General features: G+C 47.9%; 1 protein-coding gene across 1 annotated transcript; it reads left to right on the top strand.

Moving 5' to 3' along the window:
- Positions 1-18,419: 18,419 nt before the first annotated feature.
- Positions 18,420-67,431, top strand: LOC144169052 (uncharacterized). Its single transcript, XM_077698052.1, has 6 exons — positions 18,420-18,462; positions 18,806-18,862; positions 25,758-25,909; positions 59,928-59,995; positions 64,637-64,720; positions 67,233-67,431. Exons 3-6 carry the CDS (start codon positions 25,851-25,853, stop codon positions 67,373-67,375), a joined length of 354 nt encoding a protein of 117 aa, XP_077554178.1. The 5' UTR covers positions 18,420-18,462; positions 18,806-18,862; positions 25,758-25,850; the 3' UTR covers positions 67,376-67,431.
- The last annotated feature ends 4,658 nt before the right edge of the window (positions 67,432-72,089 follow it).

Here is a 72,089-nt window from a genome sequence, read left to right as displayed (position 1 = left end):
CAGATACAAAAGGTCCATTCAGCTAACTTACAGGACGCTGTAGGAATGAAGTGTCAGCGTGCCTAAAAGACAGTGCTGAAATGTTCACTACAATTTTCATTTCATTGGAGTCCGTGCAGGTGCATTCTTGCAGCAACATGTCCACTGTGTGCCAGCCAGATGGTTGTAAGCACACTTGGTACTGTCTAGCTGTACCTACGGCATCCACATGACCTTCCTCGTACTGCAGTGCAGTGTTCATTCTCTGCATCGTCTGTTGGCCTGTCATACAAGTAGACTAGGGTATTGCCACTATATTCCCTCTAAGGGGATGGTCATCGCATCATTCACCTGCTGTAACCTCATGGCCTGTCTGGTAGAAATTCCTTTACACAAGCGGAGATAAAAGTAGTCAACGATTTCTGTTTCCCCCGGTTGGTGTTCAGATATTTATTCTTCAAAACTTTGTTTGGACCCTCAGTGCCATTATTTGTGGTAATGACTACATTGAAGTCAAGCCTGTATACAGGGTGTCCCAGCAATCATGCACCAAGATTTTATAAAATAGCAATGGCGTTGCTCGAAGAATACCTAGTGCATAATGTTTGCAGCACTGTGGAGAAGCGGGCAGCATGTTTTCGTTAATGAGACTGAACTAATTAATTGTAATTAATTATCTAACTGGAGAAGTACGGATAACTAAAGTGTCAATGAGGCACTTGTAGGTACCCACGAGGGTCATCTAACTGCAGTATTTTCAGCGACGAACTAATTGCGTACTCGTTTAATCTGACGGATAAAAAAACCGCGAAATATGAACAATACCACGTCATGGCGCCTCTGCGCACCTTAGCCCGTATCGTAAAGCAAGGCCCTAAAACAGGCTGCTTCTGAGTTAGCCAGAACGAAATAAACAAAAGAAAGAAAGAAGAAATCACGACCGAGTTTCTGCCTTATCTGCACACGCACCCCGCGTATCTTGCTGTTGCTGCTCCTTCCATGCATGCCATTATCAAGGTGATGCGTTGTCTCTTCGGGCGGGTGACAGCCGAAGCGGCGAGAACAAGACACCTCCGAGGCACAGGCCTCCACCCTGGCAGACCACCTGACCTTCATCGGTGGATTTGGGGACCCCATCATCGCTCCTGCTTGAGTTATACCCCGTGGTTATACCTGTGACGCAGTATTTTATGCCAACGGACATACTATCGCAATACAAAAAAATTTCTTTCAATCAGCTTATTTGGGGACGCTACTTTACAAGGCGCGCGGAAGCGCCGTCACATGGTATTTTTCATATTTGACGAGTTTTCTTTGTGAGTCAGAATATATGCCTACGCAATTATTTCATCGCTGAAACTGCCGCAGTTAGACGCCCCTCGTGGGTGCCTACAAGTGCCTCATTGGCACTGCATTGATTAGGACAGTACTTCACAAGTTAGATAATTAATTACATATAATTAGCTAAGTATCATTAACGAAAAAATATGTCCGCTTGTCTACAGTACTCCAAACATTACGCACAAGGTTTTCTTCGAGTAACGCCATTGCTCTTTTTTTTTAAATCTTGGTGCATGATAGCTGGGACACCCCGTATATGATCTTACCTACATGTCTTTGACGGCCAGCCATTGGCATTCTATGTACAATGTTGCAGTCATTGAAGGTCTCCGAAATATAAATTTGGGATTTCAGTTCTGAGACAAATAAATACAGCATCCTTTAACTGCACATTGCAGTCCGTCTTTTTAAGCCATTGGTGCGAAGCTTGCTCCCGCTGTAAGTAGGACAACTTTGCGTTCCGGAAAGCACTCGTTCAAAGCATTTGTTTCAGCTTGACTGTAGCCACCATCGAATATTCAGCACACAAGTCAGTATTCCATTTCCCGAACACTTTAAGGGCTTCAGGTTCGCAGGTTTTTGTCTCGAACTGTGACAAAAGAACCAAAGGTCAAGTATCCAAGTGACGTGTTCACAATGAACAAAAGAAGCGGCAATGCATAACATATTAACTAGCCTTTGAGGCATGAAGCTGGTTTTAGTATTTGGTATTCCTCATGGAAAATGTTCTTGATTTAATTTGGTTTGTCCATTTATTTCGTTTATTAGCAGAAAAAAATACAGCGAAGCGTGCCTCAAAGGTAATGACGGAGTTTAGTTGGCGAGAACTTCGGAAATTAGAGGCGCACAACGTAATGGTGTGTGCACATTCTCAAGCCGTCCACCTCAGAATTCTTGAATGCTTATGCACTCCACCTGATCTGTGGTCAGAATTTAATTTCGCGTGATTTCATCTCTGTTGTATAAATAATTAGTGCTGTGGCGTTTGGTGAAATTGTCCAGATTTATGATTTTTTTCACATCTCGGTATCAAACTGTGTGCACTTTCCAGTCTTGAAAGACTCCTGGAGATCCTTATCAAAAGCTATTAGGTTATCGCCATCTTCCTTAAAATCTTGAAAATTTGGTCAAGATGCGCTCAGTGCACTCGAGTAGTGTACTTGAGGAGTGTACTTAGTGTAGTGTACTTGAATGAGTGAGAAAAAAAAACATGTATTTGAGCCAAATAAAATAAAAAAAAACGTGTGTGGCATTTTCCTTTTTCAGAAAGCCGTGAGTTGTCGCTGCTCAGCGCGTGCGACAAAATGTTTTTGAATTTCAGGCCGTGAGATGATCAACCCGCACTCACACTGCTTCGCGAATGGGGAAGGGCGGGTGGAATGGCATTTCCAGTAACGCTTGGCGTTCCTACACGAGGTCGTATAAGAGTGGCTGTGATAGGGGTATACTATTACCTGAGATAAATGTGGGGGAATCGTGAAAGCGGCAGCGGGAAGTTTAGAGAAGGTATAGTGGAAGCGGCTGCAAATGTCCGTGTAGCAAGAGGGAATGGGTTGGACGAAGCGTGTCGTCCACTCACGCAGGGCACGCCTGGAAAATAATGCCGCGGGCAGCGGCGGGAGCCACATCTTTCCCTGGGAAGAAGGCGAGCGAGCCCATACTGTTTTATAATGTACATATATTTCAAGGACATTTAGGCTGCACTATACGTTTTCCGTTGCAAACCGCTGAAGCAAAGCGCCATGCGGTTTTGTTTTGATTTCTTTAAGCCGAAGCAATCCGCGCTGCGCTCGCAGATACGACGAAGAGCAGAAAACACGCCGGAGAAGTTTTTTTTGTTGTTTTTTGCTTTTGACGTTACGGGCCTGCAGGCTCCGCCCATCAACGGCGCACCGGTATCAAGCGCTTCTCTTTGCTTTTGACGTCACGGGCCTGCAGGCTCCGCCCATTAACGGCGCCCCGGTATCAAGCGCTTCCCTGGAAAATTAGCCCCAGCTGCCCCGGCAGTGCAGTTGCTTTCTCGCGCCGGCAACACCTGGCGCAGACAGCCGGGCTCGTCTAAGGTCCCTCTTAGGCTCTCCGGCTCCGTTGGTTCTTCCTCCATGGTTTGCTGTGCTGTGGCTCGCCCTGTTCAACACGGATCACTGAGTGGGCGAAAAGGGGCTCCTTCTCTCCAGAAGAACCTCCGCTCCCTTTTACTGAGCCACGGCTCACCCGCTCTTCAAAAAGAGTGGCTCAAAAGATCCCGATCACTCCTGAGTGACGCGTTTGTAGACCTAACTGCCCTGAACATTTTTTCTGTCCCGTTTGTATGACCGAAATTATTGTCTAATGGCCTCCCGAGGTCATATGCGGTTACTATGTAACTTAGACATGAAACTGCACCGCGGAGGTTTGATGGCGCAAAACGATTTTCCGTAGCCCGCAAGTGGCTTCCGTGGCGTGTGAAACAGCCTTGACTACAACCGTGTCTTCCTGCTATCGGAGCCTTCGAGGGCAGAAGCGGCTGCAGAAAGACACAGCGTGCTAACAAGACACATTCTTCGTTTTGTCAAAATTTTCTAGACGGAGCCGGAAACCCCTACGCCGAGAAAAGTCAATGTACAAGCTTACGCCTCCATGAGACTGAAACGCTTTATGCCGTAAAGCTAGAGAAAACAGCCTCCTTTCTTACTGTCACAAAATATTTTATCACAATCAAATGTAACGCTTATTCTTTGAATTATTTGTGGTGGAGAAGGCTTAGGATTGGCCTAGAAAATTTTGACAAAGGGTGTACACGCAGGACCCACATGCACTTCCCGTGCTTCCGTCGACTGAATTCTGTGCAACTCATCACTCCGACACTCTTCGATGCAACAGCCGATCTTCTGTAAACGATCACGGCGACAGCGTGACAAAACATGAGCCCTGCACTGCCGTTCGACCCTCATCGGCTGCTGAGGGTATAAAATCAACGCCACGACGGGCCACCGATAACGTTGCGGCAGCAAGATACAACCAGAGTCCTTCAATGCTTTGGTACAACGTATTCACAAGGCACTTTCTTCGTACATGCTGGGCCCACGTGCGCATCGCGTGCGTTCACGTCGTCCACAGTCAGCGCACCTCATCACTGCGGCACTCTTCGATGCCACAGGCGATCTTCTGAAAAGGACCACGGCGACAGCGTGACGTAACGGGTCCTTTGCACTGCTGTTGGACACTTATTGATTGATTGATTGTAGGATTTTACGCGCCGACGCAAAGCAGGCGATGAGGCGCGCCGTAGTGGGGGGCTCCAGATTAATTTTGACCACCTGAGGATCTTTACGTGTGCCTAAATCTCGTACACACGGCCGTTTTTGCTTTTCACTGCCATCAGAACAGCGGCCACCGCCGCCCGGAAGCGAACCCGCGCCCTCGAGCACGAGGATGCCATAGCCACTGAGCCACCGCGGCGGGTTTAAACCTCATCGGCTGCTCAGGTTATAAAATCAACGTCACGACGGGCCGCCGATCACTTTGCGGCAGCGGTGACAGCAAGATACAGCGTGCTCGCAAGACGCATTCTTTGTACTTGCCGTGTAATAATTTGTGTTTTCCGTCCTCAAAATACAAATAGATGGGCCTTCTTTTCGCAGTCGCTTTTTTTGCTATTTTCCAACTTGTAAGTATTTCACAACTACTTAGGAATAATTAAACCCGTTTCTTTCCATGTACAGTTCTAGTTGTCGCTTTTTTTTCTTTTTTGCTGTTCGGTTTTTGAATACCTCGGGCTGCGTACGATGCTTTTAATATTTGTTTTTCGCTATTACTGTTTGCTGCTATATTAGATTTTTCATTTCCACTAATATAGGAGTTCCCGATTCAGTCTTTGACTGTGGGACCTCCTTTGTATGCAGAAATTTTAGAATGTATCTAATGCCTGATAAAATCATTTCTGACTCTGACTGGCCGACTCCCGTTTCACTCTCCCTAGTACGAATACAAGGGAGATTTACTCGATTCAATTAAATTTTTCCCGTATTTTCACAGCACGCACGTGGACTGTCCGGGCCTTTCGTTTTTATGGTTTGCTTGCCACAGGTCGAGCCATCCTTTTAAGATTCGGGTTTAACTCCCCCCCCCCCCCTTTCTTCACGCTCTTCTAACGATGTGTTCTGTTTTGCATTCGCTTTGGCTTAAACCAATCAAACACAGATTATAAATAAAAGAACGCCGTTACTCTGGGTTGTGTACTTATATTTTGTCGCAAGCATCTCTTAGGTTCTCTTCGCGCTGAATAGCGGGGTAATGTATATGCCATGGTGCCGTTTTAGAAGTTTTAAACCGTTTTTCTTATATATATGCATGGTTTTCCAATAACCTTTCAACTGTTGTTGCCGGAAATTTGAATCAAGCGACAGACTGCATAACAAATTCCCACCGCTAGGCAACCCAAATAAGCTACACTTTTAACATTTGCCTTTGATCGTGACGCATTAGCTCCCGCCAGCCCCACAATTTTGACAGAAATTGCTGTACAGCATTTAAGAAGGAGAAATCTTTACTAAAGCAATAGAGAAAAGCGGTAGGGGAGATAAGGGTATGAGCAGCCGGTGGCCTACTGGTCTGGTAGGCCACGTTCTGCCGCTGCTATCGCTGCCCGAGCTCAGAGTTTCCTGGTCTTCAAGCTGCAACTCCACAACACGCAATTTCTCTGCTTCAGCGTACAGGACGTATCTGCTGGGGGCGGGTTGCTGGGCCTGTTCAGATGAGATGAGGGGTAGTGTTTGACGTGTCGTAGTGGAGGATTTGAGTGGTAGTAGAAGTCGGGTAAAGTAGAATCGAATCAAATCGAATCAAATCGAGTAATATTTACTTCCATGACTATTACACAGAAGGAACAGGCCTTCTAAAACTCTGGAAAACGTTTCGAGCCATTTACGGTGAGCACAAACATGGAAATCCCGTGCAAACAATACTTCTTGGGGAAAACATCAGCAGTGCAGAATTTGATAATTTGGCTGCATCTAATATTTTCCCGTAGCCTCGTACCCCCTAGATACTTCACCTTTACGATAAAAATTCACCCCACCTCCCCGAAGGGAATCGTGAGGAAATGCGAATGCACCGGGATCGGCCCGGCGCCGCTGCCGCTTGGTCTCAGCCTCGCGCCTCTTCACCTGAGGATCGACCGAGCGAACGGGAGAGTGGGGCGAGCGTCGAGAGGAGAAGCCCCGAAGCACCGCGCCTACCCTCGCCTACACTCTCCCACACACGCGGTAACTCCGGCGAGCTCCCGCGATGCGAGCGCCCTCACACGCCCGAGCGCGCTCCTCCTCTCCACTCACTCGCCGCTAATCCTCCCGCACCACCTGCTCCGGTTGCTAGGGGAGAGGAGGAGCGCACGTGCTCGCAGCTGTTGCTATGGGAGAGGGGGTGAGAGCGGAGAGATAACACCTGCGGGCGCGTGGACGCCGCACGGCGCCTGACATGGCTCGACTAAGAAATGCATTCGCATTTAAAATGTACCCAAGCTGCGTTGACGGGGCAGAGTCCACATTTACGCTACAAGAACTACTGCACCTTTTGGACTCTGTGAATGAGCGTAGTGCCCCTGCAAAAGAACGCATTGCCTGGTAGATCCACCGAAATTTACACCACACTAGCAAGCAGCATTCACTAAAAAAACCTGAATCAGGCTTGGATGTTACTTACTCTTCCGCCGGAATGGAAGCACCGGAATGGAAGGAGAGAGTTTGATCAGTCGCAGTTGCGATACTGGCAGTCGTTGCGTGGGTCAAGCCTCGGGGTGTGATGATAGCTGCCGAGATTAGGGGTACAGGAGCTCCGGAAGATAAAGAGGCGGCTGGACAATAACGGATGACGATACTTATTCTTCTTCTAGTGCTCTGGGGCTTTTTTGTGTTTTTAGAATTTTTTCGTTGTGTTCCTTGTAAAAATAGTGCACACGCAAAATGTGCTGCGGCGGAGGACGAATAGCAGCAGCTTCTGAAGTCCCGGGTGCACCCGTACAAGTGCACTCTCTTTAGAATGACGATGTTGGCGGAAAGGTCTAGCAAAGCCATACTGGCGAGTGTAGGCACTCAGTCTGCTAGCAGGTATTCTTTCCCCTCTATTTGATGGTCCTTGGAGTGGCATCTGCCTCTCCCGGTGCCCTTCTCAACGACACCTTGGATGGATTTTCCTTTCACAGAGACCAAGTTGCTGCGCAAGGACGATGATTAGATGCTCCTACAGGCGCAGCTGATCATTGTCCAGTGAAAAGTGCTCAACCACTGAAAAGTAAAAACACAAGAGCAGTAACTACACCAATGGGCACAAAACCAACAAAATTCTGGTTTAAAATACACAAATCTGCTATACATACATACCTCGCGCGATAAAAAGAAATGTGTTTTAACTGGAACAACCAACTAAAAAGAAAAACCCGGGTTCTGCGGTATTTCAACCTATTTCCTGCGATTAGAAGCAGAAACGCAACCTCTACACCACGGGACCTTTTTTGTTGCCTGCATTTCACAGCCTACTAAACCTTAAAATTCACCAGCGTAAAATTCCGCACATATTAACGGTGAGGCTGCCAGCTTGCAAAAGATAGACGTTGATAATTAAAATGCCCTAATAGTATTCAGCCGCTCCCTTTGTGGCAGCCAATCGGGCAATACCTCCTGCGATTTATTAACTCCAACGAATCGCTCAATGCACTCTTAAAGAACTGTCTTGCACACTGCGCATCAACATCATGCTACATACTCACGATGCGGGAGCGCCATATACTTGTCGTCACGGTGCCATGACTAAGTCGTGAGGAACTTCATCCTGATGGCTCACTGTAAGGAAACGTATACCTTAAAGGTGAAATAGAAAACTATGGTGAAGTTACTTTTGTAGCACGTCCCAAAAGTATAGTCCCTCCCTGCAATGCAAAAAATATGATCTATCGTTTCTCGCCATTTACAGCTAAACCAATCTGTCCCCATTCTACAAATAGCCCTCGTTTCCATGTAGGTTCGCATTAATCTTTTTCTTATAAGTATTTTCAAGAAACAAGATACGGTTTTTTTGCATAACCGCCCATAAGTACCCTTTCGAAAACCTTCTGGTCAGAAACTTTACGCTAACAAGGACTTCCTTGAAGAAACCAAAAATGCCCCACGGAATACAGTCGGTTGTAATAATAAACTCAGGGAGACCATTCCCCGCCTTAGTTGGCACATTGTCCGAAGAAAAGGGTTGCCTACACCCCTGAAAACAGAAAGCGCCTTAACCAGCTAAATTCGTCAGTCTCAGACCGCCATCCTTTACACGGCTGAACAGGTTGGTGCGGATGCACCTATCTTCGTTTGAAGCCCCCAGAAAAACAGCAAACACTAGAGGCATCCTTTGCACGTTTGCGCGTGAACAGTGAAACACCTACACGACGTACTATAGTTTGGAAACAGAAAACAACTTAGACACCATCGCTGTAGCAAATTGTGATAGATAAAACCCCTTCCATTTCTCCAACTTAGCACGAGTCTTGTGAGTTTGATGTCGCGAATAGCTTTCACTGTCCCTATTTACAACGGTTATTACCCAGCTTATGTATGAGAAAATGCGGATGGTTGACTGCCATTTCCAATGTCAAAACCCCAGGCAGTTTTCCAATTCAATAATTCCAGAAACAGCATTGAACTTTTAGTGATATTCATTAGACAATAGTGTCCTTGTTCCCGTGGAACACGGGAATCTCGACTGTATACGCCAACGGTTTGCCTAAGACTTAGGTAAACAGAAGCCGCGATAGTCACTGGCTTCCAAGATACGTGAACACAAAGTTTCAATGTAGATTCCGAACAAATGTGGGCTGAGCGGGCCTGCCTGGCGAACAGAGCGTTGCACGTCAATGCCGCTCTCAAAGTCTTGTTCTCCACTAACCGCGTAGTGCAGTTTCGGTACACCAGAGCTATCCCCACACCTCTATAACTGAACCGACATTAATACACTCCAGCATACACAAAGACAACTGAAAGAAACAGTGAAATGCCTTTTCGAGGTCTTTCTGAAGCATGGCGACGCCTAACCGAGTGAAGCCGCCGCACTCCTGCACGCACGTAGCCTACTGGATGTTGGTACATATCTGCCTCATACGCTACGATGGATGGCGCCTACTATTTGGTGTATAAATATCTGTAGCCTTCGTGACCAGTTTTCATAAATATTTTATATAATACATTAGTCACTGAGATCGGCCTAGGTGAGGTAACTTGTTTTAATTTTTTACATCTTCTGTTTGGGGTATTACAGTGGACTGCCGTTAATCCAAAGTACACAAGGACCATAACAAAATTCGTATTAACCAAACTCCCAATTAAATAGGGAGCACAATAACACCATTGCCATCAGTCCGCTAGACGTCTCCCTTCTTGATTTTGATCAGAAACCCGACTTTCCTCCGCAGTTCGAACATGCGACACGGCGTTACCTGATAGTGATAACGGATTGGTAAATTCTAAGCCTGAAGCGTACACAATGCGACCTGCTCACGTGGAGATGTGCGCAACAAACAAGACGGCGGACCTGATAAAAGAGGCGTACTGTGGCGCGAGTCCCAGCTGACCTGACGCTTTACGACTGTGCGCTGCCTCAGTTGGTATAGCGCCAACATAGTGCAGAGCATGGCGGTGTTTTGGCGCATAAAGTTTTGCAATGCCTCGAGATATGATGGTCACGTTGATGCTTTTTATTCGAAAGTACTTACAAATAAACTATATAGTGGATTTTAGCATCAAATTATCCAGCGATTTCTTCTATTAATTGCATGTAAAATGTCCTAGACCGGAACGTCACTTCCAATTAGCTGAAAATTTCGATTAAGCGATTTCGAATCTCCGACAGTCGACTGTAATACCGTATGAGTGAACCGCAAAGACAGTTGGACCCCGGCAGCCCGATATATGCTCATACGAGCCCAAAGCTAGCACCCAGAATCACGGGCTCTAACGGCATAGGGTTTGTGAACACGACGCCTGGGATACATGAAAGCTTTGCCCCTCCCCCCCCCCCCCCCCCCCCCCCGTCAAAAGGTGAACGGGGACCAGTGTTGCGGAGTTGCCATTCCGGAATTGGAAATTGGAATCACTCCGGGTTCATTCCACCTTTTCGAGGTGCCGGAATTTAATGGGAATGGAATGAGGACAACGCTTGTAGGAATAGAATGGGAATCAAATTAAGTGCCTCTTTCCCGGAATGGAATGGAATGGGAATGGAATGGTGATTATTAGACGATGGCGTGACCAAAGCTGGCGCTTTTTCGCTACTTAATTAGTCTGTGGCGATGACTGCGCCGGTATATCTCAAAGGGAGCACCGACGACGAAAACGAGAACGCATACCCTGCATTTCGAGCAACCAAATCCGCGCAGCCTGCGGCAGCACGTGTTAAACTGAACTTCGAGCTCCTCAAGCACGTCTGGCCTGTGGCGACGTTAGGTCGGCTCTTCGCGCTTTGGCAGGCTTTTTGAGGCATAGCTTTCTCGGTACAACTGTTCTTGGCGCCGACGGCATACCGGCGTCTCAGTGGCAGGCGCCGTGTGCCCAGGCCAGAAGGCGGGGAATAGCATCGAGAAGCAGGGAGTGGGGAATACGAACAGCGCCCATCCGGCGGTGTTTCTCCCCGCAAGCTGGTGCTGCTAAATCTTGGAGCTACCAATATAAAGCGTTCGTGCATGAAACATAAAACAACGAGTCTGCTTGGCGTTCTCCTCCCACCCTGCGTGCCCGGCGCGCAATGAATAGCTTTGTAGCTTGTAAGCCTACCTGGTAGGCATCTCCCGGGAATACGCTGTCAACCTGTGGGCCTCTGTCCGTCTGTTGAGTGGGGCCCCGGGGCCACAGCAAATCAAAATCAAGGCAGCAAAAATAAAATTGCGGGTAAGGGTCCTGTGTGCCCGGCACCCACCACAGGCATAACAAGCGACCTGAGCTTTCTACCTCCACACTCAGCTACGGTATTGGGCAGCTGTTATGCAAGATTACATTAGATATTAAATACGACGATTCAGTAGACACAGCTTCCACAGTGCTCTCGTTTCTAAATGTTAGCGCCCTTTTTTGCGAGTGTTTTGACAGCTCGTAGCAGTGTGACACCGTGTTTTGCTTCGACCCGAAAGTAGGGCCCTCTAATCCAGGTATGTCAAATTAAAGTGCGACTCTCTAATCCAGTTATGCCAAACTGGTTACTGGTCTGGTTGCTGTGCTTCTGTGCACGTTTTAGCGCCTGCATACAAACGAACCTTATTACTGAAGCCGTAGTCGTCGGCTTGACAGCTGGGGCATCGCCACTATTCATGTACGAAGGCCTCATTTCAAAATTTTGATTAGGTCCTCGTGCGTATTGGTTCTGCGTTCATGGAAATAAACGGCCTGACCCTACTTTATTTTGTCAGAGAGAGAGAGAGAGAGAGAGAGAGAGAGGAATTTTATTGAATTAAAAAAACACTGAAAGGGCGGCCTGGTGGTAGTATGTGTGGCCAGCTATTCTGTGTGTGTGAAGGGAAAGGGGAGGAAAGAGTGTGGATAGAGGACGAGAGAGATGAAGATGCCGGAGAAATAAATAAATGGCTATGTATAGAAGATGCCTATACCGATACTGGCTCCCGTAACGACAAGGTTCTGTCACCCTAAATGAGGGGGTCATAAATAATGGCCTACATTGAACGGATTGGGCTGAGCAATAAACAAGTGAAATGTAGGTTAACGTGGACGTGGTGGCGACTGCCATACGGTGAATGCGAAACTGTTAACGGTGTTCCGTGACGCTGCCCTCCAGTCTCTCGCGTTGGTACAAGAGCATTAGTACTCAATGCTCTAAATGATTTTGAAATCATTCAAGTAAGCATTTAGAATGCGCGTAATGTGAGAAAGCTCCGCACGACATGCCTGTGAGTTATCCCCAGCATACTAATTACGCTGGTATGATGGTACGCAAAGCAGATTGCAAGATAGAACGTAGCAAACCGTGCAACTAAAAAGAAAAAGCATCAGCTGCTTCATCTCGTGTCGCGCAAAAGGAAACAATTAAATCATGCTAACATGCAACGTGAATCTGACGGAGTGGTTACTGCTGTCCCGCCCCCTTCGTTGACACACACCCCGGCGGAGTCTGCAAGAGGGAAGCCCGGAGCTGTCAACAGGGAATGGTCGGGGTGAGGTCCCAACACTATCTACGACGAAACCTCCGGTCATCGCGGACGACCCCCTCCCGGGGACGCGCCTGCTTTAGCCCACGCTCAGGCGACCGACAAGTATGAGAAAACCTGTACAGTCGTTCCAGTTTTAAAGGAGAAGAAATTTATTTTTTGTTTTCCGGTGGCCAGCAAAACCATTGCGCGCGCACCCATTTCGTTTGGTCCGTGCGCCTCACCGTTTCCCCATCTCCCACACCTGTACCTGGGTAACACTCACGGGATGCCGGGAGTTAAATACGCGCTTGTCGCAATAAACGTGGTTCTCTGCGCGACACTCATCTGTGCTGCTGCGCCGTGCGCGCTCGGGTTGCTACACAGAACCATGAGCGATAAATCTTGCAGCGCCATCCGTGGTGCCCATTAAATTTTCAGGAGCATAGGCGCACACCCAGCAGGTGGTGCGCGAACGACGGGTATATAGGAAAGATGTTTCTGTGATAAAGAACGCGTGTTTATTTTTGAGTTCTTTTTGTCTTCGGTGTTCCAACTCTGCAAGAGAGCTTTTCTGTTGTTTATGAACAAATTTTCTACACAAACGTACAGATTGTCTCCGTAATAAAAAAGCAGCTACCATGGAATCCCGCACACCCTCTATGAGTTACATTAGGTACAGCCTTGAGCTGAAGTAAACGGACCACGGGAGCGGTGGCCAAAACTAATCGCTGCGCCGTCTGGTTGCGCGCCGCCTGCTCTAGAGACCGCGCACAGCGCAAGCGCGGCCTAGCACCACAGCACACATGCCGCTATCGCTAGCTTCTTCGCGATTGCCTCGCGCCCCGATAAATTGACGCCAGGGGAACCGCGCGGCCCTTTGGCTGCCTGCTGTGGAAATGCCGCGCTGGGGAAACGGCGGCAAGGCGGCCAAGCTGCCAGAGTTGGCGCGCTGGTGATTATCTCGGGCTTGTAGCTTTTCTTTTTTCGCATCCCCTACCCCACCGCGTCATATATTGAAGCAGATAATGAAGCAGGAAAAAATCACTATGCAGTCAAAGAAAATATGAAAAAACATCATCTTTGTCGGTTTTGAGGATAGGTGCGAAATTATAGGCGTCCTGAGAATGTCAGCGAAGTTGAAAAATTATTGATGGTAAGCTTACATGAGGTTTTGACAAATACTGCTGTGTTTAGGTATGTACTACATTGCTTTATGAAACTTTGTTTGCCATACGTGGAATACGTGTTATTTCGCAAGTGCTCGGGGAAATACAGCTTCGCAGTTTTTTTCAAGTTCGGGGCACTGACACATACTTTTAATGTTCAAAAACTCCGTTGCGATGTGGGGTACCATTGAACCCCGCTTTGATAGCCTAGCGACTATCGAAACGCATACAAACTACAGTTTTCAATTAGATTTATTTGCACTTGAAAATAGTATTTACAGTCCTTGAGCACTTCTGTGACATGAGTTCAAATTGCAGGATTTGATCCAAAGAGGGATCGGTCAGTCGAATATTTAAGATAAAAAGATTGCCAGCTTATGGTCGATGGCATACGGCAAACATGTATTATTTTACAAAGCATTGCACAGAGCCGTCGTTCTCAGATCGGGGTTCGCAGAGAAAAAATTGTCCGTGAAGACACTTCGGACTCCGTGGGTCCCTCCGCGATACTCCCAAGTTCCTTTTTTTTCCAAACCTTGCCGCGAACTAAAAAAAAAGTGGATTTGCCGCATGATATCCCAGAAAAACTTCTCCACACACCACAATATTTGCAGCTGGCTTTTTGCACAACACTTCTATTATGCAGAAAAGCCACACTCAAAAGGCGGGCATAGAGATATGTGTATGAGCGACTTTCGCTGCAAGGGTTAATGGTGTGACAATACGACACGTATCACCATAATTCATCGTCGGGTACCCCACCGCTTTTGCAAGTCCAGAAGGAGTCCTCGGCACACTACCGGCCGAGTACCACTGACATAAAAGATCGGAGGTCGGACAAATCCCAAGTTCTGCGGCCAGCCCTGTTTCCTTCACAACGCCATGCACTTAAGTTGAATTACAAAAGTCCCGCCTCCAAAAGAGACGTCACAACGGAGAGTGAGGAGGACCTATCAATTACCCGTATTCAAGCCGCTTATCGGCTACAAACACAGTCAATCGTTGTGCACATAGATAGCCATATGACCCAACTCTAGCTCGCACTCTCATGCGGAAACTCCAAGGTGTTTATCAAAAACACGCTACCGAAGAAACAACAAGACTACAGATCTCAACCGAGAGACTTCCACCACTCAACAACCAAACCTCGGGTGCTCCATATGAATTCCCAGCCATGCAATGCACGCCTAGCTCTGCGCAGAAGATTCCCTTCTTTGATAGCCGGCGCCGGTATTCGAAGAAGACGGGCTGCGCATGCATTACAAAAGAGCCATCACTCACTCCTTCGTCAACATATCTCTGCGGTAGTGGCTACAGCCGTAGATCCGCGAGGAATCTAAACGCGACTACGTAGTTTTAACAGCATAATCCCCGTGGACACATTTTCGCGTTCAACCCGTTTAAACCTCTTGACCCATGGACTGACCCCAGAGTTCTCGTGCCTTTAATGGGAGTTTCTATCTACCATGACCCTTATAACACCATCAAAAACAATTATCGTCGCCTCCCTAACCCGGGGCAAAAATGGTGCCGCTTAGGTGACAAAAACACTGGTAAAAATATTTTACACTTTGCCAGCTCACCTTCGCCCGTTTAGGGCATAATACGCGACATCCAGACTTTCCTAAAATCGACGGAAGGCGAAAAACGTTCCCACACGTGTGCTCCGCACCCCCAACGCACACCAGCCCAGCTGACATAAAAGCAAATAAACAAACAATCAAAACAACCAAACTAGCCCGTACACCATCTTGAGCTAAGAGAAAGCAGCCACGTTGATCATTCTCTTTTTTTTTTTCATGTATGTGCTGCAATGCTTTCCCGCTGCGACCTCGATACCGAAGAACAGAAAGGGTACGGGCCATATACGCAGCCACAGCAGGCTGTGTATGACAACGTAGAACCATTGCCGCATATCAGCTGAGTCGCACCGGTTTCAACGATAGGGTAGTGTACGGCAGTGTTCTGCTAACAACGCGGCGTGATTCCCCTGGCGCTGATTTATCGAAGCAAGAATCAGTCGCGAAGGAGCAAGTGATAGTGGGGCATGCATGCAAAACTGGTTGGTCGTGCCTGCGCTGTGCGCGGTCTCGACAGCAGGCTCCGCGCAACCAGACGGCGCAGCGATTAGTTTTGGCCACCGCTCCCGTGGTCCGTTTACTTCAGCTCACGGCTGTACCGGCTTGTGTACTGAGGCCACAATACACGTACTGGGATCACATTGTGTGCTACCGGCGATGTGATTCGTACTATTTATTAAGCTACTGATTTCCTTTATGCTCGTGCACAGTCTACGTGGAAACATTTGGTCGTGCATAGACAAAATTACGGCGATGGCCTCCGCTCTAGGGTTCTTATTCAAACCCCGAGCGCCTAGCATACCACCGTAGCGATGCAAAAGCCCACCCCACCATTGGCTGTGGAACTGTCTCACCGCGCGAGTGACGAGAAGGCCACATCTTGCGGCGACTGTCCCCGGTTATTATAGGGGTCCCATCATGGAACACTTCTACATTTCATACGTGAAGCGAGCCTCTTCATATTCATCTGATTTTTTTTCCTTATTATCTTCTAATAACACACCTTCATGTATGCCCAAGAGCCAGATCTCTTAAGAATAAAAATCATGGAAATAAATGCATACTGCGTATGTAACACCTACAAGGTATTTTTGATCATGAATCACAGTGGGAAATAAACGAAATGAAGGTCAAGGTGTTAGTTCACTGAGTGGTGTTTCACGTTCTGTCTTTATGCACGTTCTGGCTATAAAGCTTCATTCTGTGATGTAAACTGAAAGTACAATGTCAGGTGGCGAAACCAGGAGCCATGCGTATTTTTTACAGCCCAGCAAGCGGGTAGTTTAACATATGCCCTTTTAAAAACTGCATGTTTGTTATGGTAGCAGCGCTGCCCGGTACAACAAAATTGTATTACTCTCTCTTACTTTCTCTCACTATGACACTTCTACTTGAGACTTCCACAGTTCGCTTCTAAAGAGATTTGCCGTTCTGGAGTAGGCGTTGCTCTACCTTACTAATTTAATTCCAATACTACGGTTGTGTTGTTTTCTAGCCCATTCTTCCGGCGCGACCAGCGGCCTTCTTCCCCATGTGGCGACTGAAAATGGAGTGTTCATATCGTATGTATTGCTGCAATGAATAAATGCGTGACGGAATAGAAAACTGAGCTTAAAATACAAAATGAAACAAATTGTTTTTTTTTTTTTTTGCTTTTACAAACAGGTTTGGTCGTATGCTTCAGTTCTGAACCCATGGCCAGTACTTCGTGTTTCGGTTACGTTCCGGTACTCGGTTACCCGCCGCGGTGGCTCAGTGGCTAAGGCGTTGCGCTGCTGAGCACGAGGTTGCGGGTTCGATTCCCGGCCGCAGCGGCCACTTTTCTGATGGAGGCGAAAAGCAAAAATGCCCGTGTGTGCGAGAGTTCGGTGCACGTTAAAGATCCCCAGGTGGCCAAAATTAATTCGGAGGCCTCCACTACGGCGCGCCTCATCGCCTGCGTTGCGTCGGTGCGTTAAACCCTACAATCAATCCGGTACACGGTCAGCGCCCTCGAACTACACTGACAGGTGTTCATGTTACCCTACAGAAGAATTTGGTACAGTTTAGTTGATAATCTGCATTCTAGCAGTTGATCGCAAAGTTATGTGGCGTCACGAAAAGTTGTTCAACACAAGTGAGCTTCGCACAGGTGCATTCATAAGTAATTGGAGCAAGGATTTGTGAATATTACAAAGTATTCATTTTACTCGCTTTATGACAGCCATTACCGGTGTGCAGGACGCTATTTCGATTAGGGATGACTCCTTTAAATACACAGTAATGCAGCCAGGCAGTTTCTAGAGGAAAAAAAATTCTCGTACATTTACGAGACCGTGTTCCAATTACTTTTGACAGTACGGGTACGTTGAGCGAGCGGACCGTTCATTTTGCGAAAAATAAACATAGCTGAGCGAAAGCATCGGTCCGACAGCTGTTGAGATAAAGTCGAGAGCCTGCAACATATCCATTAACGCCCACACATCAAAAAGAGAAGAATTGCAAGGCCTCGCACGACAATCACTTGCCTTGAACCTTGTCATCCGTGTTAGTACATCTGAAACAACACCACCAAATAAGTTGTAAATGAGTACAAATTCTATCTAAAATGCCATTCCACGGGGATAAGGGAGGGGCAACATTGTAACTCCTTATCCACTGCAGTATTGCACTAATTATACTTACGTACACAAACTCGATAATGTGTAGTCGACGTCACCGTTATGTTGTACGCATTGCGTACGCAGACACAGTGGCGTATGCAAGCAGGGTGGCAAGGTGGCGCTTAAATGCAAATTTTGGTTAGTTCTGAGGGGCAGAGGGGTAAAACAAGCGCAGAAAATCGGCATATTAACAATACCGACTACTGATCACTGTTTTCCTGAAGAGCGTGGTGCGCCTACTAAACTTGGCAAATAGGACGTTTAGTATCGGCACAGAGATTACTCATTTTCAAAGCAACTAAATAATACCAAAAGTTTACAACCCACTCAGATGTTTACGTATAGTGCAAAAAAATGCATTTCAGTTTTAATCCTTATGTAATCTTTTCTTTACCTTATGAGACCTTTTTATGTTGTTTCTTTCCTTGTTGGTGCCCCACCCTTACAAAATGAAACCCGGTGTTTCAGAAATTATTTCTCACACAATATTAAATATGCCCCAGCCTTCTTTCTGATTGCATAAGTTGACCTGGTAGATATCGGGCCAACAGCTGCGGATGTCAGTCTGGAGCGGCGAAGCGGCTGAGCTGACGAACTTTGCTGAGGTGCGTACTGTAGAGAAACAGGCTTGCCCCGTTAGAATGACGTCCCCATGTCACTACTCTAAAAGTTTATTGCGTTGCACATATGGTCTAGCCTGGTCAAGTTCGGTCATCCGAATGCTTTCCACATAGGCCCAAGTGTTATCGCGGTACCCCTGACGTTTTGCATTTACCGTTAGGTGCCGTACCACCGTTCAGGCTATATAAGGCATTTTATGACCATACGTATTCATTAGGGATAACCGTATTGCCACATGAACCTACTTTCCGACTTTTAGCCGCAATCATGAGATCGCTGAATTTAGTAGTAATAGTGTGTCTTTCTATTTTTTCGCATAATCCCAAGCCCGCTTTTGCTGAGCCAAGGAATTTGCTGCCACGTAACATAACCGATGCTTTTAAGGTAAGAAAATTATGAGCTCGTTTCTTCTGAACTTTCTCAATTCTGGTTAAAAATGCTTCTAAGCGTCACTATAGGAACGTTGCCCCAAACGGGCATTGTGCCCTTCCTTACGTAACCACATATACGAAACTCCACCTTACCGGCATATTTCAAAACACTCTCGGAGAGTGTTTCATTACTGGGTTACGAATTTGGACGAGTGGGAGCATGAGACCACACTCATGTAACCTGTCAGGAAAATAACTTTTTCCATTTTTTTTTCTGCAATAGATAGGAAGAGCCAGTCACATTAACAACAAAAGGCATTTGTAAATAAATTTTTGAGCAATAGGTGAAGCATTCCGGCATAATTCTTGATGGTTGAGCAAATCCAGCAATAGAAAAGCTGAGAATGAGAGTTCCGAAAGGGCGCATGGGGATGGCTGGCTTCGCAACGCGACTGCCCTTGCAAGGCAGGCGGGTCGAGCGGGGCTCAGCAGCTGACTCGGCCTCGACGAATCCGCAACTCCCGTCGTCTGCTGTTCGCACTGTAGAATCAAGTCTGCTGCCACTACGGGTTGCAAGTGGGGAAGTAATAAGAATAACGTCAACGAAATGCCAATAGTAGTGAGCAAAAAGAAGAGACAGGAAGTTAGTGCCGCTGCTAAAGCGTGCGAATGCTACCACTGTGATTTTAGAGCATTAAGCACGGCTGGCACAGTGCAGGACGGACGCGCGACAGACACCACCATCCGGATTTGTAAAGCTCAAGCAAGGAATACGCATCGGGCAGAGCGTGAATTTTCCGCGGAATAAAGAAGAGACCCTCACGCATTCATAAAGTGCGCTATTGGATTCCAATTTGATTTTCGTTCTTTGTCATAGTGCGTCACAATTGAAAGAGATTAACAATCTTAGCAGGATTAGTGCTGATGATACGGTGAAGCCGATGGCGAGGGTGCATGATATCGGCATGGGTCGCACCTGTTCTTTAGGTGCCATTTTTTGAGGGGGGCGGGTGCGGGGGCGGATGACTAAGTGTCATTCTTTCAGTGATTGGCAGTGTGTAGTGCTGCTAGTTTCGCTTTCTCAGCTGACCTTCTGCGTTTTAAAAGCACGGATGGGGAAGGCACCAACTCCGTTCCAAAATACTTCCACGACGACTAAATGAAGACCTTGACCAATAAGCAACGTTGCCAAACCTTTAACTCACTATTCTGAATACACGGCTTTCCTTTAAAATTTTCAAAATTCATTGCGCACATATCTAATTTCCGTATAGTCTACGAACATTGCGCAGTCTTTCTTCCGTCGCTGAAAAAGCAAGCATTGACGTCTAGGTGGACCGAGGAACTAATAAAATAATAATCAATCAATCAATCAATCAATCAATCAACCTTTATTTTTGGTGCCCAGGAACAACCCTAGGGTCTTAGTACTGGTACACCATATACAAGCATTCATAAAAACAAACTAAAATCAAGACAACACAACACAGAAAACCGTATATATGAAAGAAACAATAAGATAAAAATAGTTACAGAGATCCCAGAAAGCAAAACAGCAAAACAGCAAAAAAAAAAAAAAGGAAGCCTAGTGTTAGAAGCCATGACACCCGGCCAGCAAAACGTTGAAGGCACGTTAAAAATTGAAAATACACAAGCAAATACTCAATGCACATGACGGAGATAGATTATACACATAAAACAAAGGTTTTGTAACAAAATGTCAGGAAGTTTCAAAATGGAAAAACGAAGTTCAGCGTTGCAAGCACTGACACTTAAACCGACAGAAATTCAAGCAACACAAAATCAGGAAAAGTGAAAAACAAACAAGCAAGATGATGATTTGCATAAAATAAATACGGAACAGAAATACGGCACATAAATGACATAAAGGCACTTAAGTTACAACAGTTTTCAATTCATTAGAGAACAAAGACAAAGAGCTCTGGAATATATCAAGACGATCGGAATATTCATTATATGCACATTGTATTCTGCAGATGGACGAGCATCGTTTACTTAAAACATCTGTTCTGAAAGTTCGAAATCTTCGGAAAAGTTTGTTCGGCAAGTTGACATTGATAAGTGCAACCAAGTCATCACACAAAATATCACCATGAAGAAGTTTATAAAGAAAGATAATGTCAGCTCTCATTCGTCGACACCAAAGGGAAGGAATACTTTTGAGACAAGACGTGCTGCCGTTTGCGTCTTCTTGTACATGACGGAAACGGTGCCTAAAGATAGAAAGGAACTTATTTTGAACCCTTTCGATGCGGTCACTATTGGACTTGCAAGTTCCATTCCAAACAACAGAACCGTATTCGAGAAGAGGTAAGCACAGAGCCGAATACAACTTTAAGAAAGGAAGAGGACTTTTAAACTCTCTAGAATACCTGCAGACAGCACCCAGACATCGAAGAGAGCGTCCGGTAATTTGTGTAACGTGGGAAGAGAAAGTCAGTGAAGAATCAAATAGTACACCCAAGTCCCGAATTTCGGTCACCCTCGGCAGTGCAGTGCTTGCTATTTTATAGGAGTATTGCAGCTGTTGAGTTTTCCTACTATAGGAAACAACTTTCGTTTTTGAGGGGTTCAAAATTAAGTCGTTTTTGGTGCACCAACGATGGAATGACACGATATCAGCCTGAAGAGAATTACAGTCCTGAACATTACGCACTTCTCTGAAGATTTTCACATCATCAGCATACAACAAAAAAGAAGAATTTTTAATGGCAGAAGCAACATCGTTAATGAAAATGGAAAAAAGAAGGGGGCCCAGAACGGAGCCCTGGGGTACACCACTGGTTGCTTTGTACCTAAATGATGTTTGATCATTAACACTTACATAGCAATATCGCTCCTGGAGATAGCAACGTATAAGACCCACTAAGGAAGCGTGAACATCTAACAGAATGAGCTTGGCAAGCAATAACGAGTGGTTGACTACATCAAAGGCCTTGCTCATGTCACAGTAGACCGCATCAAGCTGGCTTCTACCAATGACTGCTGGGACAGCCTGCTCCATGAAGCATGCGAGGTTTGTGGAAGTTGAGCGACCACACATGAAGCCATGTTGATTAGGAATGAGGACGTGTTTAAGTGAGAAAGACAAGACCTTATGAAGAGATAACTCGAATATTTTAGAGGCAGAACAAAGAAGCGACACTGGCCTATAGTTCATGGGGTCGGTTTTTGGGCCTGACTTGAAAACAGGGAATACACGACAGATTTTCCATGATCGAGGGTACGTGCCAGACCGGAGACAGTTATTAAATATTGAGGTGAACACAGGAACAAATATATTTGCATACGTTTTTAGAATTGCAGCAGGAATACCATCTGGCCCAGAAGAAAACGAGGGCTTTAGCCGCTTGATGCTGGCCCGCACGATGTTCTCATCCAATTGGAAACAAGCGGAGTAACCGTCCTGGTGACAAGAGACGCTGCCGTCATCACTACCACCGCTAAGCCCAAACAAAGAAGAAAACTGACGAGCAAAGCAGTCGGCCGCATCTGCAACCTCATCGCCGTTGGAATCCAGTAGACGAATAGATTCTTTCGTTGTACTAGATCTAGAATGAATGTACTTCCAGAAGGCTCCCGGCTGATGAGTTGCTTTAGCTTCAACTGACGCCAGGTACAAAGCATGATCACGTTTGTGCAATATTTTGCATAGGGCACGTAGGCGCCGGAACTCCTGAACGAACTGATTCGCACCAGAGCGCTTCATCTTTCTGTGCGCGCGTTCTTTGAGTTTCAGGGCATCCCGCAATTCAGAAGAAAACCAGTGTGGGAACTTGAACTTCTTTGGTAAATATTGCGGGATGTATTTCTTCATACCCAAAAGCACAATCTCAGTAAAACGGTCAACTTGTTCATTGACATCAGAGTGGTCAATGACTGTTGACCAAGGGGCAGCAGAAAAGTAGCCATACAGCCCAACGTAATCTCCCCGGGCGAAAGCGTAGCGAGGTTGCGCATTGCTTGAAATTACAGAACGGTGGAGCATTGTAGGAAGGCAACAGGAAATAGAAAGAGGAGGATGATATTTGTCGGGTATTACTAAAGCACAATCAGAGCGCGACACATTAACGCCATCGAAGTTTGAAAAGCACAGGTCCAGAATGTTTCCACTGCAGTTTTTTATGTGATTACGCTGTGCCATGGAAGTGAAAGACGAAAAATCTAGTAACCTATTACCCTTCTGTTGAAAGTGGTGGTTGTAGTGGGAACAGGTGAGGTGGCTCCACTGAACGCCAGGAGCGTTAAAATCTCCAAGGAGGAGGACCTTGAGGTCGCAATGAGTAGTGAGCACCTGTTCAATGGAGGAGACTAACTTATTGAACGCGTCAGGAACTACATCAGGAGGAACGTAAAAAACACCAACTAGAAGTTTTTCAGTTTTAGAGATATGAATTTCGACCCATAAAGACTCACCTGCGTTTTCAATATCGCTACGTAGCACACACGGGAGAGATTTGTTAACTGCGAGAAGTACACCGCCCCCCTTTTGTTTGCATCCAGTTAAGGCACGATCATTACGATATACATGGTAATTTTGAGGAAAATAGTCATTGGATAGAATATCAGGGCGCAACCAAGTTTCAGATATAGCTATTAACGGAAAGCAAGAAGCCAGAACATTACCAAAAAATTCAGTCGCCTTAGTTCGAAGACCTCGCACGTTCTGATAAAAAACATCTAAACTAGTCATTATTCTTTTTCTGATGTGTTGCGCTCAGAGCTGTGAAGCATGCCTTCGCGAAACATGCCTCGAAACTCCTTAAAGAGGCAGTCTTTCGGCCAAACAGCGGGGTCAATCAAGCGCTCGAAAAACTCTTCACTGACGGAAATATAAAAGGATGCGTACGTTTCAAATTTAGTTTTCAGTCGTCGGCAGTTCAAGGGCGAGACACCTAAGGTTAACAGATGGGTTTTAAGGATAGCAGAGGTGGTGGATGGGGAAAGCTTTGAAACGAACATTGCTTTGGGGCGCTTCGGCTGCGGAACAACTACCAGTCCACATGTGTCCGATGCACCTACACATGCCCGGCTTCGACGCTTCTTCTCAACAGTAGGAGGGAGACAGTCAAGCACAGGCGCAGAATGCACCGGGGAAAGTTGGGACGGAGTAGGAGGCAGTGCAGGAGAAGCCGAAGACATCGACTGCAGCGGAGCAGACGTAGCCGAAGGCAACACTTCCTTGTTTACAGCTTGGGCAAAAGAAGGCTGCCCTGATCTGTGACGCACTCCTTCCGGCAACACGGCGGGGTGGTGAAGTAGTTGGGCACGCAAGGAGGACACCTCCGCTCGCAAGGAGGCAACCACCTGCGCATAATGGGCGCGGTCACCCTCCCTCCCCTGACGGAGACAGTCGAAAGCCTGCGCGTTTTCCTGGCGTAGGAGGTCGTTGTCCTCCCGCAGCCGGGCCACTTGGTCGCTGAGGAAAGAAATGCCGTCCAGCGCGTCGATGAGGAGTGCGCGAAGACCGGCCGCTTCCCCTCCAAGGTCAACCGGTTGGGACGGCGGGGCTTTCGGCGGGGCTTTCGTGACGACTGCCGGTGAGTCTCGTCGAAGGGAGGGGGAAGGAGCCCTGCTTGCGGACGGGCCGATGTCGTCGTTGGCTACGCTAGGCCTAGCCGCGGCCTCGGCCGTCTCACACAGATTGCATTTGAACGGCCGGGCACCAGACTTCAGAAGTTGCAGCTCCGCGTCCGGCCACGCAACACACTTCGCGTGCACACGTTTTTTACAGGCGGAACACCGGAAAAACTTTTGCTTACCGAAGAAAGCCTGGGAGCACAAAATACAGAAATCCGCACTAGGCGCCATCTTGCGGGTCTAATAATAATAATAATAATCAATCAATCAATCAATCAATCAATAATTTATTTGCGTGCCTAGGAACAGCCGGGGGGGCCTTTGTGCTGGCGCACGGAAACAGAAACACACGAAACATAATGTACACATCTTTCAAATACAAAATAAAATACAAAATACAAAAAAAACGAAAGGATAGCTTATGTTGAAGTTACGGAATGAAAGTCATTTAAGTGCATGAACTCAAGAATAAAAGACAAATGCAGAATAAGAAAAGTTGGCAGTTACGCCAATACAAACTCACAGACATGTTTGCGAAACAGAGTAGGGCAATCATTAAATATATTAAGGTAATCCGAGTACCGATTGTACGTGCATTGCAGTCGGAACACAGGGCACAAGACACGCAGACAATTGGGGTTGCAAAAGGTATCATGTTTCCTGGTCCACTTTTGCGGCACATAAAGATGAACATGTTGTAGCAGCTCACCACAAGACACTATGCCGTGCATAATTTTAATGAGGAAGAGAATATCAGCCTTGTTCCGCCTGGAAGTTAAGCATGATAGCGTCAATGAAGAGGGCGATCCAGGGTTATAATTACTACTATTGCCAAAGCGATGGTTGAAGATAGATATGAACTTATTTTGGACCCTTTCTACAGCATACGGTTTGTTTTGCTCGTGCTGTTCCAGACAACAGATGCATATTCAAGCTGAGGACGACATATAGTTGTGTAGAGCTTGAGAAGAGAAATCGGCTCCTTGAACTCCTTGGACACGCGACAGACAACGCCAAGCGATCGAAGAGCTCTACGAGTAATTACCTGAATATGTGGAGAGAAACTCAGTTTACTGTCGAAAGTGACGCCTAGGTCATTATTATTATTAATATAATAATAATAATAATAATAATAATGATAATAATAATAATAATAATAATATATTTAATGGTAATAATAATATAATACATATTAATACTAATAAAATAATAGTAAACTGTGCCCGAAATCGGTTGATGTGCGCTGAGATGCATGCACGAGCGAATATTGTAGGTGTGGTTATCAGTGGCCGTGTATTGCATCCCAGATATTCGAGGCTTTCGAATACGTCGTTGCCATCTTCGATGAGGACCACGATGGTGACCTTGACTGCGTAACCGCTGAGCGGTTAGAGCTAGATATGGACATTCCTAGCACCATCTACTTTTGGATGTTCAAGGGCCACAATGGCCATGACAGGTAAGCAGAGGTGCAAAGCACCGAAACAAACGCTTAATTTACAGCCCGCCTACTCTAGATAGCTTACATATTGCATTACGAAGAGATGCCCGCGTTTCCATGGAAATGTAGCTAGAATGTTCAAATGCAGAAAAAATCATGAGCCATGTCACTGTGTGAAGGTGGATTGCCACTGGAGCTTTTTATAGGACATGACATTGCGATAGTCTGTCAGATACATCATGTTCCCGGGTTGCCTGCGGGCTTTTTTTAACTATTCCCCTCTCGATAGTGGCCGGCGCTGTAGATCTAGTACACGTTCCATGGGTTGTGTACGACGGGGATGTGAGCCCGAACGACGGGAAGGATGTGTGTCGGGCATTGAGTGCTGTCCGGACGGTGCGGTCCAGTTTGGTTAGGACTCTGTGAACCAATGAGGGTGAGAAATAAACCTAAGAGCATACCGGCACTCTTGTGTTCTAGGAGATCTAGGAGTGTGTTGTGGAGGTGGCGATTTTGTAGGTGGTTTGTGAAAATGAACGCGAAAAGTCCGAGAGATACCCTACACATTAAACATTTTTACACCTTTTTTGGCCAAAAAACGTGTGCCACAAGTGGAAAAAGGGTGTTGGCAGACTTTTACACGTTTTTCTCTTGAATTTCAGCCCCCTCATATGCAGCTCTACAACCTTTTTGTCTGGAGTAAAGGTTGTTGGCCAACTTCAACACCCTTTGGTTTTGGCAGAGTGTTGAAGGGGTGAGAAAAAGGTGTTCAGCTTGGATTCATTAAGGCCATGCATCCATTTAGAATGGAACTCCGAAGTAAAAGACATTCTCTCATCCCCTCCTATTCTCGTAGAAATCTTCAAAAGCACAAAAGTTGGTCGTCTGCAATGATCGCTTGTTTTTCCATATACGGTGCGCCTCTTCTCCACAAAGTTTAGCCTTGGCACGTAAAACTTCAAATTGAAACCTCAAAATTAACCTGCCGCAGTAGATCATTCGCTAACGCGTTCTGCTGCTGAGCCCCAGTGCGCGGGTTCGATTCCCGGCCGCAGCGGCCACTTTCCGGATGGTGGCGAAAAGCAAAAACCGGCGTGTGTACGAGATTTCGGTGCACTGTAAGGATCTGCAGGTAGCCAAATTAATCCTGAGCCCTCCACTGCTGTGCGCCTCATCGTCGGTGCAGCGTTGGCGGGTGAAACCTCAAAATAATCACCAACTTTAAAAAGTAGAATGTATATATATATATATATATATATATATATATATATATATATATATATATATATATATATATATATATATATATATATATATATATATATATATATATATATATATATATATATATATATATATACAAAGTAAAAGTACGCTCTTCGGACCCTTTATTTCCAACGTTTCGACCTGAGAGAGCTCTTCCTCAGGAATGAAAGCTTGTGTAAAACATGGTACGGACTCAGGGTGGGGGCGCCGCCCTGCCATCCCCACCACTCCCGTTCATGCGGTATGTCCTCCTGGCCACCCCCCCCCCCCTCTTTTTTCCGCCCCCACCCGGAGTTCGTACGATGTTTTTCCAAAGCTTTCATTCCTAAGGAAGACCTGTCTCAGATCGAAACGTTGGAAATAAAGTCTCCAAAGAGCGTACTTTTACTTTGTGCGTATTCCTGCTGCAGCAACTAAGGACTCTACTTCAGGACCATATATATATATATATATATAAATATATATATATATATATTGTAGCAAGTATGTAGCGCAAATGTACGAGCAATTGTGAACAGCATAAGACATCACGGGCAATTCTCCGTATGTGGCTATGCTCCGGATGACGACGAAGAAGAGGACGCTCTCGTTGAAGCTCAGCCTCGCGATAAGCTAGTTGTCTCGGCTCGCTCCTGCTGCGCTGACGCCTCGTTCACGAATAAACGAGCCCATCCTTCTACAGGAACGTCGAGTATCTCCTTTACAATTTTTGGTGGAGGTTGCGGTCCTGCTCGGGTCCCCACTTGTCTACCCTGGAGCTGCGCAGTCGGACACTTCCCTCGACGATGTCTCACGGTAACCACCACGAGTCCACACCTCCTGTGGCACCGATCATCTGCCCTGGCACGGTCCGTCAACGGGATCCCCCCTTCTTCAACGGCACTGATGACCAGGACGCTGAGGACTGGCTCGCTACCTTTGAACGTGTGAGCACCCATAACAACTGGGACGATAAGCATAAGCAAAACAGCGTCAGTCTCTCTTTTACCGGTGTTGCAGAGACGTGGCATAAGAACCACGGGTCTGATCTTCGCACATGGTCAGACTTCAAGACCGAATTTACCAAAGTGTTCGGGCGCCCGGCACTTCGAAAACTGCGCGCTGAACAGCGTTTGCGCGAACGCGCTCAGCGCACGAATGAAAGCTTTACCTCTTATATCGAGGACATCCTTGACTTATGTAACAGGGCAAACAACGCTATGACCGAAGAGAAAAAAATCAAGCATATTCTTAAAGGCATAGAAGACGATGCCTTCCAGATGCTGATCGCGAAAAACCGTCGCACCGTTGTTGATATCATCAATGCTTGCCAAGACTTCGATGAACTCCGCAGAGAGAGGGCTCTCACTCGTAAACCCACGGAGCAAGACCACTCGCTTTGCAGCTTAGCCTCTGACGATAAGGGTGTCCTCTTCGCCCAGATTCAGCAGTTTGTTCGCGAAGAAGTGGCTCGTCAGCTTTCTCTCGTTGGCGACGTTGTGAAGATGCCTCAGCCCAATTTAGCCCCAACCCTCAAGAGCGTGATACAACAGCAAGTCGCTGACGCACTTCCATGCACCCGGCAGCCCAATCTCGCGGTAGCCCCAGTGGCTTACGCCGACATCACGCCGCAAACGCCGATGACCGCTCCTTTGACTTTCGCCGACGCAGTACAACATATGCCTGTAACCTATGCCGAGACCGTGGCACGGCCCTTCACTGGAGCCGTACCGGGACCCTACCTTGCGACTGCTGCAAGCACTGGGGGTCATGCCACTGCCGGAGCTCAACGCATTCGCCCCATGCCTGTCGTGCCGCATCCGGCGTCCCCATTCGCAAACCCTTGGCGCACGTCTGATAATCGCCCTATCTGTTATTCGTGTGGGATTGCGGGACATGTGGTACGCTACTGTCGCCGTGGCATGACGGGTACGCGCAACTCATCCTGGTCCTTTCCTTATACGCCCTCACCACCCATGACGCACGCCCCCGCCCCGTTTTCGACGACACCCATCTCGTCCGATGACCGTGACGTCGCCAGCCGTCGCTCGCAGTCTCCACGACGCCACTCACTCTCTCCGATGCGCCGTCGCCCTACGACTAGTCAGACGGAAAACTAGACGCCGCAGTTCCGGAGGCAAAAACTGCGTCACCGTCGAAATGCCAAAGTCCTCCTTCTTCGCCGCCTAATTTAATCAATTTGTATGTTGATGGTGTTTTTACCCTGCCGCTCATTGATACTGGAGCTGCGGTTTCTGTTATGGACGATAAATTTTGCCGATCGTTGCGAAAGGTGACGACGCCTATAAATGGTGTTACTCTGCGCACCGCTAATGCGCAACCTGTGGAACCGCTGGCCGCATGCACTGCTCGAGTTACAATTCAAGGGGTCGTCTACATCATCGAGCTCATCGTCCTGCCGTCCTGCTCTCACAATCTCATTATCGGATGGGACTTCTTGTCACGACATCACGCCATCATTGACTGCGCGCGCGCTGAAGTACAGCTGTTTCCGGTACTTGAAGACGATTGTGAGAAAGCCGCGGCAAAGTTGCTTGTTGCTGACGGCACGAACATACCACCGGATTCAACTGTGCTTGTGCCATTGTCGTGCAGCAGTGTTTCGCACGCCACAGTCATATTCGCCCCTTCTGGTCTCTTGTCGCTTCGCAAATTCTTTCCACTGCCGTTCGCTGTCCTCGACATCAAAGCCGGTTCCTGTTCTGTGCCTTTCTCCAACCCAAATCCGTACCCCATCAAACTCTTTCGCAGTGAATGCGTTGGCCTTATAGAGAAAGTTGAGCCTTCCGTTCTTATCGACGTAGCTGAAGACGTTTCTCCCGTTCATATCACCGCGCTTAGCTCCGGTTGCTTAGGTGATATCCAACCTGATGCGACTATGTTGCTCAACGCCATTGACGACGCCCTTACTTCGACCGAACGTGACGAACTATTGACCGTTCTACGACGCTTCAGTACATCATTCGACTGTCATGGCACTCCTTTGGGCCGCACGTCGACTGTTTCGCATCAGATCGACACTGGCACCCACGCACCATTGCGACAGCGGCCGTATCGTGTGTCCTCCACCGAGCGTCGTGTTATTGAGGAACACGTGGAGGACATGCTAAAATGCCACGTCATTCGACCATCGATGAGTCCTTGGGCTTCTCCTGTGGTACTTGTCAAGAAAAAAGATGGGTCCATACGTTTCTGCGTGTATTATAGACGTCTCAACAAAATCACTCGCAAGGACGTTTACCCGCTGCCCCGAATTGATGACGCCCTGGACAGCTTGCAAGGGGCCGAGTACTTCTCATCATTGGATTTGAGGTCCGGCTACTGGCAAGTCCCCATGGCCGACGCCGATCGGTCTAAAACGGCATTTGTAACACCAGATGGGCTCTATGAGTTCAATGTCATGCCATTTGGACTCTGTAATGCGCCCGCGACATTCGAACGCATGATGGACAACGTATTGCGCGGTCTGAAATAGAAAACATGCCTTTGCTACTTAGATGACATCGTCGTGTTTTCACCAGATTTTACGACCCATCTAACGCGCCTGGAACAAGTACTGGAATGCCTGACTTCCGCCGGTTTGCAGCTGAACCTTAAAAAGTGCCGCTTCGCTGCTCGGAAACTCACCATTTTGGGCCATGTAGTTTCGAAAGATGGCGTCCTCCCGGATCCAGCGAAACTCCGTGCCGTGGCGGAGTTCCCAAAGCCGACTACGATTAAGGACCTGCGAAGCTTTATCGGCCTCTGCTCCTATTTCCGGCGCTTTGTACGAAACTTTGCCTCCATCATTGCGCCCCTCACGCAACTTCTCGGTGGAAGTGGGGAAATTTCTGACTGGTCCTATGACTGTGAAAACGCTTTTCTGAAGCTACGCCGTGTCCTTACGTCGCCACCTATACTCCGACATTTCGATCCGCGCGCACCAACCGAACTCCACACCGATGCCAGCGGTGTGGGATTGGGTGCAGTCCTTGCCCAACGACAGGACGGCTATGAGGAATACGTAGTCAGTTATGCGAGTCGTACATTGACGAAGGCGGAAGCGAACTACTCTGTGACAGAGAAGGAATGTTTGGCTATCGTTTGGGCCATCAGCAAGTTTCGCCCCTAACTGTACGGGCGCCCTTTCGCCGTCGTGACGGATCATCATGCTCTTTGTTGGTTGTCTTCACTAAAGGATCCCTCCGATCGCCTCGCCCGCTGGGCCCTCCGCCTTCAAGAGTATGATATCCGTGTTGTGTACAGGTCAGGACGCAAACATAACGACGCTGACGCCCTTTCTCGCTCGCCGCTTCCATCGGATGTCGCGAGCTTGTCGACGGTGGATAACACCCTGGCGCCTCTCGCCATAGCGGACATGGCTAGTGAGCAGCATAAGGACCCGTGGATCACCTCGATTCTTGAATATCTCTCATGCCCGCCGGAAAACGCTGCTCCAAGATCACTGCTCCGACAAGCTGCCCACTGCACCGTTCGTGACGAGCTCCTGTACCGCCGCAACTACCACAACGACGGTCGAAGATGGCTGCTAGTGATTCCTCGCCACCTACGCAAGGAAATTTGCTCTTCATTTCACGATGACGCGCAGTGTGCTCACGCTGGAGTCCTGAAAACGTACGAGCGCCTTAGACTTCGCTACTACTGGCGTGGGATGTATACCTTTGTGAAAAAGTTTGTTAAATCCTGCCCAGACTGTCAACGGCGCAAGAGTCCTCCGCAGCACACCAGCGCTCCACTTCAGCCGTTGCCCTGTCCAGCGAGACCCTTCGACCGAGTGGGCATTGACCTCTACGGCCCACTTCCCAGCACAGCTACCGGTAACCGCTGGATCATCGTCGCCGTTGATCATCTAACGCGTTACGCCGAAACGGCTGCGCTACCGGCGGCCACGGCTGGAGAAGTAGCGTCATTTCTCCTTCAGCGGTTCATTCTCCGCCACGGCGCTCCTCGCGAGTTACTCAGTGATCGAGGTCGCGTGTTTTTATCCGACGTCGTGGAGACCCTTCTAGCTGAATGCAACGTTGTTTACCGCAAAACCACATCATACCATCCACAGACCAATGGACTGACAGAGCGGGTTAACCGTACACTGGGGGATATGATCGCAATGTACATTTCATCGGACCATTCCAATTGGGACCTCGTCCTTCCTTTCGTGACTTATGCTTACAACACCGCTAAGCAAACAACCACAGGATTTTCGCCGTTCTTTTTGCTCTACGGTCGTGAGCCTTCATGCATGCTGGACAGTATACTTCCGTACCGACCTGACGCCTCCGAATTCATGCCAGTTTCAGACGTTGCTCGACGCGCCGAGGAATGTCGCCAGCTTGCTCGTCGCTTTACATCGGAAGACCAGCAGCGCCAGAAGGCACGTCACGACGTTTCGGTCTCAGCTCCAGCTTTCCCGAACGGATCCCTCGTCTTGCTCTACATACCGTGCCCGACGCCCGGACTGTCACCGAAATTTGTGTCGCAATACCACGGCCCCTACCGGGTTGTGGAGCGAACATCGCCGGTGAATTATGTTGTTGAGCCTGTAACGCCCACTTGAGATCGCCGCCGTCGGGGGCGTGAGACAGTTCATGTCGCGCGGCTCAAGCCCTACTATGACCCGCTCATGTCGTGTACCCCTTAGGTCGCCAGGATGCCTTCCCCTTTTCGCCGGGGGTATTGTAGCAAGTATGTAGCGCAAATGTACGAGCAATTGTGAACAGCATAAGACATCACGGGCAATTCTCCGTATGTGGCTATGCTCCGGATGACGACGAAGAAGAGGACGCTCTCGTTGAAGCTCAGCCTCGCGATAAGCTGGTTGTCTCGGCTCGCCCCTGCTGCGCTGACGCCTCGTTCACGAATAAACGGGCCCATCCTTCTACAGGAACGTCGAGTATCTCCTTTACAATATATATATATATTGTCACGAAGCCAAGGACCACGCAGTTGTCTTGCAGGAGAAACAAGTTTATTGGAGCGAACTTGTGCTCCCCTAACAACTCAAAAGAATACAGAGGCGGCGAAGCAGCGGTCAACAAAGTGACTTGCGTCAGCGAGCGTCGCAGAATCGAATGCCCCGGCGTCCGCACTGCAGGCTTTTTATCTTTCGGCGCGCGTGGTTCTCGAAACGTCGATTCGCATCGAGAACATAGTAGATCCAAGAAGATTATTCCGGGCTGTTCACGTTAGATCGGAATGCTCTCCCTATCACAACAGATAACACATGCGGCACAGAAAGAAAGAATGGAACACGCGCTTCCCTTGGCGCAGAGATAACGCAGACCGGCGCAGCCGGGCGGTAAAAGCAAAACACAAATAAACAAACCCAATGTATGGTTCGCGGCATTACCCCCCCTCTAAGAGTGCATCGACCCGATGCTAACATAAGCGACAGTCCGAACAAATGAAAATAAAAGTTCGTCATCGTCCGTAAAAAGGTTTTAGGCAAACCACGTGGACGACTTCAGGCCGCCTGCGTTGTCGTGATGTGCCGGAGTCACCATCAGGGATCACTTCGTAGGTAAGTTGGCCAACACGTCGTAGAATCTGGTAGGGTCCGAAATAGCGTCGCAGGAGCTTCTCACTGAGTCCGCGTCGTCGGATGGGAGTCCAAACCCACACACGATCCCCTGGTTGGTACTCGGCGTCTCGGCGTCGGAGGTTGTAGCGGCCCGCATCCAACAGCTGCTGGTCCGTTATACGAACTCGAGCGAGCTGGCGGGCCTCTTCCGCACGTTGAAGATATCCGTGGACGTCGGCGTTGAGGTCGTCGTCTTCTACGTGCGGAAGCATGGCGTCGAGCATCGTAGTCGGCCTTCTACCGTAGACAAGCTCGAACGGCGTCAGCTGCGTCGTCTCCTGGATAGCCGTGTTGTACGCAAACGTGACATACGGGAGCACTTCGTCCCAAGTCTTGTGTTCAACGTCAACGTACATTGACAGCATATCTGCGATTGTCTTGTTCAGACGTTCTGTTAGTCCGTTCGTTTGGGGGTGGTACGCCGTCGTTCTTCGGTGATCCGTGTTGCTGTAGCGTAATACTCCTTGCATCAGCTCCGCAGTAAATGCCGTTCCGCGGTCTGTGATTAGGACTTCCGGGGCTCCATGTCGCAGCACCACTTGGCTTATAAAGAACTTTGCCACTTCTTGTGCAGTCCCCCTCGGAAGAGCGGCGGTCTCGGCGTAGCGCGTCATGTAGTCTGTCGCTACGACAATCCACCTGTTCTGTGATCGTGACGTAGGGAACGGGCCTAAAAGGTCCATTCCAATCTGTTGAAATGGTCTCGATGGGACGGCGATCGGTTGTAGAAGTCCGGCGGGTCTTGTCGGCGGCGTTTTTCGTCGCTGGCAGTCACGGCAGCTCCGGACGTAGTGGGTGACGTCAGAGGTAAGGCCGGGCCAGTAGTACCTCGCCTTGATTTTTCCAATAGTGCGGGCTGTGCCGAGATGTCCGGAAGACGGGTCGTCGTGGCACGCTTCCAAAATTTCGTCACGAAGGTCCGCGGGGATGACGAGAAGGTAATTCGCTCTTGTTCCGGGGCTGAAATTCTTCTTCACGAGGACGGAGTTTCTCAGGCTGAATGCTGGTAAGCTGCGTTTGAAGGTTCTAGGAACGGCAACGTTGCATCCCTCGAGGTACTCGATTATGACGCGTAAGTCGGGGTCGGCACGCTGCTGGGCGGCTAGGTCGCTCTCCGTCACGATCCCGAAGAACGCGCTGTCTTCATCAGAGTCTTGTGGTGGTGGGTCGACGGGGGCGCGGGACAGGCAGTCGGCGTCGGAGTGTTTCCTGCCGGATTTATAAACGACTGTAACGTCGAACTCCTGCAGGCGCAAGCTCCACCGCCCAAGACGGCCAGAGGGGTCCTTCAAATTGGCGAGCCAACACAGCGCATGGTGGTCTGTTACAACCTTGAATGGCCTTCCATACACGTATGGGCGAAATTTTGAAATCGCCCATATAATAGCCAGGCACTCTTTCTCAGAGGCAGAATAGTTTTTCTCCTCCTTCGACAGACCACGGCTGGCATAGGCGATTACCCTTTCGCAGCCGCTTTGCTTTTGGACAAGGACGGCACCCAAGCCTATATCACTGGCGTCCGTGTGCATTTCCGTTTCGGCATTTTCGTCGAAATGAGCGAGCACGGGCGGGCTTTGCAGGTGTTTTTGCAGCTCGCAGAATGCTTTTTCTTGGTCGTTTTCCCAGCTGAAAGGGGTGCTCTCTTTCGTCAAGCGCGTGAGTGGCTCTGCAATGCGTGCGAAGTTTGCGACGAAGCGCCGGTAGTATGCGCACAGCCCGAGAAATCTTCGCACGCCCTTCTTGTCTTTCGGCCTAGGGAAGTTCGCGATAGCTGAAGTTTTTGCCGGATCAGGTAGGACTCCCGCGGCGTTGACGACGTGGCCCAAGAACTTGAGTTCCTCGTATGCGAAACGGCACTTTTCAGGCTTCAGCGTCAACCCCGACGTACGAATTGCCTCGAGTACAGACTCCAACCTTGCAAGGTGTTCGTCGAAAGTCCGGGCGAATACCACTACGTCGTCGAGGTATACGAGGCAGGTGTGCCACTTAAGGCCAGCTAGCACAGTGTCCATGACTCTTTGAAACGTCGCTGGTGCTGTGCACAGCCCAAACGGCATCACCTTGAACTCGTATAGGCCGTCTGGGGTTATAAATGCAGTCTTCTCTCGGTCTCTCTCGTCCACTTCAATTTGCCAGTAGCCGGTCTTCAGGTCCATCGATGAGAAGTACTTCGCGTGGCAGAGGTGGTCGAGGGCGTCGTCGATTCGGGGGAGGGGGTACACGTCCTTTTTCGTGATTTTGTTCAGTCGCCGGTAGTCAACACAAAACCTTAATGTGCCGTCTTTTTTCTTTACGAGTACGACGGGCGCAGCCCAGGGGCTTTTCGATGGCTGTATAATGTCGTCGCTGAGCATGTCGTCGACTTGAGTCCGGATGGCTTCCCGTTCGTGTGAAGAGACGCGGTACGGTGACTGTCGGGTAGGTCGGGCTCCATCTTCGGTTATTATTCGGTGCTTCGCTAGAGGGGTCTGACGTAGTTTTGCGCTCGACGAAAAACATTCGCTATAGCGACGCAGCAAAGCCAATAATTTGTTTCGTTGTTCTTGCGGTAGCGCCGGATTCACGTGCAAGGGCTGCGGGAGCTTGAAGGTTTCTACGGGTGTGCGTTCAAAGTCGGCGACCGCGATCACGTCACTTGCTTCTTGCGCTTCTTCGAGGAATGCAATTGCCGCGCCCTTGTTTAAATGCTGGTACTCCTCGGTGAAATTAGTAACCAGAATGTGAGATTGGTGTTCCTTGAAGCGCGCAATGCCTCTTGCGACCGACACACCACGGTCGAGAAGCACCCTTTGATCAGTGTCTACGATAGCGTCGACGTCAGGAGCAGCATCTTCACAGTAGACTGCGACCATCAAGCTTGCGCGGGGTGGCAGGGTGACATGATCATCGGCAATCCTTACAGCAGCACGTCGTCCGGGGTTCGGTTCCGGCGTCATGGAGTGATTGGGGGAAAAAGTTATTGACTTGGTCTGCAGATCGATTATTGCCCCGTTGTCCATCAAAAAGTCCATCCCAAGAATTACGTCGCGGGAGCAGTTAGGCAGAATGACGAACGCCGCAGGGTACGTTGTGCCGTCTATGGTGACGCGCGATGTGCACGTTCCGCTTGGCGTCACGAGGTGGCCTCCTGCTGTGCGTATGTGCGAACCGTCCCATCTGGTCATAACTTTCTTCAGTTTAGACGCAAATGGTCCGCTCATTACCGAATAGTCAGCTCCCGTGTCTACGAGGGCGACTACGTCAAAGCCGTCGATGGACACCTTGACGTCAGAAGCAGTCTTCCTCGAGTTTCGGGTTCGTCGGGGCGTCGTATCTCTGCTTGTACGTGTTGACGGTCGGGCAGTGTGCATCGTCGTTGTCGTCGTCTTCTCAACGGACGTCTCGGTCAGGTCGGGTACGCGTCGCGCCGTGTAGCTGTCGTCGTGTTCAGGAGACTCGTTAGGGCTGGGTCGGGTCGTAGGGATGAGGGCATGTCGTGAATGATGGTCTTCAGCGAGTCGCTGCGTCGTTGGAGGGTTTTCATTTTTCCGCCGTTGTGCAACTTTACCTCCCGAAGTTGCTGCTTTTAGTTTCCCCCGCGTGGGCTGGGGGACCTTCCACGTGAGAAGTCAGCATTGCTACGGCGGTTCGGCGATTGGTACGGGTAGGGCGATGGCGAGCGGTTGAAACGGGATGGGCCACGGCTGGTTTCAGATAGATACTCGTCGATCTCACGTGGTCGTTGGCCAGGGAGAGGGCGAGGTGCGTCGACGGAGAAACCACGCAGTCCGAGTCTCTTGTATGGGCAGTGACGGTAGATGTGGTCGGCCTCTCCGCAGTGGTAGCACAGAGGACGATTATCGGGAGTTCGCCATACGTCCGTCTTCCTCGGCGTCTGGTTTCGGGCTACCGGGGGTCGGGCGGGTGACAGTGGGCGGCGGTACGGCGGGGCCTCTTGACGGCGTGTTGGGGCAGGGCGGGGTCGACGAACGGCCGCAGAGTAGGTCATAGCCTCGGGCTCGCGGGGTGCTTCGGACGGGACAGAAGTTCCCAAAGCCTGCTGTACTTCTTCCCGGATCACGTCGGTCAGTGAAGTGACTTGAGGTTCTGGTGTCGTCATCGGGAAAAGTTTCCGCAGCTCCTCCCTTACCACTGCGCGGATAGTGTCGCGTAGTGAGTCGGAGTTAATAGCGCTGGCACCAATCGTCTCCGAAACCAGCGCATTGATTGGGCGGTCGTATTGCCTCGTTCGGATTTCGAGCGTCTTCTCCATCGCGGCGGCCTCAGACGCGAATTCGGACACGGTCTTGGGGGGGTTGCGAACAAGGCACGCGAAGAGCTCTTGCTTCACACCTCGCATCAGAAACCGTAGTTTCTTTTCCTCCGTCATTCCTGGGTCCGCACGGCGAAAAAGTCGCTTCATTTCCTCGACGAAGATTACGACTCCTTCGTTCGGGTGTTGCGTTCGAGTTTCCAGTAAAATCGCAGCTCGTTCTTTTCTCACCACGGTCGTGAAGGTCTTAAGGAACTCGCTTTTGAATTGCGTCCAGTCGGTCAAGGCGCTCTCGTGGTTTTCAAACCAAGTTCGAGCTGCATCCTCCAAGTAAAAGAAAACATGCCGGAAGGTTTCTTCATCGTCCCACCTGTTGAAGATCCGCACGCGCTCCAGCTTCTCCAACCATTCCTCTGGGTCTTCAGCGGGGGCTCCCCGGAACGATGGCGGTTCCCGGGGCTGCTGCAGCATGATTGGCGACGTTGTTTCTTGTACCATGGTGTTGGTTGCAGCGTTCCTTCTCTTGGGTCCTTCTGGCATCAAACCGAACTCGGGTGGTAAATCTTGCAGGCGGGGGCTGGCTCTTGTTGGACTGGCTTGGCGGCTTCTCGAGGTTGTAGTGGGCATGAAGGGTGCGTACCCAGCACCTCCACCAGATGTCACGAAGCCAAGGACGACGCAGTTGTCTTGCAGGAGAAACAAGTCTATTGGAGCGAACTTGTGCTCCTCTAACAACTCAAAAGAATACAGAGGCGGCGAAGCAGCGGTCAACAAAGTGACTTGCGTCAGCGAGCGTCGCAGAATCGAATGCCCCGGCGTCCGCACTGCAGGCTTTTTATCTTTCGGCGCGCGTGGTTCTCGAAACGTCGATTCGCATCGAGAACATAGTAGATCCAAGAAGATTATTCCGGGCTGTTCACGTTAGATCGGAATGCTCTCCCTATCACAACAGATAACACATGCGGCACAGAAAGAAAGAATGGAACACGCGCTTCCCTTGGCGCAGAGATAACGCAGACCGGCGCAGCCAGGCGGTAAAAGCAAAACACAAATAAACAAACCCAATGTATGGTTCGCGGCATTATATATATATATATATATATATATATATATATATATATATATATATATATACATAATGCACATTGTAAGGGATTTAGTTGACACTCCGGTAGTAGACCGCACGTCGTTTATTGGCAGGAGCAGAAGCAAGGCGAGCACAGTACAAGCGTACAGCCGATGGCCGAACTTGCGCGCCGAGCACCTTCTGCCGTACTTCTTTCACTTCTTTCAGTGCTACCAACGTGCGCGCATACCGTCGTGCATAGATTGGCCACGATCGTATGGCACTCTTTCTTGATATAGCGCATACCCCGATAAGCTGAGATTTATATACATATATATATATATATATATATATATATATATATATATATACATAATGCACATTGTAGGGGATTTAGTTGACCCTCCGGTAGTAGACCGCACGTCGTTTATTGGCAGGAGCAGAAGCAAGGCGAGCGCAGTACAAGCGTACAGCCGATGGCCGAACTTGCGCGCCGAGCACCTTCTGCCGTACTTCTTTCACTTCTTTCAGTGCTACCAACGTGCGCGCATACCGTCGTGCATAGATTGGCCACGATCGTATGGCACTCTTTCTTGATATAGCGCATACCCCGATAAGCTGAGATTTATATACATATATATATATATATATATATATATATATATATATAACACAGAAATAAGGGTTGGCAGTCGAGAAAACCTCGGAAAGCAAAGGGGAGGATGTGGTAGATCATTGAAACAGATTAAGAATTTGGAAAGAAAGAAAGAAAGTGAAGAAAAAATGCCCGCCAGGTGGGATCCGAACCCACGACCTCCAGAATACCGGTCTGGTGCGATAACCACTACGCTACCGGCGGGGCGATTTTCCCATTCACTTTCTGGGGTATTTATGTTAGGTATGTTTGTTTCCTGTGCTTGGGGGTGGTAGCCAGCGCCATTCGGACTAATCGGGGTGAAGGGGACCTTCTTTTTAACCCCCGGGTCGTGACTCGAGTGTCTACGACATGTCCAGAGTGGTCGACCAGCTTTGAACCCTCTTAAGCTCCCTTTGGCAACAAGACTGCCAGAACAGAGGCCCTCGCTATGCATGTAGCGAATCAGAATAGGAAATGAGGGGCTCGTTGAAAATAACACAGAAATAAGGGTTGGCAGTCGAGAAAACCTCGGAAAGCAAAGGGGAGGATGTGGTAGATCATTGAAACAGATTAAGAATTTGGAAAGAAAGAAAGAAAGTGAAGAAAAAATGCCCGCCAGGTGGGATCCGAACCCACGACCTCCAGAATACCGGTCTGGTGCGATAACCACTACGCTACCGGCGGGGCGATTTTCCCATTCACTTTCTGGGGTATTTATGTTAGGTATGTTTGTTTCCTGTGCTTGGGGGTGGTAGCCAGCGCCATTCGGACTAATCGGGGTGAAGGGGACCTTCTTTTTAACCCCCGGGTCGTGACTCGAGTGTCTACGACATGTCCAGAGTGGTCGACCAGCTTTGAACCCTCTTAAGCTCCCTTTGGCAACAAGACTGCCAGAACAGAGGCCCTCGCTATGCATGTAGCGAATCAGAATAGGAAATGAGGGGCTCGTTGAAAATAACACAGAAATAAGGGTTGGCAGTCGAGAAAACCTCGGAAAGCAAAGGGGAGGATGTGGTAGATCATTGAAACAGATTAAGAATTTGGAAAGAAAGAAAGAAAGTGAAGAAAAAATGCCCGCCAGGTGGGATCCGAACCCACGACCTCCAGAATACCGGTCTGGTGCGATAACCACTACGCTACCGGCGGGGCGATTTTCCCATTCACTTTCTGGGGTATTTATGTTAGGTATGTTTGTTTCCTGTGCTTGGGGGTGGTAGCCAGCGCCATTCGGACTAATCGGGGTGAAGGGGACGTCCTTTTTAACCCCCGGGTCGTGACTCGAGTGTCTACGACATGTCCAGAGTGGTCGACCAGCTTTGAACCCTCTTAAGCTCCCTTTGGCAACAAGACTGCCAGAACAGAGGCCCTCGCTATGCATGTAGCGAATCAGAATAGGAAATGAGGGGCTCGTTGAAAATAACACAGAAATAAGGGTTGGCAGTCGAGAAAACCTCGGAAAGCAAAGGGGAGGATGTGGTAGATCATTGAAACAGATTAAGAATTTGGAAAGAAAGAAAGAAAGTGAAGAAAAAATGCCCGCCAGGTGGGATCCGAACCCACGACCTCCAGAATACCGGTCTGGTGCGATAACCACTACGCTACCGGCGGGGCGATTTTCCCATTCACTTTCTGGGGTATTTATGTTAGGTATGTTTGTTTCCTGTGCTTGGGGGTGGTAGCCAGCGCCATTCGGACTAATCGGGGTGAAGGGGACCTTCTTTTTAACCCCCGGGTCGTGACTCGAGTGTCTACGACATGTCCAGAGTGGTCGACCAGCTTTGAACCCTCTTAAGCTCCCTTTGGCAACAAGACTGCCAGAACAGAGGCCCTCGCTATGCATGTAGCGAATCAGAATAGGAAATGAGGGGCTCGTTGAAAATAACACAGAAATAAGGGTTGGCAGTCGAGAAAACCTCGGAAAGCAAAGGGGAGGATGTGGTAGATCATTGAAACAGATTAAGAATTTGGAAAGAAAGAAAGAAAGTGAAGAAAAAATGCCCGCCAGGTGGGATCCGAACCCACGACCTCCAGAATACCGGTCTGGTGCGTTAACCACTACGCTACCGGCGGGGCGATTTTCCCATTCACTTTCTGGGGTATTTATGTTAGGTATGTTTGTTTCCTGTGCTTGGGGGTGGTAGCCAGCGCCATTCGGACTAATCGGGGTGAAGGGGACCTTCTTTTTAACCCCCGGGTCGTGAATCGAGTGTCTACGACATGTCCAGAGTGGTCGACCAGCTTTGAACCCTCTTAAGCTCCCTTTGGCAACAAGACTGCCAGAACAGAGGCCCTCGCTATGCATGTAGCGAATCAGAATAGGAAATGAGGGGCTCGTTGAAAATAACACAGAAATAAGGGTTGGCAGTCGAGAAAACCTCGGAAAGCAAAGGGGAGGATGTGGTAGATAATTGAAACAGATTAAGAATTTGGAAAGAAAGAAAGAAAGTGAAGAAAAAATGCCCGCCAGGTGGGATCCGAACCCACGACCTCCAGAATACCGGTCTGGTGCGATAACCACTACGCTACCGGCGGGGCGATTTTCCCATTCACTTTCTGGGGTATTTATGTTAGGTATGTTTGTTTCCTGTGCTTGGGGGTGGTAGCCAGCGCCATTCGGACTAATCGGGGTGAAGGGGACCTTCTTTTTAACCCCCGGGTCGTGACTCGAGTGTCTACGACATGTCCAGAGTGGTCGACCAGCTTTGAACCCTCTTAAGCTCCCTTTGGCAACAAGACTGCCAGAACAGAGGCCCTCGCTATGCATGTAGCGAATCAGAATAGGAAATGAGGGGCTCGTTGAAAATAACACAGAAATAAGGGTTGGCAGTCGAGAAAACCTCGGAAAGCAAAGGGGAGGATGTGGTAGATCATTGAAACAGATTAAGAATTTGGAAAGAAAGAAAGAAAGTGAAGAAAAAATGCCCGCCAGGTGGGATCCGAACCCACGACCTCCAGAATACCGGTCTGGTGCGATAACCACTACGCTACCGGCGGGGCGATTTTCCCATTCACTTTCTGGGGTATTTATGTTAGGTATGTTTGTTTCCTGTGCTTGGGGGTGGTAGCCAGCGCCATTCGGACTAATCGGGGTGAAGGGGACCTTCTTTTTAACCCCCGGGTCGTGACTCGAGTGTCTACGACATGTCCAGAGTGGTCGACCAGCTTTGAACCCTCTTAAGCTCCCTTTGGCAACAAGACTGCCAGAACAGAGGCCCTCGCTATGCATGTAGCGAATCAGAATAGGAAATGAGGGGCTCGTTGAAAATAACACAGAAATAAGGGTTGGCAGTCGAGAAAACCTCGGAAAGCAAAGGGGAGGATGTGGTAGATCATTGAAACAGATTAAGAATTTGGAAAGAAAGAAAGAAAGTGAAGAAAAAATGCCCGCCAGGTGGGATCCGAACCCACGACCTCCAGAATACCGGTCTGGTGCGATAACCACTTCGCTACCGGCGGGGCGATTTTCCCATTCACTTTCTGGGGTATTTATGTTAGGTATGTTTGTTTCCTGTGCTTGGGGGTGGTAGCCAGCGCCATTCGGACTAATCGGGGTGAAGGGGACCTTCTTTTTAACCCCCGGGTCGTGACTCGAGTGTCTACGACATGTCCAGAGTGGTCGACCAGCTTTGAACCCTCTTAAGCTCCCTTTGGCAACAAGACTGCCAGAACAGAGGCCCTCGCTATGCATGTAGCGAATCAGAATAGGAAATGAGGGGCTCGTTGAAAATAACACAGAAATAAGGGTTGGCAGTCGAGAAAACCTCGGAAAGCAAAGGGGAGGATGTGGTAGATCATTGAAACAGATTAAGAATTTGGAAAGAAAGAAAGAAAGTGAAGAAAAAATGCCCGCCAGGTGGGATCCGAACCCACGACCTCCAGAATACCGGTCTGGTGCGATAACCACTACGCTACCGGCGGGGCGATTTTCCCATTCACTTTCTGGGGTATTTATGTTAGGTATGTTTGTTTCCTGTGCTTGGGGGTGGTAGCCAGCGCCATTCGGACTAATCGGGGTGAAGGGGACCTTCTTTTTAACCCCCGGGTCGTGACTCGAGTGTCTACGACATGTCCAGAGTGGTCGACCAGCTTTGAACCCTCTTAAGCTCCCTTTGGCAACAAGACTGCCAGAACAGAGGCCCTCGCTATGCATGTAGCGAATCAGAATAGGAAATGAGGGGCTCGTTGAAAATAACACAGAAATAAGGGTTGGCAGTCGAGAAAACCTCGGAAAGCAAAGGGGAGGATGTGGTAGATCATTGAAACAGATTAAGAATTTGGAAAGAAAGAAAGAAAGTGAAGAAAAAATGCCCGCCAGGTGGGATCCGAACCCACGACCTCCAGAATACCGGTCTGGTGCGATAACCACTACGCTACCGGCGGGGCGATTTTCCCATTCACTTTCTGGGGTATTTATGTTAGGTATGTTTGTTTCCTGTGCTTGGGGGTGGTAGCCAGCGCCATTCGGACTAATCGGGGTGAAGGGGACGTCCTTTTTAACCCCCGGGTCGTGACTCGAGTGTCTACGACATGTCCAGAGTGGTCGACCAGCTTTGAACCCTCTTAAGCTCCCTTTGGCAACAAGACTGCCAGAACAGAGGCCCTCGCTATGCATGTAGCGAATCAGAATAGGAAATGAGGGGCTCGTTGAAAATAACACAGAAATAAGGGTTGGCAGTCGAGAAAACCTCGGAAAGCAAAGGGGAGGATGTGGTAGATCATTGAAACAGATTAAGAATTTGGAAAGAAAGAAAGAAAGTGAAGAAAAAATGCCCGCCAGGTGGGATCCGAACCCACGACCTCCAGAATACCGGTCTGGTGCGATAACCACTACGCTACCGGCGGGGCGATTTTCCCATTCACTTTCTGGGGTATTTATGTTAGGTATGTTTGTTTCCTGTGCTTGGGGGTGGTAGCCAGCGCCATTCGGACTAATCGGGGTGAAGGGGACGTCCTTTTTAACCCCCGGGTCGTGACTCGAGTGTCTACGACATGTCCAGAGTGGTCGACCAGCTTTGAACCCTCTTAAGCTCCCTTTGGCAACAAGACTGCCAGAACAGAGGCCCTCGCTATGCATGTAGCGAATCAGAATAGGAAATGAGGGGCTCGTTGAAAATAACACAGAAATAAGGGTTGGCAGTCGAGAAAACCTCGGAAAGCAAAGGGGAGGATGTGGTAGATCATTGAAACAGATTAAGAATTTGGAAAGAAAGAAAGAAAGTGAAGAAAAAATGCCCGCCAGGTGGGATCCGAACCCACGACCTCCAGAATACCGGTCTGGTGCGATAACCACTACGCTACCGGCGGGGCGATTTTCCCATTCACTTTCTGGGGTATTTATGTTAGGTATGTTTGTTTCCTGTGCTTGGGGGTGGTAGCCAGCGCCATTCGGACTAATCGGGGTGAAGGGGACCTTCTTTTTAACCCCCGGGTCGTGACTCGAGTGTCTACGACATGTCCAGAGTGGTCGACCAGCTTTGAACCCTCTTAAGCTCCCTTTGGCAACAAGACTGCCAGAACAGAGGCCCTCGCTATGCATGTAGCGAATCAGAATAGGAAATGAGGGGCTCGTTGAAAATAACACAGAAATAAGGGTTGGCAGTCGAGAAAACCTCGGAAAGCAAAGGGGAGGATGTGGTAGATCATTGAAACAGATTAAGAATTTGGAAAGAAAGAAAGAAAGTGAAGAAAAAATGCCCGCCAGGTGGGTTCCGAACCCACGACCTCCAGAATACCGGTCTGGTGCGTTAACCACTACGCTACCGGCGGGGCGATTTTCCCATTCACTTTCTGGGGTATTTATGTTAGGTATGTTTGTTTCCTGTGCTTGGGGGTGGTAGCCAGCGCCATTCGGACTAATCGGGGTGAAGGGGACCTTCTTTTTAACCCCCGGGTCGTGAATCGAGTGTCTACGACATGTCCAGAGTGGTCGACCAGCTTTGAACCCTCTTAAGCTCCCTTTGGCAACAAGACTGCCAGAACAGAGGCCCTCGCTATGCATGTAGCGAATCAGAATAGGAAATGAGGGGCTCGTTGAAAATAACACAGAAATAAGGGTTGGCAGTCGAGAAAACCTCGGAAAGCAAAGGGGAGGATGTGGTAGATAATTGAAACAGATTAAGAATTTGGAAAGAAAGAAAGAAAGTGAAGAAAAAATGCCCGCCAGGTGGGATCCGAACCCACGACCTCCAGAATACCGGTCTGGTGCGATAACCACTACGCTACCGGCGGGGCGATTTTCCCATTCACTTTCTGGGGTATTTATGTTAGGTATGTTTGTTTCCTGTGCTTGGGGGTGGTAGCCAGCGCCATTCGGACTAATCGGGGTGAAGGGGACCTTCTTTTTAACCCCCGGGTCGTGACTCGAGTGTCTACGACATGTCCAGAGTGGTCGACCAGCTTTGAACCCTCTTAAGCTCCCTTTGGCAACAAGACTGCCAGAACAGAGGCCCTCGCTATGCATGTAGCGAATCAGAATAGGAAATGAGGGGCTCGTTGAAAATAACACAGAAATAAGGGTTGGCAGTCGAGAAAACCTCGGAAAGCAAAGGGGAGGATGTGGTAGATCATTGAAACAGATTAAGAATTTGGAAAGAAAGAAAGAAAGTGAAGAAAAAATGCCCGCCAGGTGGGATCCGAACCCACGACCTCCAGAATACCGGTCTGGTGCGATAACCACTACGCTACCGGCGGGGCGATTTTCCCATTCACTTTCTGGGGTATTTATGTTAGGTATGTTTGTTTCCTGTGCTTGGGGGTGGTAGCCAGCGCCATTCGGACTAATCGGGGTGAAGGGGACCTTCTTTTTAACCCCCGGGTCGTGACTCGAGTGTCTACGACATGTCCAGAGTGGTCGACCAGCTTTGAACCCTCTTAAGCTCCCTTTGGCAACAAGACTGCCAGAACAGAGGCCCTCGCTATGCATGTAGCGAATCAGAATAGGAAATGAGGGGCTCGTTGAAAATAACACAGAAATAAGGGTTGGCAGTCGAGAAAACCTCGGAAAGCAAAGGGGAGGATGTGGTAGATCATTGAAACAGATTAAGAATTTGGAAAGAAAGAAAGAAAGTGAAGAAAAAATGCCCGCCAGGTGGGATCCGAACCCACGACCTCCAGAATACCGGTCTGGTGCGATAACCACTACGCTACCGGCGGGGCGATTTTCCCATTCACTTTCTGGGGTATTTATGTTAGGTATGTTTGTTTCCTGTGCTTGGGGGTGGTAGCCAGCGCCATTCGGACTAATCGGGGTGAAGGGGACCTTCTTTTTAACCCCCGGGTCGTGACTCGAGTGTCTACGACATGTCCAGAGTGGTCGACCAGCTTTGAACCCTCTTAAGCTCCCTTTGGCAACAAGACTGCCAGAACAGAGGCCCTCGCTATGCATGTAGCGAATCAGAATAGGAAATGAGGGGCTCGTTGAAAATAACACAGAAATAAGGGTTGGCAGTCGAGAAAACCTCGGAAAGCAAAGGGGAGGATGTGGTAGATCATTGAAACAGATTAAGAATTTGGAAAGAAAGAAAGAAAGTGAAGAAAAAATGCCCGCCAGGTGGGATCCGAACCCACGACCTCCAGAATACCGGTCTGGTGCGATAACCACTACGCTACCGGCGGGGCGATTTTCCCATTCACTTTCTGGGGTATTTATGTTAGGTATGTTTGTTTCCTGTGCTTGGGGGTGGTAGCCAGCGCCATTCGGACTAATCGGGGTGAAGGGGACGTCCTTTTTAACCCCCGGGTCGTGACTCGAGTGTCTACGACATGTCCAGAGTGGTCGACCAGCTTTGAACCCTCTTAAGCTCCCTTTGGCAACAAGACTGCCAGAACAGAGGCCCTCGCTATGCATGTAGCGAATCAGAATAGGAAATGAGGGGCTCGTTGAAAATAACACAGAAATAAGGGTTGGCAGTCGAGAAAACCTCGGAAAGCAAAGGGGAGGATGTGGTAGATCATTGAAACAGATTAAGAATTTGGAAAGAAAGAAAGAAAGTGAAGAAAAAATGCCCGCCAGGTGGGATCCGAACCCACGACCTCCAGAATACCGGTCTGGTGCGATAACCACTACGCTACCGGCGGGGCGATTTTCCCATTCACTTTCTGGGGTATTTATGTTAGGTATGTTTGTTTCCTGTGCTTGGGGGTGGTAGCCAGCGCCATTCGGACTAATCGGGGTGAAGGGGACCTTCTTTTTAACCCCCGGGTCGTGACTCGAGTGTCTACGACATGTCCAGAGTGGTCGACCAGCTTTGAACCCTCTTAAGCTCCCTTTGGCAACAAGACTGCCAGAACAGAGGCCCTCGCTATGCATGTAGCGAATCAGAATAGGAAATGAGGGGCTCGTTGAAAATAACACAGAAATAAGGGTTGGCAGTCGAGAAAACCTCGGAAAGCAAAGGGGAGGATGTGGTAGATCATTGAAACAGATTAAGAATTTGGAAAGAAAGAAAGAAAGTGAAGAAAAAATGCCCGCCAGGTGGGATCCGAACCCACGACCTCCAGAATACCGGTCTGGTGCGTTAACCACTACGCTACCGGCGGGGCGATTTTCCCATTCACTTTCTGGGGTATTTATGTTAGGTATGTTTGTTTCCTGTGCTTGGGGGTGGTAGCCAGCGCCATTCGGACTAATCGGGGTGAAGGGGACCTTCTTTTTAACCCCCGGGTCGTGAATCGAGTGTCTACGACATGTCCAGAGTGGTCGACCAGCTTTGAACCCTCTTAAGCTCCCTTTGGCAACAAGACTGCCAGAACAGAGGCCCTCGCTATGCATGTAGCGAATCAGAATAGGAAATGAGGGGCTCGTTGAAAATAACACAGAAATAAGGGTTGGCAGTCGAGAAAACCTCGGAAAGCAAAGGGGAGGATGTGGTAGATAATTGAAACAGATTAAGAATTTGGAAAGAAAGAAAGAAAGTGAAGAAAAAATGCCCGCCAGGTGGGATCCGAACCCACGACCTCCAGAATACCGGTCTGGTGCGATAACCACTACGCTACCGGCGGGGCGATTTTCCCATTCACTTTCTGGGGTATTTATGTTAGGTATGTTTGTTTCCTGTGCTTGGGGGTGGTAGCCAGCGCCATTCGGACTAATCGGGGTGAAGGGGACCTTCTTTTTAACCCCCGGGTCGTGACTCGAGTGTCTACGACATGTCCAGAGTGGTCGACCAGCTTTGAACCCTCTTAAGCTCCCTTTGGCAACAAGACTGCCAGAACAGAGGCCCTCGCTATGCATGTAGCGAATCAGAATAGGAAATGAGGGGCTCGTTGAAAATAACACAGAAATAAGGGTTGGCAGTCGAGAAAACCTCGGAAAGCAAAGGGGAGGATGTGGTAGATCATTGAAACAGATTAAGAATTTGGAAAGAAAGAAAGAAAGTGAAGAAAAAATGCCCGCCAGGTGGGATCCGAACCCACGACCTCCAGAATACCGGTCTGGTGCGATAACCACTACGCTACCGGCGGGACGATTTTCCCATTCACTTTCTGGGGTATTTATGTTAGGTATGTTTGTTTCCTGTGCTTGGGGGTGGTAGCCAGCGCCATTCGGACTAATCGGGGTGAAGGGGACCTTCTTTTTAACCCCCGGGTCGTGACTCGAGTGTCTACGACATGTCCAGAGTGGTCGACCAGCTTTGAACCCTCTTAAGCTCCCTTTGGCAACAAGACTGCCAGAACAGAGGCCCTCGCTATGCATGTAGCGAATCAGAATAGGAAATGAGGGGCTCGTTGAAAATAACACAGAAATAAGGGTTGGCAGTCGAGAAAACCTCGGAAAGCAAAGGGGAGGATGTGGTAGATCATTGAAACAGATTAAGAATTTGGAAAGAAAGAAAGAAAGTGAAGAAAAAATGCCCGCCAGGTGGGATCCGAACCCACGACCTCCAGAATACCGGTCTGGTGCGATAACCACTTCGCTACCGGCGGGGCGATTTTCCCATTCACTTTCTGGGGTATTTATGTTAGGTATGTTTGTTTCCTGTGCTTGGGGGTGGTAGCCAGCGCCATTCGGACTAATCGGGGTGAAGGGGACCTTCTTTTTAACCCCCGGGTCGTGACTCGAGTGTCTACGACATGTCCAGAGTGGTCGACCAGCTTTGAACCCTCTTAAGCTCCCTTTGGCAACAAGACTGCCAGAACAGAGGCCCTCGCTATGCATGTAGCGAATCAGAATAGGAAATGAGGGGCTCGTTGAAAATAACACAGAAATAAGGGTTGGCAGTCGAGAAAACCTCGGAAAGCAAAGGGGAGGATGTGGTAGATCATTGAAACAGATTAAGAATTTGGAAAGAAAGAAAGAAAGTGAAGAAAAAATGCCCGCCAGGTGGGATCCGAACCCACGACCTCCAGAATACCGGTCTGGTGCGATAACCACTACGCTACCGGCGGGGCGATTTTCCCATTCACTTTCTGGGGTATTTATGTTAGGTATGTTTGTTTCCTGTGCTTGGGGGTGGTAGCCAGCGCCATTCGGACTAATCGGGGTGAAGGGGACCTTCTTTTTAACCCCCGGGTCGTGACTCGAGTGTCTACGACATGTCCAGAGTGGTCGACCAGCTTTGAACCCTCTTAAGCTCCCTTTGGCAACAAGACTGCCAGAACAGAGGCCCTCGCTATGCATGTAGCGAATCAGAATAGGAAATGAGGGGCTCGTTGAAAATAACACAGAAATAAGGGTTGGCAGTCGAGAAAACCTCGGAAAGCAAAGGGGAGGATGTGGTAGATCATTGAAACAGATTAAGAATTTGGAAAGAAAGAAAGAAAGTGAAGAAAAAATGCCCGCCAGGTGGGATCCGAACCCACGACCTCCAGAATACCGGTCTGGTGCGATAACCACTACGCTACCGGCGGGGCGATTTTCCCATTCACTTTCTGGGGTATTTATGTTAGGTATGTTTGTTTCCTGTGCTTGGGGGTGGTAGCCAGCGCCATTCGGACTAATCGGGGTGAAGGGGACGTCCTTTTTAACCCCCGGGTCGTGACTCGAGTGTCTACGACATGTCCAGAGTGGTCGACCAGCTTTGAACCCTCTTAAGCTCCCTTTGGCAACAAGACTGCCAGAACAGAGGCCCTCGCTATGCATGTAGCGAATCAGAATAGGAAATGAGGGGCTCGTTGAAAATAACACAGAAATAAGGGTTGGCAGTCGAGAAAACCTCGGAAAGCAAAGGGGAGGATGTGGTAGATCATTGAAACAGATTAAGAATTTGGAAAGAAAGAAAGAAAGTGAAGAAAAAATGCCCGCCAGGTGGGATCCGAACCCACGACCTCCAGAATACCGGTCTGGTGCGATAACCACTACGCTACCGGCGGGGCGATTTTCCCATTCACTTTCTGGGGTATTTATGTTAGGTATGTTTGTTTCCTGTGCTTGGGGGTGGTAGCCAGCGCCATTCGGACTAATCGGGGTGAAGGGGACCTTCTTTTTAACCCCCGGGTCGTGACTCGAGTGTCTACGACATGTCCAGAGTGGTCGACCAGCTTTGAACCCTCTTAAGCTCCCTTTGGCAACAAGACTGCCAGAACAGAGGCCCTCGCTATGCATGTAGCGAATCAGAATAGGAAATGAGGGGCTCGTTGAAAATAACACAGAAATAAGGGTTGGCAGTCGAGAAAACCTCGGAAAGCAAAGGGGAGGATGTGGTAGATCATTGAAACAGATTAAGAATTTGGAAAGAAAGAAAGAAAGTGAAGAAAAAATGCCCGCCAGGTGGGATCCGAACCCACGACCTCCAGAATACCGGTCTGGTGCGTTAACCACTACGCTACCGGCGGGGCGATTTTCCCATTCACTTTCTGGGGTATTTATGTTAGGTATGTTTGTTTCCTGTGCTTGGGGGTGGTAGCCAGCGCCATTCGGACTAATCGGGGTGAAGGGGACCTTCTTTTTAACCCCCGGGTCGTGAATCGAGTGTCTACGACATGTCCAGAGTGGTCGACCAGCTTTGAACCCTCTTAAGCTCCCTTTGGCAACAAGACTGCCAGAACAGAGGCCCTCGCTATGCATGTAGCGAATCAGAATAGGAAATGAGGGGCTCGTTGAAAATAACACAGAAATAAGGGTTGGCAGTCGAGAAAACCTCGGAAAGCAAAGGGGAGGATGTGGTAGATAATTGAAACAGATTAAGAATTTGGAAAGAAAGAAAGAAAGTGAAGAAAAAATGCCCGCCAGGTGGGATCCGAACCCACGACCTCCAGAATACCGGTCTGGTGCGATAACCACTACGCTACCGGCGGGGCGATTTTCCCATTCACTTTCTGGGGTATTTATGTTAGGTATGTTTGTTTCCTGTGCTTGGGGGTGGTAGCCAGCGCCATTCGGACTAATCGGGGTGAAGGGGACCTTCTTTTTAACCCCCGGGTCGTGACTCGAGTGTCTACGACATGTCCAGAGTGGTCGACCAGCTTTGAACCCTCTTAAGCTCCCTTTGGCAACAAGACTGCCAGAACAGAGGCCCTCGCTATGCATGTAGCGAATCAGAATAGGAAATGAGGGGCTCGTTGAAAATAACACAGAAATAAGGGTTGGCAGTCGAGAAAACCTCGGAAAGCAAAGGGGAGGATGTGGTAGATCATTGAAACAGATTAAGAATTTGGAAAGAAAGAAAGAAAGTGAAGAAAAAATGCCCGCCAGGTGGGATCCGAACCCACGACCTCCAGAATACCGGTCTGGTGCGATAACCACTACGCTACCGGCGGGACGATTTTCCCATTCACTTTCTGCGGTATTTATGTTAGGTATGTTTGTTTCCTGTGCTTGGGGGTGGTAGCCAGCGCCATTCGGACTAATCGGGGTGAAGGGGACCTTCTTTTTAACCCCCGGGTCGTGACTCGAGTGTCTACGACATGTCCAGAGTGGTCGACCAGCTTTGAACCCTCTTAAGCTCCCTTTGGCAACAAGACTGCCAGAACAGAGGCCCTCGCTATGCATGTAGCGAATCAGAATAGGAAATGAGGGGCTCGTTGAAAATAACACAGAAATAAGGGTTGGCAGTCGAGAAAACCTCGGAAAGCAAAGGGGAGGATGTGGTAGATCATTGAAACAGATTAAGAATTTGGAAAGAAAGAAAGAAAGTGAAGAAAAAATGCCCGCCAGGTGGGATCCGAACCCACGACCTCCAGAATACCGGTCTGGTGCGATAACCACTTCGCTACCGGCGGGGCGATTTTCCCATTCACTTTCTGGGGTATTTATGTTAGGTATGTTTGTTTCCTGTGCTTGGGGGTGGTAGCCAGCGCCATTCGGACTAATCGGGGTGAAGGGGACCTTCTTTTTAACCCCCGGGTCGTGACTCGAGTGTCTACGACATGTCCAGAGTGGTCGACCAGCTTTGAACCCTCTTAAGCTCCCTTTGGCAACAAGACTGCCAGAACAGAGGCCCTCGCTATGCATGTAGCGAATCAGAATAGGAAATGAGGGGCTCGTTGAAAATAACACAGAAATAAGGGTTGGCAGTCGAGAAAACCTCGGAAAGCAAAGGGGAGGATGTGGTAGATCATTGAAACAGATTAAGAATTTGGAAAGAAAGAAAGAAAGTGAAGAAAAAATGCCCGCCAGGTGGGATCCGAACCCACGACCTCCAGAATACCGGTCTGGTGCGATAACCACTACGCTACCGGCGGGGCGATTTTCCCATTCACTTTCTGGGGTATTTATGTTAGGTATGTTTGTTTCCTGTGCTTGGGGGTGGTAGCCTTTACTTTCTTTCTTTCTCGTGACCCCCCCCCCCCCCCGGCTCGTGACTCGAGTCACGACCCGGGGGTTAAAAAGAAGGTCCCCTTCACCCCGATTAGTCCGAATGGCGCTGGCTACCACCCCCAAGCACAGGAAACAAACATACCTAACATAAATACCCCAGAAAGTGAATGGGAAAATCGCCCCGCCGGTAGCGTAGTGGTTATCGCACCAGACCGGTATTCTGGAGGTCGTGGGTTCGGATCCCACCTGGCGGGCATTTTTTCTTCACTTTCTTTCTTTCTTTCCAAATTCTTAATCTGTTTCAATGATCTACCACATCCTCCCCTTTGCTTTCCGAGGTTTTCTCGACTGCCAACCCTTATTTCTGTGTTATTTTCAACGAGCCCCTCATTTCCTATTCTGATTCGCTACATGCATAGCGAGGGCCTCTGTTCTGGCAGTCTTGTTGCCAAAGGGAGCTTAAGAGGGTTCAAAGCTGGTCGACCACTCTGGACATGTCGTAGACACTCGAGTCACGACCCGGGGGTTAAAAAGAAGGTCCCCTTCACCCCGATTAGTCCGAATGGCGCTGGCTACCACCCCCAAGCACAGGAAACAAACATACCTAACATAAATACCCCAGAAAGTGAATGGGAAAATCGCCCCGCCGGTAGCGTAGTGGTTATCGCACCAGACCGGTATTCTGGAGGTCGTGGGTTCGGATCCCACCTGGCGGGCATTTTTTCTTCACTTTCTTTCTTTCTTTCCAAATTCTTAATCTGTTTCAATGATCTACCACATCCTCCCCTTTGCTTTCCGAGGTTTTCTCGACTGCCAACCCTTATTTCTGTGTTATTTTCAACGAGCCCCTCATTTCCTATTCTGATTCGCTACATGCATAGCGAGGGCCTCTGTTCTGGCAGTCTTGTTGCCAAAGGGAGCTTAAGAGGGTTCAAAGCTGGTCGACCACTCTGGACATGTCGTAGACACTCGAGTCACGACCCGGGGGTTAAAAAGAAGGTCCCCTTCACCCCGATTAGTCCGAATGGCGCTGGCTACCACCCCCAAGCACAGGAAACAAACATACCTAACATAAATACCCCAGAAAGTGAATGGGAAAATCGCCCCGCCGGTAGCGTAGTGGTTATCGCACCAGACCGGTATTCTGGAGGTCGTGGGTTCGGATCCCACCTGGCGGGCATTTTTTCTTCACTTTCTTTCTTTCTTTCCAAATTCTCAATCTGTTTTAATGATCTACCACATCCTCCCCTTTGCTTTCCGAGGTTTTCTCGACTGCCAACCCTTATTTCTGTGTTATTTTCAACGAGCCCCTCATTTCCTATTCTGATTCGCTACATGCATAGCGAGGGCCTCTGTTCTGGCAGTCTTGTTGCCAAAGGGAGCTTAAGAGGGTTCAAAGCTGGTCGACCACTCTGGACATGTCGTAGACACTCGAGTCACGACCCGGGGGTTAAAAAGAAGGTCCCCTTCACCCCGATTAGTCCGAATGGCGCTGGCTACCACCCCCAAGCACAGGAAACAAACATACCTAACATAAATACCCCAGAAAGTGAATGGGAAAATCGCCCCGCCGGTAGCGTAGTGGTTATCGCACCAGACCGGTATTCTGGAGGTCGTGGGTTCGGATCCCACCTGGCGGGCATTTTTTCTTCACTTTCTTTCTTTCTTTCCAAATTCTTAATCTGTTTCAATGATCTACCACATCCTCCCCTTTGCTTTCCGAGGTTTTCTCGACTGCCAACCCTTATTTCTGTGTTATTTTCAACGAGCCCCTCATTTCCTATTCTGATTCGCTACATGCATAGCGAGGGCCTCTGTTCTGGCAGTCTTGTTGCCAAAGGGAGCTTAAGAGGGTTCAAAGCTGGTCGACCACTCTGGACATGTCGTAGACACTCGAGTCACGACCCGGGGGTTAAAAAGAAGGTCCCCTTCACCCCAATTAGTCCGAATGGCGCTGGCTACCACCCCCAAGCACAGGAAACAAACATACCTAACATAAATACCCCAGAAAGTGAATGGGAAAATCGCCCCGCCGGTAGCGTAGTGGTTATCGCACCAGACCGGTATTCTGGAGGTCGTGGGTTCGGATCCCACCTGGCGGGCATTTTTTCTTCACTTTCTTTCTTTCTTTCCAAATTCTTAATCTGTTTCAATGATCTACCACATCCTCCCCTTTGCTTTCCGAGGTTTTCTCGACTGCCAACCCTTATTTCTGTGTTATTTTCAACGAGCCCCTCATTTCCTATTCTGATTCGCTATATATATATATATATATATATAATCTTTTTAACGCCTTTATTGTGTGAAAAGTTGTAGTATAAGTAGAATAAGGGTGTTGGGAAGTCATTACGCCTAGTTTCTTACGTTTCGACATGATAATTTGTAGCTTTACACTCTTTTTGTGCGGAGAAAAGAATGCTGACCGAGAGCAAAAGCCTTGGTTTTCTATAGTGTTGAAAGGGTGTGAAATACGCGATAAGTTCCGCAAAAAAAAGCAGCGCAGCTGGGGGTCGACCTTGCTTTTTCCGGTGTTGCTATGTTTAGCTAGGTTTTGCTAGGCTTTGCTAAGTTTTGTTAGGTTTTGCGATGTTCTTGCTAGCCTAGCCAGCCTAGGTGCTGAGGGATGAGGGCAATTTTGCAAGCATTTTAGGCGGATTTTAAAAGGATGTTCCAAGGTGTCCCTCACACTTCCAGCAGATCCCAGGGCGAAACAAGCTAGGGCGACCCCCAATTCTACTGTTTTTCCAGCCCTGCAAAACGAGTGCCATCTGCGCCATTTTTTTTTATTTTAGTATCCCAAAAAGACTAGTACCTTTAAAAAGCTATATTAAAAGTCCGCATACTTATCCGCACTTGTCCTCACACCCGAACAGGCTCAAAAGTAGGCTTCACTGTCAGGAAACCCTATCTGCGGTGGTGCACCCTTTACAGACGGCGCCGTCCTTATTTTTTGTTATTTTTTTTCTAACGCCACCTTACCTAGCTCCAGCTTAAACAGCTCAAATGGTTATAAATAATGCCAATTCATATTGTTTAGACATCATGAGGTACAAAACAACTATCCGCTTCTATAAAATGTTCAGTCAACCGGTGTAAACGGGTATAAAATGCCTCCAAAGGTAAAGGTGTATCAGACCCTGTTTTTTGGCGGTCTTTCACACCCTCGTTTTTAGTTTTAAGTACCCTAATTTGTAGGTGTACGCCCTTGTGATAACACAGGCGTAGAAATAATGAACACCTTTCTTGGTGGGTGTTGAATTGGTGTGGAATAGGTGTTTAATATTTGCTAAATTGTGTGACCTATTGAACATAATGACTACCTCACGATTAAAAATTATTGCAAGTCCGCATGCTGACTTGTATATGCTGACATTCATGATTCCAAAATTAGCGCAAAGATATCTGATTTTTGCGACCAGTCGACAGACTTTATCGGAGAACTTTCCGCCGCCGGCAATAACCGCAAGAAGAGCTGATGTATATCTCACTATCTACCCGCTCTCCCCATGCACCCCGTAGGTTTCCTTAATGAATTCATTTGTGATCCAAGTGTCCCTTGTGCGTGTTGAATGTGCCTGTATGTCATGGTACGCGCCCAGCTGATCCACATTTTTATGCGTCGCTGCGCTGCCCACACCCTTATTTTAGGATGTTAAGCGTCCTCACGCCCTTTTTTTTGGTATTCAGTAGAACATCCGTTTTTCATCCTACGCATTTTTTAGCCAAAACACCTTTTAAAAGATCTGCGCCATGAGACGAGATCTTTACACCGTTTTTTTTTTTGCCGAAAAGGGAGTAAGAAAGTTTAGTGTGTATATGCATTCGGGAAGAGGGTGTCTATTTTGGTTTGCCGTCTATTTTGAACAAGGGTGTCTATTTAGCTGCTCATGAGTGCCCGTACTAGAGATGTGAGCAGTTGAAAGAAATAACAAAACTTGAAAAAAAACAACCCGTTCTGATTTTTTTAACCAGAATATTATTTCAAAATTCAATCAGTTTCTCCAGGGAAATTTGTTGCGGTGCGACCAATCAGCAGTGAGGGAAGCATTTTCTCAAATCAATGCCTTGATGTGAAATCGTGCCCAGATTTTGAGAGCGGGAGCTCTGACTTGACTTTTTTTTTATTTATTACTTTTTATTTTTTATTTTTAATACATACTGCAGACCATGGTTAGGTCCAAGCAGGGGAGCACCAGCAGATAAAATACAAACAATACAAGCAAACAAGGCACTTATACAGGGGAATTCATTCCTCCCTTGTATCGTACGCGGAAAAAAAGAGTAGTTAAAGGTGTCAGTAGCAGCAAAATATGGGGCGAAAGCGTTCGGTCTGTGGTGCCCAGTAGGTCTTGTTGACAACGGTGACAAGAACGGAGATGGGTCGATCGACAGTGCATCATTGTTGAGTGAAGAAAGGAAATCTAGGCGGAAGCACTTTCTCCTGGATTCAGGGCTTGAGATATTGTTAGTGAGGATTAATTGTGAGGAAGAATCACTGCGTGAGAATTTAAATAAACCTGACAGCTTTTCTCAGAATTTTTTTCAATGTTACGGATGTTGTGATTATTGTAGGGGTCCCAGACTATACAGGCATATTCGAGCTTAGGTCTAATAAAAGTAAGGTAGCTGAGGAGCTTGACGTTTGAAGGCGAATATCTGAGTTTGTGTTTTAGGAAGCATAGCTTACGAAAGCAGATGAGCAAATATTATCAATGTGTAAATTCCACGATAGATTACTGGTTAGTGTGACACCGAGGTATTTATGACTGGTGACTTGTTTCAATTGCGAAGGTCCTTGTGTGTATTGATAGTTCTACGGAATTTTCTTTCGTGTTATGCGAAGATACAGTGTTTTGTCGGCGTTCAACACCATTCCCCAGTTCTTGCATCATTGAAGTATATTAGTAAGATTGGTATTAATTTCGCACTGATCATCGCAGCATGAAACATCCCGAAACAAGATTGCATCATCCGCGAACAACCGAATTTGCACACCAGTGGTAATTACATTAACAATATCATTTATATACAGTATGAAAAGCAATGGGCCCAGAACACTTCCCTGCGGAACTCCCGAAGTGACATCAAGATAGCCGGACTCTATCCCATCTATTGTGACCAGTTGCGTGCGGTTTGTCAAGTAATTTGCAACCCATGTCACCAGAATTTCGGGGAGGCCAATATTTCGCATCTTAAGAATTAATTTGTCATGTCGTACCTTATCGAATGATTTACTGAAGTCTAGAAAAATGGCATCTATTTGGCCGGTGTTGTCTCAGGTGTGTGCATACGAATGAAATACTGTAACGAACTGTGTGACGGTGGAGTACCGTTTCCTGAACTCGTGTTGAAAACCTGTTAAAATACTATGGTGGTTTAAGTATTCAAGAATGCGAGTGGCGATAATGTGTTCCATTAGTTTGCAACAAGATGTTAGTGATATTGGACGGTAGTTTTGAAAACATAGGGTTTCACCCTTTTTAAGGATAGGTAAAACCAGAGCTATCTTCCAGTCTTCGGGGAGCTCGCCATACATTAAAGAAGTACGAAATGAAACAACAAGAAATTTAGCCAGTGACTCAGCTTAGCGACGAAGAAATATATTTGGAATGCCGTCGGGGCCACATGATTTTTTAGTATTAAGTTTCAAAAGCATAGATAACACGCCAAAGTAATAAATGAAGCTAACATTATAAGGGCGATCCACTATGTTATGCGCCAGCATACATGCGCAAGAATCAGAGAATACACTTAGAAAGTACCGGTTAAAATGCTGAGCAATTGCCTCCGGGTCTGAAACAACAGAACCGTCCACTACAATTTCCTTCAGCGGCTTCACCGGCTTCTTCTGTGATGAAGCATGTACCAATTATATTCAATGCAGTGTTTATGAAAAAAATTTCAGGCACCTAAGTCTCATAAGTGATTTTAAGGCGTAATCCAGTGATTATCGAAGGCCTCTTCACTGCTGCATCGTGCTTGCGCTGCCGTCACTTTCACCTCCCATGTGGCACACATCCGGATAATACCCAAAAGCGCTTGATTAAAGCCGGATGTTTTAAAGCAGGTTGCCAGTTTGCGAGAAAATAGTTTGCAACAGAAATGGCTTCATGTGCTTTTTTTCATCACAAGTACAGAAGATTATTTGTATGTGTGGAGATTGGTTTAGGCGGCAGTTATGAACATTGCAAGAGAGGGGATGATGGATGACTTAGTGTGCGAGACAAGAGTTTCAATCAAAACCATTTTGTCGCGGGAAGTATGTTCCGCGTGAGCGTGGTGTGCTCGTCGATGAAGCTTGGCATCGAGCGCTAGAATGATTTTGAGGATGTGTGCGAATGCATGCATTCGGACCCGCCGTGATTACAAATCAGCACTGCACAGTAAGCAACCGCCCTTAGATTTTTTATATTGCGTGAAATATTGTGCAAGCATTTTTGTAGGCATTTTGTATAAAATGGAAGAAATAATTTACTGAATAACAACCTAATATTCAATAACGTGTTTTTCTTTAATTATAACACCTATTACAACGCTTTCAGAAAGAACATCACCCTACATATACATTCTGGACTTTCGCCGGACAAACCTGTTTTTTCGATGAACGACGGTAAGCTTTACTACGTCTCTGAACTGCGTCGAAGTGGATACGACGATTTTCGCCCTGTAGCGACGTCCCCAAAGTCAACTGTTTCTTTAGTGCATAACATAACCCTTGCACAAAGCGACTATCAACAAGAAAACAGTTCACAGATATTATAATAGGATTTTATTTAGTTTTTAGAGTACGTGCAGCAGTTATCTTTAGAGGACGTGCAGCAGGCTTGTTCATTACGCATGACCACTGCTGCCTCTGGAACCAATCATAGTGTTACCACCGAACAAGTAATGAAAAAAAAAAACTTAAAAGACCTTTCGGCTTAGACAAAAACGGCCTTAAGAAGGCTTTAAAACGTGTCGTAGACAGCATGCATACATTGGGTGCAACGTTCCACTGTTGCGAATAAAGGGACCCTGAAGTGAATTTGTCAAGCTCCCGGTTTTGCTTGCACTGCGTAGACTGGCTCAAATTAACACACTTTTCATCGTTTATCCTCTTGATAAGTCGGTAATTATTTTATAAAGCGCGAAAGAAGAAAAACTACCATGCGCGTTCTGCGGTAGCCGCACCAACTAAAGGCTGTGATGACGGAAGTAGATGCACCGTGATTGGACGATGTCCAAGATTAGCATTCAAACAAGTTTCGGTTGCGATTCCCTAAAAAAACTTGATTGAAATCATGCGTTATTGTTAAACGGGCATATTCGATATCACAATAATCTTCATACCGCGCTTCTTCCATGTTGTCGGCTGTAATATGCCTCAGATAAGCCTCCCAGGACGGCTTGGAATCGTAGCAATCACTAGCAGAGGCCTACGTAGTGGATGAATGCCCTCCGCGTCACCGCAGATGCTCAAATGCCATGCGCTTTTCCTCCATATTTGGAGCCTGCCACACTCATGCCTGTATTGTGAAAAGTGTGTTCGCACCAGGCCAAGGGTCGGCTGATTCTGGCCTGTGCCCACTTGCCGCAAGCAGTCGGTGCTTATGGCAACAGCATGCCAACGAGAACTCGCTAGCGCGTCAGTGTCAGCCTGCGCGCGTTCTGCGAACTCGCTCGTGGAGCAGTGAACGTTATGGGCCGAAAATGGTGACATCAGTATAAAAACATCGGCCGAAATCGAAATATATCAACTTACAAAAAAAGAACGTTCCATAGGTGATTCGGACTTGCGAGTTTCAAAATTATACACCTAGCGCCCCAGACCACTCGGCCACGGGGCCAGCGCGGACGGTAGTGGAAATATAAGGTACATAACGTATAACCCTCTTACACTTTTATTTTGTTTTAGCATTTAAATTAGCTGAGGTCCTTGTTTGTTGTATAGCGCTCGTGCAGTAAGCGTCCCCCGAAATTCGACGATGTCTCATGTGTAGCAATTCCATTTCTTCGACGGAAAAGCGTTCGCAGATGTGTGGTCGGGCTGCTGACCGCTGTGCTTGTTCACCCAGCGCAAAAAAGTGCCTCCTGCTCCCTAGTTTTATGCTGTACGGTAAAAGTTCCAGTTGTTTTCATTTCCTTATTACCTATATTGACTTCGCTGACTCTTCTTCCGCGTTCAAGTGGCCTTAGATTTTCCTACTAGCGTACCAGTCAGCGAAACGTCGCATGTGCGCTTGTGCAGCGTTTGTGTGGAGCGACCTTGACTTGGAGCTAGATACAGTGTACAAACGAACAAACTAAAGAAACACACATTCTTCCATTCACAAACGTGTCGTGGCTTCCTTTCAACTGAGCGAACGAATTGCGACGACCCGTCGGCGGCCGGCAAACTAAACGCTGGGCCGACTGACTCTGCCGGTAGGTGGGCGAGCCGTGCAGTAGCTCAGTCAAGCCAAGTCATCTCCTCCTGACGTCACATGAAAATGCCACAGAAAATGAGCGAGGACGCAGAGAGGAGGACAGCATTTTCGAATTGATTTTTCTACTAAATAAATTTGCGTAAACGCGCTCAGAATTGTCCAAACATGATTTATGGACTCCGGTCTACAATTTGCGCTGGTAATCCCGCAATGTTCAATGTCCTTTTAAGAGTGTTAAGCGTTGTCTGTATTATTAGAGATTCTAAATTTATTCTTGCGGCCAAAGTCTTCTTCGTAGTGATGATAGGGGCCTTTTTCCAGTCTATCTCGTGGCTCGTCAGCTCTGCATGTTCGGCGAAGGCATTCGATGCCACTTCTTTTGTTTTTACATCATAACAAGGCTGTTTTATGCGCGTTTCAAAGCAGCCCGTTTCGTCTACGTACACATAGTTGCAATTTCCACAAGGGACCTCGTATATTACTCCGGGAAATCTTTTTTTAGGAAGCTTATCCTTTACGTTGGTCAGTGTGCGTCGCAGCTTGTTTGATGGCACGTGTGTCACGTGCACATCATACCTGCGCAGAACACGAGCCAGAGCTTCGCTTGTGCAGGGACGTAAGGAATAGCAGCCCATTTCTCTTTACCGGCACTGGGCATAGTCTGCAAAGCCATCCTTGTTTCCACGGATGAAACAAAGGCGTCAGGGTAGCTGCAGCATAAGAGGTCCGGACGAACTCTCTTAATGTCGTTCGCCACGTCTTCTGGTATTGTGCAAACAGTATGGCTTCGTCGGATCAGACAACACACCAAAGAGCGCTTGTGCGATGCGGGTTCAACGGATTTGAAATGGAGATAATGACCAGTATGGCGCTCTTCCAATACACGTCAAATTCGAGGTCCGATCCAGCGCGTTTGACAAGTATGCCTGAAAACGGCAGTTGTCCATTTATCTCCTCTTCAACAGTGAACTGCATGGCCGCATTCATGTAGTTGATTAAGCTTGTAGAGCTGGAATTGGCGTTAGGCTAGGGCGGCCATTAATGGTGCCCATCGTAGCCCTGTTCCTCGTCTCAAGCAGCTCTCAGTCCGCTTGCGTCACGTGCTGGAATGGCGCCTGGTACACGTGCTTTGGATTAGGAAAGCGCGCATTAACAGACAATCCACAGTCCATCAGGCCTCGGGATGCTTCGGTCGAGCAAATCAGAACCACTTTGCTCCTGACCCTGATGCCGATGTGTTTAATTAAAGAACGTAAACATTGCCAGCAATGGGAATGGCGATTCCATTCAGCCCCAGCGCGATCTGACACACTGCGAACGAGCGGCGGCCTGAAGCGCTGGGGTGAGCCCCGCATACTCACACCATTTGTGGCAGTCTGATTGCGATTGCCGGAAAAATTCGGGTACTTGTGACAGTCTGGACGAATTCTTCGTTCCAAATGTCATCCGCATACATAGGGAAATAGAGGTCCCGGATAGTGGGAAAGGGTCGGGCGAGCGGCAACAAGACGGTGTTTTATTAAAAGGAAGGGCAGAATTCAAAATCAGATTCAAATTAGAAAGTTTAACGCACCGAAGATACACCTGGGCTGGGAGGCGAGCTGAAGTGGAGAGCTCTTGAATAAAGTAGATCACCTGGGGATCTATAACGTCAGCCGAAATCTCGCCACACCGAAATTTTTTCTGGCCACCTACACCCGAAAAGCGGCCGCCGGATCTTAACTGCATCCTTGGGTCTGGCAGCAAAACGCCTTGACAATGAGCCACCGTGGCGGGTAAGTACAGACCCTTGCGGAACTCCGCAGACTAGTACAAGGTATCCGAAAGTTTTACAATCGATGCGTATTGGAAAAACAGCTATGATGAACAAATTCTTGAAAAAAAAAATCCAAGATTTGTCGAAAACGTGCAGGCAACTTGGGACGTGTAAGATTGTAGCGGGGCTCACGTGTCCATACACCTTTTATATGGCCGTAGCGAGCACTGTCCTCACACGGTGGCCGGGCCTCCAACTAAAACGATAGGTGAGAGATGTTCCGAGCCGAGGTCTTAATCCAAATATCGCCGGGTGCAACCATTCAAAGGTTTGAAGCCTTCACTATGGACATGTAGAAATCATTCGCTATAACACCTTGCACACCTTCGATGTCAAGGTGATTGGGCGCAAGTTTGAAAGTTTACGTTGTGTTTTCCCGGGTTTTGTTATTCGAACAACATCCTTCCTCAACAAGGAGTCGCATAGCTGACTGTCGAGACGAATCGGTTCAGGGAGTACAGAAGCGGCACGATTTCGCCGTCGTTTAAATTTTTGCACATCGAGTAACTAATTCTGTAGGGACCTGACGCAGACCGCCGGTTACCTTGATCGATCGCGGCGAAGAATTCAGCCATTGAATTATCCGTTTGAATAAAATGATCTAGCTCTTCCTGGACGACCGTAACAGGAAGTGGGTTATTTCCCAAGAAGGTTAAAATAACTAAGAGTGTGCCTCTAATTTGTCTTTGGTGCTACCACCCCGGAAAGAAGGCGTTTCTTCCTGGAAAGGACAGAACATCGACGCGACAAAATTTTCATCGAATAAGATACCTCAATGTTGCATACGCCGGCGAAACGAAGCGCGCGCCTTATGTACGCAAAAAAGAGCATCGCTTCACGCTTCTTTTTTGCATGTACGGGGTGTCAAATGTTATTTAATCGAGCAACAATTTAGCACAATCACGACAAGTAAAGCCTGCATTTTTTCAAAGCTGTTTTTAAAACATATAAAATGTGTCTTGTTGTTTGAGATATGCGGTAAGCGTACTATACAAATTCAGTAATCATGATCTCAATGAAAATGTTTCAGACACCACGCTGTACACTGCGGATTTAATCTACACGGACTACAAGGACTGTGTAATTATGGATTTTCCGTTCAAGGGCCTTGAAGGTAAGCCGAAAAGCTTTCTTAAACCGACAACAAGCTCAGCTAAGACTATTGTTGCTGTATTTATTCATTGGCTCGGGGAACAGAAATTGGTGGCCTGGATATCGCTATCAACATTGCGGCCTGTCACTCTTTCATGTAAAGAAAATAAATATATATTTATGAAAAAATCATATAAACAGCGAAATGTTAAATACCAGAACCTAAACAATGGCAGCTACTGTTATAAACAATGCTGTAAATAGGAGGGCTATAGCACTTTGCTTGAAAGCAAATAACTGTTTTGCAGTTCTTTCAATTCACCCGGTGTGTACGTAAGGACATTTATTGACTGGCGTTGGCGCGAGGACGGCATTATGAGTAAATGTAATTGTAAACTTGCTTTCTCAACTAAACTAGATGACAGGAAACAAAGCAAACTGAAAGCGTAGTGGTAACCTATTACCTTGAAGGCGCACTGGCACAAAAATTTTGCATCTTGGTTTTTTTGTTGCGATAAGTATACCTAGTCACCTTCTTATCACGTGTGGAAACCTCATTTCCTTCAGCGGGCGACGGTTGTTCAATTAGACGTTTTAATGCATCCAGTCGCAGTTTCGGTATCAGCGGGTGCCTGGGAACGTGGGATTTCGTATAAATAAAGCTGCCCATCTGACCGTCGGACGGATATCACAGAGGAGAGCTGCCGTAGCACACTAGAATCCGCGTCGCCGGAAGTGACATCGAATGCCCCTACGTACTGATGTCGTCAGCCCCTGAATTAAAAAGCGACTGTGGACGTGACGCAGGTTCTCCTAGAGGAAATTGCTGCCGCGGCCGGAGAACGACGCGCGACGCTCGGGACAGTGGGTGGGAAGACGGGCGCTGGGAGCAGCCGGCCGTTCTGCCTACAGGTCTGCCTACAGATGTGTTAGGCTTGACACTGGGGCAGATATACGATAGCCGCTTTCCTGAGCGGCGCAGATGATTTTAAATGCAACCCACCATCGCATCATCAACTTCTTTCTCGTATGTGCTGCCTTGTTTGGGTCTTGCGTCCCATTTCGTGCAGCGGTAACGAGCTATCGTTTGAGGTATTTGCGCCGGCCTGCGCTACTTCGTGGCCGTGGCCGCCACCTGAACAGCGACCATGCGGCTCGCTCAGTGCGCTTTTTGTGTCCCCGGCGCGTTTTCGCTTACAGCGTAATAAAAAGCAATAAAAATGGAGTGCCTGTATACACTGTAGAACTTAGGTCACGGCCAGCTACCCGAAGAGCCAACGATATCCCGGCACCTCTGCCGCCAACGCTCGGATCGCTGGTTGCTCGAGAGCGGAAGAACCGCCGTCTGGTCGGAGCAGCCAGCCGGCGGCAATGCGGAAGCGGCCAACACAAACTAGTGACGTGTTTGGATGGTGTTTTTTTTTACTCCACATCCAGGGAATGTCGATTGCGCGATGTCCTCCGCTGGCTGCTCGGTTGGGGCTCGCACACTTTAAAATTGACTTTAAATATGTTCTGGGTTGTGTTTGTCGCAGATATTTTGCAGATAGTGGATGTGTGAACACACCAATCTATCTCCCTATCTCCGAAGTTATATCTCCTTCAAAAGTTTGTGTCAGTACCACTTTAAGAGAATACATGATTTGAAGCGCTTTTAGTTCCTCGCTCTTAGTGAAATTTTCTGTTACTTACCATTATAATGCTATTTTTCTTTGCGAGGAAATGGTGGATCACACATTTCACATGAGAACGCACAACCCTGCTTATTAGAACGCAAGATCTACGATGTTCCCTCTATGAACGTCATTTATCGCGTCGCAAATAACTTTCAGCCTTTGGAGCGCAAGCTGCGCCTTTTCGCTTCGCTCGCTCACAGACTAGCCGCTTCAGTACCACGTCACTTAGCGAGGGTGAAATGGCTGTATCGCTGCGCTTGATCTGTAATCTCCGCCCCAGCCCCCTCGAAAATGCGACGAGTCACGTGAATATGCGACGGTTTAACGGCTGCTTCGCCAGCGCTCGGTCCCTCAGTTTCACCATTTATGGCGTCCCGCCTGAGCTATGTGTTCCTGCCATTCAGCTCAAGCGGAATGATAAATCAAATGACGCAGTACCTATAGCCGGACAGCAGGCTGCGAAATTTAAAGCAAAGGGAAACTGTCGCAAAGCAGTGTGTGCATATTCTTTGCTTTCGCTCGTAATAACTCTTTAGAAGTGCTAATCCTGAGCCATATTCTTACATTTTCTCTTGCAGGTATATCCTCGTTTCGCCATAAGCAAGCGTATTTTTTACAAGAAATTCCTGCCACAGGGCAGGGGTAACCACGAACTCCATAAACGTCTTTCTTTAGGCAGCCAGCATAGTGACCTAAAAATGACCATTCTATTTTGTGCTTGACAGCGGCGCTTTGAGCTGTGTTCACAAGCAAGCATCTGTCTTTCGAATGACGTGTGTCCTAGTTCAGCCAGCCACTGTTACTTTAATGCTGTTTCTTCTAAACATAAGAAAGGTACGTCGCTTTTTATCTCCGCAGAATGCATGATGTGGATCACAAAGGATCTCCTGTACAGCATACCGCAACACTGCCTCGAGCAGTTTGACGACATCTGTCCTGCGCAAACCTGGATTTTCGATCAGGAGACCTGCGGCGAAGAATATTCGCCCAATGTCCAATGATTCAGCGTCACTTCCCTCTTTCTCCAAGCCTACACAATAAAGCAGCTAGAAAATCAAGTTGGTGCGTTATGCCGTTCCACTTATCAGTTTTTGATACCAAGGGTACCAAGCACAAGCAGTGGTTAATATTGTAACGGGAGGGGGGCGGGGCAGTTGACATGAACCATGTGGTAATGAAGCGATATATTTACAGGAAGCGAAGAACTATTTACATGCAGCCATAACAGCCCGGGCTGGCTGCACCCCCCGCCGAGCTTCGTCCTTGTCATTTTGTGGTGGGCCATGGTGGCGCGGGGATTATCCTGTCCCGTGACATCACTCCCCCCCCCTTGCCAATGACGGCCGTCCCGGACGACGCCGAGGCAAGTTGGCGATTTAATGCGGATGAGTGCTGCGATGAAAATGCAGACGAATCGCTTGCCGGCATGGATGACTATGATTGCGTTGATCATGCCTGGCCCAGCAACAGCGGTGGATTCAGCCGTGACGAAGCGCGAAGGTCCTGAAGCCACGTCGGACGGAAGGGCGGGGGAAGAAATCTTCGGCTTGTCTGGGCACAGCTCGTCTCAGCTGGTCCTCACTTCGGTCTTTCGGGCTGGGGACACGGGGCGGGGGACATCGTCGTGTTCTGGTCTCAGCTGGGCTGGGGCCTCCCGGTGCGGCTTCATTATCCTTGGCGGCTGCGTCCACGCCGATGCGATGCTATGCTGGGGCCAGTATGGGGATGACGAACCAGCAAACTCCACCAAATGTAACGTGGTGGCAGATGACACGAACCATGTGGTAATTAAGAGATATATTTATGGAAATTGATGAACTATTTACATGCACCCATAACAGCCCGTGGTGGCTGCACCTCGCGCCGAGCTTCTTTCTTGTAATGTTGTGGTGGGCCATGGCGGCGCGGGGATTGTCCTGCCCCGTAACAATATCAAGCGTGCGAGATCCCGTGCGACAGAAAGCCAAACTTTATCCTAAAGAAATGTGGTGCCTACGCGACACCCATATACCCATAAAGTATGCGATATTTTGCTTTCTACCATTTGTGTTGTGAGCCCGGAAACTGCCCAATCATGGGTGCTTTGAAAATTCCCTTCAATAGCCTTGTTAATCTCGCATCGGTAAAAGTGAATGTGATAAACGCCACGTGTATACCGCCAACAGTGCGTTTCCACTCAAGCAGTGTAGTTGAAAACAGTGTACAGAGGTCCTCACAAATGAATATGCGTCAGTCCTACCGGTCCGTTAGTCCCAGTGATAAGCGCCTCTGCACTCGTTCGCCTGGTCGGAGAGAGATAAGTAGGTCTTGCTTTAAAATAATTCATGCAGTAGTTGGTTTTTTTTTAACCTGGCCTCCATTGCCCTGACAACACAATTACGGTATAAAAGAACAAGTTAAATTCGAAATGAAGCCAGCAACTTTTAGGTACCTGAGCAGTTTTTTTCTGAGCCAAATAAATGATGTCTTCGCAGAACGTAAGTAACGCCTATTCTCGTTCAAATTTGCCTTCCTTTCCAAATGCTGCATTCGAAACCCTTGCATCCGGCTGGAAGCACATAAATATGAATAGTTCATTGGCTCTACCAGCTGACATAATAGTACGAGCAAGTCTATTCTAACCGTCGGCTGGCGCGCCCCACGAACCAACAGTCGCGATGTAACGAAAGAACACAAACACACATTTAAAATGTATTTCCATATAATGTTCAATTAACGTTTCGGAAACCGGGACGAAACATGCGAATCAAATAGCGCCCACATAAAAAAGTTGCGGCGAGAAATCTACGCAAAGAACAGGCGCCATAAATACAACATGCAAACCCATAAATAGCTTTGCACTTTGTCTTAGAATAGGTAGATTGAAGCGGGACATCGTTCTGAGATTGGAATTTTTTAAACAGGAAACATTACAAATCCGTCACTTTCCACACCAACAGGAACATTTCTACGATGGTTTAATAATGTTGTTGGGGTGGTTGATTTATTACGGTGTTTTGAGCGCCCAAACTACATGAAGGTAGCTGTGGCGGTATAGTAGTAAACATAGAACAGCTTAGACAAGGGGCACCATCTGGCCTCACTGCTGTACACTTCAGCTTGAAGGAAACTTTCGCTGTGACGTAAATGACATCCTCTAACAATTCCGGGCTTGAAGACCTTGGATTACAATTTTCAATTTTTAAGAATTTCCTCTAGAATATCTTTTTTCGGCTTAGGTAAACGTGAAAACTTTATCCTCTCTATTCTTCAGATGACCTTGTAGCTTATTGTTAGAACCGTGCTGTTTTTTAGAGCCATCCGATTCTTCTAATCATATTCTTTCATAGCATCTGTCTGTGTGTCTGTCTGTCTGTTTGTCTGTCTGTCTGTCTGTCCGTCTGTCTTTCTGTCTTCCTGCCTGCCTGTCTATCTTTCATCCTGGTCAGCCACAAATGGTTAAGGTGGTAATCGTCTGATGGTCACCTACTACTCACAATCCGTAAACAGGTCAACGGTTACTCACTTTTGCAGTATAGAAAGTGGCGAACGCAGGAGTTCCCAGAATCATTAATAGACCAGCTGATTCATTTATGGATCCAGAACCAGCAACCTATCACCCACCAATAGCGAGTCATGGGCCGCCGGTCTTCTGATCGGAAAAAAGAGCCGATGAGTGACCACAAGAAAAGAGAAGGCTTTACTGAAAATATCAGAGCTTAACGTCCCACTAACGAGAAACTTGCCAGTTCACGTGGTGGTAAACAATAATAATAATAATAATAATGCTTTATTGCGCAAAATACTGAAAAAATACAAGGATGCAGGCCTGCCAAAGCCGCGTTAGGCTTGAGCGGCAGCGTCTGGCAGGCAACAGAAACCACAATTAAAAAAATAAACACAGACACAAGTACAAAGCATACTATAGCAGAACGCTTAAGTATACATACAAAGAAAAAAATTAGAGCAAGTTGACTTATGACAAATTAATCACACCCGACAGAATAACAGCACTCGAGATTTAAAATATCAGCTTGTTTCCTAAACGGGTCACAGCTTATCAGAAATTAGTCTACAACAGCTCGAACTTCATAGAACTCACAAGCCACGTTTAGCACACACCACCTGATATGGTTTGGCAGAACTTGAAGTGTTGATTAAAAAAAAAATGGAATTGAAAAAAGGTCAATAGTAACTGGACAAAGAAGTATATAGCATTGCTTTCAAGGCTGAAGGCGCTTGAAACCCATAAACACAATTTCGGCAAGACTAGACCCTCAAAATGCAAATTATATGTTCACACGACGTAATACTTTTTTTCGATGACCGTTTCGTTTTTACAGAAACAATACTGGGCGGAAATCCGTTAAAGTAGAAAGGGACATAGTAATTACGCATTCTTCTACCGTACCTAGTTGAGCAACGAGGAATGCAGTATAAGTCTTTCGGTCGTAAACAACGAACCGGTGTATATGGCTGCTTGAATGTGCTAGTCCAGAAATGTTTTATTATGACAGTTTCCATTATTAATTGATCAAAATTCGGTAAAGACAGTACTTTAAAGATGTCGGCGTTATCTCTCTAGCAGAGTATATAGTACGCTACACTCTTTAAAATACATGTGAGCATTCCGTCAATTCTAGCTTTCCAACGAAGTGAACAGTGACCGTACACTGTTACACCGTAGCGTAGGTTGCTGTAAGCTAAGGCATGCGTGACAGCTTTCCGTACAGATATAGGCATGTAGTATTTAATATTATAAAGCAGAACCGATACAGCCCTAAGATTTTTGCACAAATTTGAAAGGTGCGAATTCCAGGCGAGGTCATTATCGATATGTAGACCGCGATACTTTACAGTGGGTACATATTTGATAGGCTTACACGTGCAACGGGATCAATCAGATGTATGTAGCACGAATGAATAATCAAGGTTCACGTTTTTTAATACATTATGAAAGCAAATTAATTGGGACTTTGCAGCGTTGACTTTAATTGAGTTATCTCTAAACCAATCCATTATGTTCATTGCTGCCTTTTGTAGTAACACCACCGCTGCCTTATACTCTTTAGCGGAAGCTATCAGAACAGTATCGTCAGCATACTCAAACAAAGAAACCGGCACAGTGTTGACAACATCGCTCACATAAATATTAAACAGCAACGGGCTCAGAATAGAACCTTGAGGAACTCCAGCTCTTATTAATGAAGCAACACTTCGACAATCTTCTATTTTAACTGACTGGTATCGGCCCTGAAGGAAATTTTTAAGCAACAAAAGGAAGACACCGCGGAAGCGAAGTAAGGAAAGCTTCTCTAACAACAGGTCATGACAAACACTGTCTAAAGCCTTGCTGACGTCAAGGAAGAGGCCGCAAGTCACATTATTACATTCGAAAGAAGAGTTTAAAAGATCAGAAAAATCTTCCAGTAACGACTGCGTTCCCCTACCTTCAAGAAAACCATACTGTGTAGGCGATAATATGTCGTGTTTGTCTAGGAAACATCGCATAGTTAAGAGCAAGTGTTTTTCTAGTATCTGGGCTATGCTCGATAAAATGGAAATGGGCCGGTAATTTTCTTTGTTATGACGGGAGCCGGATTTATAGAGTGGAAAGACAGTTGACGTTTTCAATTGCACAGGCATGTCACCCGATGCAATGATGTTGTTCAAGATATGCAAAAGAACGTTTTTTAAGGATTCAAAATTTATGCGTAATTCATTAATCGCAATATT

Source organism: Haemaphysalis longicornis, unplaced genomic scaffold (genome assembly GCF_048455015.1).
Source record: "Haemaphysalis longicornis isolate Haplotype H1 unplaced genomic scaffold, Haemaphysalis longicornis Haplotype H1 scaffold_2, whole genome shotgun sequence".
In the NCBI taxonomy this organism is placed as follows: Eukaryota; Metazoa; Arthropoda; class Arachnida; order Ixodida; family Ixodidae; genus Haemaphysalis; species Haemaphysalis longicornis.
The sequence above is the reverse complement of the archived record's forward strand: the minus strand, read 5'-3'. Positions and strand labels throughout refer to the sequence as shown.

Coding starts and splice junctions, on each gene's coding strand:
- LOC144169052 (XM_077698052.1), top strand. CDS start 25,851: ATGGACATTCCTAGCACCATCTACTTTTGGATGTTCAAGGGCCACAAT. Junction 25,910..59,927: donor GGCCACAATGGCCATGACAG/GTAAGCAGAGGT, acceptor CAACGCTTTCAG/AAAGAACATCACCCTACATA. Junction 64,721..67,232: donor TCCGTTCAAGGGCCTTGAAG/GTAAGCCGAAAA, acceptor TTATCTCCGCAG/AATGCATGATGTGGATCACA.